General features: G+C 38.4%; 2 protein-coding genes across 3 annotated transcripts; one reads left to right on the plus strand and one right to left on the minus strand.

The window, feature by feature from the left end:
- Positions 1–674: 674 nt before the first annotated feature.
- atox1 (antioxidant 1 copper chaperone) lies at positions 675–4,357 on the minus strand. 2 transcript variants are annotated; one of them, XM_062425507.1, is made up of 4 exons: positions 4,227–4,357; positions 3,033–3,108; positions 1,711–1,858; positions 675–1,390 (listed from the first exon to the last, which is right to left on the minus strand). In XM_062425507.1, exons 1-3 carry the CDS (start codon positions 4,230–4,232, stop codon positions 1,734–1,736), a joined length of 207 nt encoding a protein of 68 aa, XP_062281491.1. In that variant the 5' UTR covers positions 4,233–4,357; the 3' UTR covers positions 675–1,390; positions 1,711–1,733. The 2 variants fall into 2 exon arrangements, with proteins under 2 accessions (XP_062281491.1, XP_062281492.1); XM_062425508.1 differs by having other exon boundaries at positions 675–1,386; positions 1,691–1,858.
- Positions 4,358–6,244: 1,887 nt separating this feature from the next.
- Positions 6,245–52,484, plus strand: slc36a1 (solute carrier family 36 member 1). Its single transcript, XM_062425939.1, has 12 exons — positions 6,245–6,381; positions 11,331–11,470; positions 13,886–14,000; positions 14,101–14,191; positions 15,250–15,338; positions 17,604–17,693; positions 18,893–18,977; positions 20,882–21,109; positions 23,291–23,389; positions 24,448–24,614; positions 27,276–27,445; positions 50,685–52,484. Exons 2-12 carry the CDS (start codon positions 11,434–11,436, stop codon positions 50,957–50,959), a joined length of 1,446 nt encoding a protein of 481 aa, XP_062281923.1. The 5' UTR covers positions 6,245–6,381; positions 11,331–11,433; the 3' UTR covers positions 50,960–52,484.
- The last annotated feature ends 17,482 nt before the right edge of the window (positions 52,485–69,966 follow it).

Genomic DNA, 69,966 nt, shown 5'->3' on the forward strand with positions numbered 1-69,966 from the left:
TGGGCAAAGATAACAAGTATCTCCTTATTGTTAAACCGAGCTGAAAAGTACAATTTGATCAGTTCTTCCACAGCAGGCATAATGCACTACAAGTGACATCTCTCCAGTGTTGCAAAGTAAGACTTTGTGAATGCTTGACACAATAAAACACCTTTTTGTTGTTTTTTCTCGCATATATTCTTAGTTTTTTCCTCAAAATATTACCTCCCTCCTCCAGGTCAGTGTTTTTTTTTTTTTTTTTTTTTAACATCTATGGCCCTTATACGTCGCTGTATATATATGTGATCCTGGTGGTTCTGTGTGTGTAACATAGCGTCTAAATAAAACAATAAAACAGTAAACTACAACATATTGAAACAGAACTGATTTTTATTTCCGCTGTTCATACACAGCATTTCATGACAGAAAGGAGAAAGTGTCTGTCTTTTCCCCAAAGTACAAAAAAAAAAAAAAAAAAGCCCAAAGTAAATTACAACAAGGGCCTTACTAAAACAAAACTGTATGTTAGTTCATCTCTATCAACGTGATTTATCTGATTTTGTGAGGTTAGTTGATTATCGTAGTGTAAACTGTAATGAGTCAAAAAAGGGAAAGAAGTCCAGCAGAAGGTCCCTGAAGGGAAGAGAGATGGACGACCCCCCCCCCCCCTCGGTGCAGATCTACATAAATACATGGAGCCTGTAGGGATGAATTTTAATGATGTCAAATCCAAATAAAATATAATAATACTGATGCAATAATTTGCTGCGTATTTTAGGATTAAGGGAATGTACTTTTAAACCGCTTGTGTCCCATTCATGCAGTTTTATAGTGAAAAACGCTGATGCTCTTTTTTGATTTTACAGCTGGCATTTAAATGTAAAGCCCTGCCTCATTCCCCCTTCCTCTGTTAATGATGAGATGAATAAACACACGAGTGCAAAGTCAAAACAAGACGTCTGGAGATAAAATGACAAGATGCAACAAGGCTGTGTCCTCCTGCTAAATGGAGGCATGCTGGAGGATAATTGGACAGTGATGACAACACAGTTATAACTTAATCACCTCTGGCTGTTTCACATGGAGCAAAAACAAACAAATTAGCGGATGTCACAGACAGTGTTGCACATAATTAAGACAAGGAAGTGCCAACATGATAATCTTTGGGTATGTTGTTATTCTTCACTCTCTGCGTTTCCTGGCTTCGTGAATCCCAACACTGATAGAAGATCTGCATCCAAGGAGAAGGGGAGGAGGGGGTTTTGTTGTGCGCTTGAGCATTTAAGTAGACATGTGACAGGGTGGTGGGTGGGTGGGGGGGGTGCACTCAGGGTCCATCAGACTCTCCCTGATGGGTAAAGAACTTTAAATCCAGTATAAATCTTCAGTTTGCGTCAGCAGCAATTACTTCCTGAAGAAAGGAAAAAAGTCATTAGTTGCAAGTCTATTAAGCTTTATTTTAATTTATATGACATTTACTGCAGCAGAAGAGATGAATAATGGGCTTTTTTTTTTTTTTTTATTTCATTGTTATTTTCAGATTTTTTTGTTTCAATGCATCTACTTTCTACCTCTCTGAATCAAGCATCATTGTTTCTAAAATATAAAAATAAGGAGTAATGCTCTCCGTCTTCCATCATTATAATATAACCACAGATTTACAATAAGCTTATGGTGTAATAAACATAAAACTAAACTATGAGAGGGGGACTTTTGTCACTATCATGTCACCTGTTGTACACGAGCAGACTCCTTCATTTGGTGCCGTTGTACTTGACCTCCTTGCCGCATTTCTTCAGCGTCTCCGTGAGGACGTCCACGTCTTTGTCGGACTCGATCCAAACCAGTTTCTTAGGCAGGTCGATCTCAAACTTCACATCTGAGACACAGGAAGACACACAAAGAGGCACATTGTTTTCAAATCAAGGAAAGACAAGACAGGGCTTGCGCCTTGCGTAACAACACTTACGAATATGATTAACCACAAGAAACTCATTTTTGAGGTGTTATTTCTGGCTGCATTGCTCTAACAACATAAAACGTTCATCACTAAATAATTGCTTAAATTCACTAACGCAGATCAACTCTGACGGTGTAATATGATCTAAAGGAAGATGTTTCTTTTAAGGGCAGAGTGTGTTTCATCAGAACAAGGAAAACATACCAGCAACCTGACTGTTTTTTTTACAAACTAAAAAAAGCAGAAGTGTCACTAAAGCACTCAACATTTTAATGACGCAGCCAAATAAAACAAAAAAAAAACATGCCACAGCCATCAGATGACTCGTTGGCTGACTCGAAATTTGTAGCCAAGAAGTCATGGGTTGGGTGTGTGATGCAATCAGCCTGTGAACTCTTTGAAACTGTATTTTCACTTGTCTATGTGTGTGTGTGTGTGTGTGTGTGTGTTTTCTCTGTGACAAGACACAGTGTTGCTTATCTAGCCACGGGAGTCACGAAATGGCACACACTGATGTTGGGATACATCAGGTAGAAAAGGTTAGAGAGTGTAATGAAAAGTTACTATTAATTTTATTGTTATATTTAATCTTGTCGGGTTGCACACTGACAATCACAGGATAGACACTGAAATCAAACCTAAAAGAAATGCCCATAATTACTTATTTTAATGGCAGGAAAACCATGCAGGTTTATCTTTAAATTAGGAATAAAAATGTGTAGTATTATTTCATTACAGGTGTTACAGAGTGATGTTATATATCAGCTATTATGTCGACAGATTTAAACACAAATCTGGCATGGCTGGTTGATATCCATTAGTTTCATAAACAGACAAAACCGGGAGGCTGATATATGTATGTTTATGTAATCCTTGTAGTCATGTGGGCGTACTCTGCCTCCCACTAACTGTGACCTACCTCATCTCCTCTGACCCTGCACAGAAAACACTGATGGATGTAAATTCATCTTGGTTTAAATTTCGCTGTCGTGCATGCTGCTTGTAGTTTGATGTGTGGTCTACTGCACATAGGACACTAATCAGTTAAATAAGGATCACAATTTTCAAATTCTCTTTGACCCGTCAGTCTCACCTCCCAGCTTGTTGAGGACTCTGGTCACAGCTCCGGAGCAACCCTCACAGGTCATCGCCACCTCAAACTCGTGCTTCTGTTAAAAGAGAAAATCATGTCCTGTTATGTCACTGTGCCAACATGACACTGCACTTCTTGGGGAGGAGAATAATGAGCCACTCATTATACTCATTATTGCTATGATGTGATTTTATACACTATGATGTCAAATTTCCCAATGGGACAGCAAAGTTTGTATTATCTAATTTTATATAGATGCTTTATTGATCCAAAAGGGGAATTACAATGTTAAAGCAGCCATTTGACATAATCCAAAAATCATGACGTAGAATAGATAAATATATATAAACACACATTTTTTGCAATGCAGTTATCCAACACTTGTGATAAAGATATGTTAAGATAAACTTTATTGTATAAAATGGAATCAGCACTGGGATAACTGGGAATTATATGATTATACAGTAAGTTCCTATAAATAATAAAACACATACAACAACAAAAAACACATGTACGTATAAATTAAACTTGCATTAAGATCAAATATACAAAACAATGTTGCCTATATAACTTTTTTTAATTATCTGCACATATCTGTAATAGGCCAATATCTGCAGATAATATAGGCTGACCAAAATATAGATCTGGCTCTATTATGTGCCATAACTATAAAGACAAACTCAAATATAAAAATAAACGTAATAACTACATATCAGACTAGATATATACTTTAACTATCATATTACTATTTACTGACTGTCCTCAGGTGGATACTGCTCAGGATTAAGCTGCATGACTGGATGTTAGAAGTGAGCATTTACAAAATATATGTAAATATAATAACAGTATATACAGACAGAAGTTAATTAATTATTATTATAATTAATGATTATTAAAGTATGAATCTGATATAAAAACAAATGGATAATAAAATAATTAATAGTCATGTGGTGAGCAGACTCGTGTTAAACTGAGTTATTGCTGGTAACTATTGTTGTCATATTAGTCCACTTTCCTATTACATAACCGTTTAACCCTTTTAGTTTTAGTTTTACCTTAAAACTTTAGCATTAACCCACTAAACCTCACAGCTAGTTTAATAGCTACACAGGCTAACTTACTATCTCAACTAGCATTACCTGATAAAGCTTTAAACTTTACAAATAATACATAATAAAGGTCGTAACAACTCACGGTCATGTTTGCAGTGATGTAGCTCAACCTGACTGTAAAACCAGCTGTGCGTTTTCTTTCTGCCTGATTTACAAGTGTTGAAACTTCTGCGTCTAAACCTGGTTAGCTGCTAACAGTCAAGCTAGCTGTCATTATCAAACCAGACCACTTCCGGTTTGAACAGCCACATTTTAATTTTTTGTGAATTAATATGCGGTATTTAAATGTCGCAGTTGTATTTAATTAAAAATAACAATATACACTTATACAACGCAGTGTGTAATAATTATAAACTCATAAAAATAAAATAAAGAATTTAACTGCTACTTTATTATGCCTGCTTACTTCCGGTTTTATTGTAGCGTCATGACTGATAACAGTCAAGCTAACTGTTATCATAGAGCTGTTATAGTCAAAGCAGACTATTTCCGGTATGAACAGACGCTTTTAAATGTCTGTGCTTAAACATACAGTGTTTAAATGTTGCAGCTGTATAAAAATTAAGAATGACAAACAAAATATAGGTGTATATAACGTAGTGTGTATTAATTAAACACTCACAAAAATAAAATAAAACATTTGACCGTTTTTTATTTTGTTAAGCTGCTTAACATCCGGTTTTAGTCTAGTGGTATTATGGCTGATATCACTTTATCTATTCCCTAATAATTGAATGGCAGCCTCCCTTTCTTCTTTTTTTCTGCTAATTTTAAGATCTTTGTCACCTTTAATGTCTTGTTATGTAGCTATCAAAGCAAAACACGCCAGATAAAGGATGAATAAATGGGGAAATAAACTGCATGTACTGTGACTCTAGACTAAAGCCACATTATACTCTGCCTGTTCCGGTGAGCAAACCAAGCGCTTCCTACACCATCTATGGTGGCAATGCAGTAAAGTAATATTAATATTAATATTAATAAGTTTCACTTGCATATTACATTTTATTATGTTTTGATTAAATAACATTTAAAAAAAAAGTATAACTTGTTTATTTTTATTTTTTACACATTAACAAATTTCTTTTTTTAAAGAAAAAAAAGGACACACTCATCTGTGGTGGCAATGAAGTAACATAATAGTGATAATGGACAAAAAAATAAATGAATACAAATAATAATAATATGTTTAACTGGCATATTACATTTTTTTATTTTTATTTTTATTTTTAATTTTTACGAAAAGTATAACTTGTATTTGTTTTCACATTATCACATAAAAAAAATTCATCCATGGTGGCGATGAAGTAACATACTAATATTATTATGTTTTTATTTTTTATTATTTGATTAAAACAAAAATAATAATTTGTTTGACGTTTCAGTGGCATATTGCATTTCCTTCAGTTTGAGTGTGTTTCATAAACATGACAAATTATTCTGCCAGCATTTATTATTATTATTATTATTATTATTATTATTATTATTATTATTATTATTATTGCCAAAGCAAGTGTAAAATAAAAATTAAAAAAATAAATATATATATATATACACTGTAAAATTATAAAACATACTATAAGAAGAGACCTAGTAGAATAAAAGATCAGCAAAAATAACTAAAGTTAAAGTTATTTAAAACGTTTTAATCCGTGTCTATGACAACTGTGCGTCGAACGTCAACGACACACACACACACACACACACAGTCGCCGTCGTGACGTTGCCACACCGCTGGCTGCGTGTTACGCGAGGCAAACCGAAGAGAGAGAGAGAGGGAGAGAGAGAGAGAGAGAGAGAGAGAGAGAGAGAGAGGAGCTTATGTAATATATATGCTATATAAGACTATAAAACATACTATAAAAAGTGACCTAGTAGAATAAAATATAACTTAAAATAAGAGTGTAAACTGTATAAATAACTTAATTTAACATAAAGTTATTTAAAACGTTTTAATCCGTCCCTATGGCAACGGTGCGTCGAACGTCGCCGTCGTGACGTGACCACACCGCTGGCTGCGTGACTCGAGGGAAGCCGAAGAGAGAAAGAGAGAGCGAGAGAGAGAGAGAGCGAGAGAGAGAGAGACGGTAAAATATCAGCCAGGCAGACACCATGGCTACGATATGAACACACAAGAGGTCTGCGGTAAAAGGTTAGCTCTCTCTGGTACTGGATACAGCCTTGTTGAGCTAAAGGAGTAAGAGAGACGACACACGGAAAGGGTTTCTTTCTCCGAGGTAGGTGATGAACCATGAACCGTGTTTACAGACACAAAGATGGCATCGGGGAAAAAAAACAACACAACACCCTAAGGCTAGCTTCATTTTTGGCTCGCTGCGTTGTAGAAAATCAAGCTGCTGTCATTTAAATGCGAGTAACAGGTTATTATAAGTGTGTGTAGCCATCTTCTAGTAACATGAAAAGCCTATTTTAGCTCAAGCTCTCTACTGTGTGTGTGTGTGTGTGTGTGTGTCTCTTCTCTATGCTCTGTGTGTGTCCCTCTCTCTCTGCTGTGTGTATGTGTGTGTGTCTTTCTCTCTGCGGTGTGTGTGTGTGTGTCTCTCTCTCCAGGAGGCAAGTAAGCGACTAAAACCTTTTTGTACTCAGCTCACCCCACACATTTAACTGCTTGCCTAATTAATCATAAGCTCATTTGATGGTGTAGTTTCCTGACTAGATAGATATCCCATCATTGATGTTTGTCCTCCAGCTCCTTGTTGTCTTGTCCATTGAGGCACTGAACACGTCTCCTGGCCAAAGATTAGTTTAAAATGATGGGATTATCTAGTCTGTTTGCACTGTGTGTGTCTGTCTATGTGTGTGTGTGTGCTGTCATGAAAAGGGCTTTGATTAGGGTAAAAAAAAACACATTAAAAAAACAAAAAGAAAAACGGATTTAGTTTGGCCGCACCCATATCAAAACGCGGAATGTGCTGTGTGTTAGTTTTATCTTCAGTAAACACTGGAAAGCTGCGTCCAGGATCAGTTTAAATATTGACAGACCTTTTAAATGTAAGGGTCACACCATGTCCACCTCATCAAGCTACAGCTGAATGGATTAAATGTGCTTTCCATTACTGAATAAAGTAAATGATTGTTCATAGTTGTTGATGGTGCATTAGGAAGTTATAGTCTACTTTCTGCAAACTTTGTGCATTGGAGTTTTGTCAATAGAAAAAATACCATTATTTACCATATATGTGCTGGTTCCAGCCTCTGAAATGTGAAATTTAAGGTTTTTGGCCTGTCTGACTGTATATTTAAACTAGTTTTGGGTATAATAGACAACATTGTCAGGTGGTTAATTACAAAAAATAACCAGCAGATTGATTGGTATGGAAAATAATCGTTAGTTGCAGTTAAAATAACAACATACAACCATATGAAATACATCATACAACCAAGGCATTATGAAAAAACACATTTTCAGCCTATCATGAATAGTTTTAATGTCTTTCCATTACTGAATGAAATAAATGATTGTGCATAGTTGTTGATAGTACACTAGGAAGTTATAGTCTACTTTTTAAAAACTTTGTTTATTGAAGTTTTGTCAATAGTCAGAAAAGTCAGAAAATGAATTGTTTTAAACCAGATTTCAAGCAAAAATAGCAGTATTCACCAAATATTTGCTGGTTCCAGCTTCTGAAATGTGAAATGTGTGTTTTATTACACCGTAAACTGTAGAGCTATGAGGTTTTTGGACTGTCTGACTGTATAATTTTCACTAATTTTGTGCATATTAGACACAATTATCAACCAGTTAATCACAAAAATAACCAGTAGATGAACTGATATTGAAAATAATCATTAGTTGCAGTCATAATAACAACATACAACCATATAAAATACATCATACCACCAAGTTTTATAACCAGATTTTCAGTGTATCATGAACCAGGCTCGTTGAAACTGGAGGTGTTGCTGTAAAGAATTGAAGTGATGATATATAACTGGGGAGGTTTTGGGCATTTTACTCTTTGAAGGAAGAGTAAAGTGCGTTTGACTTTATTTTCATCCCGTGATGACAGAAAGATACGAAGATCTTTGGTTTATAAGCAGTGAAAACAGTTTCCTGAGGCCTCCAACAGTCTAAAACACAGTTTACTATCACATGTAACGAAGGCAAGAAGCAAACGTTTGCTTGTTGCAGCCTCTGAAATGTGAAATGTGTGTTTTATAACATTGCTAACTTTAATATGTGAGGTGTTTGGACTGTTGGACTTGATATTTTTAACTAGTTTGGGACATATTAGACAACATTATCAACCGGTTTATCACACAAATAACCAGCAGATAAACTGATACTGAAAATAATCTACCAAGTCATTTGAAAAACAAAGTTATATCTTTTTAAAACCAACTTTTCAGCCAATCATGAATCAGTCTTGTTGAAATTGTTTACAAAAGGTCACCAAATCAACCTTTTTTTACACTCCTCTTCAGCTAAAATGCATTTTTATAACAGGAGATGTTGCTGTAAAGAATTGAAGTGATGGTATTTAACTGGGGAAGGTGGCATTTTATTCTTTTAAAGTGTGTTTGACTTTATTTTCATCCTGTGATGTATACATGAAGATACTCTTTGATCTATAAAATGTCAGTAAATGGTGACAACAGCTTCCTAAAGGCTTCAAATTGCTTTTTTGGTCACTCCCAACAGTCTTAAAATCCAAATATATACAGTTTAGTATCACAAATAACAGAGAAAAGAAGCTGGAAACATTGAACTATGACAGAAAAAAGATTTAAACTATGAATTGATTGATTTTCTGTCGCCTGGCTAATTGATTAGTTGTTTCAGAGCTAAATGTGAAGCATCTTAATCGTCTTTTGTTGTTGACAGAAACACCATCACCGTGTTATGTTCATTTCCACGGTTGCTGCTGCTCAGTTAAGACCTCTCGTGCGTGTCACGGCACTTTGTGAAAGTTGCTGAGCGGCTCATAATCAACACACTTTTGGTCATCACTCACTTCTTCTCTTCTTCTGCTCACTGAGTCATTACTGAACTGACCCGCGGCTCACTTCCTCGACAGTAGCAGTCAGCAGAAATCAAGTTTCACCTTGTCGGACACACGAGAAGAGAAAAGAAAAGAAGCCTTTGTAGTTTCACTTTGACATACTTTAAATAGTTTCTTTTTGTAAAAATGAAAGAGAAGAAGCCTTTAGATCAGGGTATATTCAGAAAGAGCTTGAGCTTTTAAAGCGTCTGTTTGTTAAGCAGGATGTCATTTTTTTGTCCTATAAAAAGCAGAAAATCCAGTTTCACAAGTCCTTATGAAAAATAGGAGCAGTTTTGGCTCCTAACAACACATACATAAACATATAATAGGAACATATATACAGAAAAACATTGAAGTTAAGAACAAAAGTCAGCTCCAGTGAATTCAATTAAAACATTTCAAATTACTTTTTATATAAAATTGTAAGTGGAGATCGAATGCAGTTCCTTTCTTCTTTCTTTCTTTCTTTCTTTCTTGGACACATTTAGCTGAAATCGATCCAATTTCTGCTCATCCTTGTGGTATTTTTTGTTCTATAAAAAGCAGAAAATCTAGTCTCACAAGTATTTAAACACACTATGATGAGAAGAAAAGCCAACCATGAGAGATATTATAAGTTTCAGCTCCTAAAGGTTTGGCTGTTTTGTTTGGCTCAGATCATTTTATCATTGGTACAAGCGAACAGGAAAGCCTTTGTACACATCCTCGTGTGATTAGGAGAGGCATCAGCACACAGCCAGGTCATAAGCATGCTCTCACACATCCTGTTTGGACTGACAGCCTCCTGTACGCTGATGGTGTAACACTGACGATGAGCAGGCCTGAGTGTGGAGTGCATTGCTCAAAAGGCCATAGGATACACTGAAGGGAGGAAAAGGTTGCAGAGAAACAGGAGGGATTGTTAGGAAGGGGTTTGATTTGCTCCTAAAGTTTGATAATAGCCTCTCATTAACCCTCACATACTATTCATATTCTGTCTGTCATTAGTACATGTTTGATTAATCCTTCTGTTTGGTTAATCTAATGGGAAAAATATATTCCCAATCACTATTTTATGGTCCAGGAGAACATTTGAATGCTGATTTTTGTATTGTTTTAACCAACACAGGTCAAATTTGTACATTTTCATATATAAAAATGTGTATCAGCTGAACGCAAATTTAAAAAAAAGATGCATTTTATTTCCATATTTGTATACTGTGGGTCACATTAGGAAAAGTCCAACTAATATAAATGTGTATATGATGTTTTTAAAGCTCTCAAATGTAAAAATGGGTCAAATCTGACCCTGAACAGTATGTAAGGGTTAAATGGCATGATATGGTTTAACTTATTCTCACAGAGGGAGGTTTGATAGGATCATCAACACCAGTGAATTAAATTTAAACATTTAAAATTAAAATTGTAAATGGAGATTGAATGCAGTTGCTGGGTTTTTGTTGTTGTTTTTTTGACACATTTAGCTTCATGACCTGCAATGGATCTAGTCTTAATTAATTAATTTGATAGAGTATTATGAGGAGTATTTATTTTCTTTAAGATTCTTTTTGTATTAATATATTAAAAAGAATGTGAACATGGACCAAAACAGACAAAAAACACACACATCATTAGAGGCTAGAAATGACGTTGGAAGATGATTCCTCATTTCATACATGTTATGTGATACTGTATCAGAAGCAAAACGTTATTACCTTTATGGCGTTATCTGTGTTATTTACGGTGTTACTGGTTTACCTGTATGATTTTCTGCTAATATGCGAGTTTCACTTTGATTTGTCGGGTATTTAATTAGCAGTAATATCCAATTCCTGTGTGGTTATTTGATCCATCAACAGTCCAGTTTCTGTCTTAGGTCTAAATATATATGAATATGGGGATATTAAATTACACATAATGACTTTTATCCAGCCTCAAGTAAAGGTTATTTGGGTAAATGTTACTAATATATTAAGTGAAGACACATCCCATACATGAACATTAGAAGGTGATTCATGACTTTTAATCTGTAATATCAGTACTGTTGTGGTGTAAAAGTTAAAGAGAAAGAGCATTGATCATAATTAACTCCATAATTAAACAGATTTTAAGGAGCAAAATAAATAAACAATAAATGCTATGACTTCCTTTGAGCACCGATGAGTCTGAATGACACTGATCTCTCTCTCTCTCTGTTGCAGTAAAGCAGAAATCTGTCGATGCTGGACTCTCTGATCTCCCAGCATTAGGATCGGCAGCAGGGCTGGGAGAGACCAGCCACCCACAAAAACCACCTGACCCGACATGATGGCTTCTAGTGACGTAGACATCCGAGGTGAAGGTACTAAAATCAAGCGCACTCTTTTTTTCTTTTTTCATTTAACATTGCATTTTAGCTGTTGAAAATGAAAAATGTGTACTTTGGGTATAATACTTAAACTGTAATATAAACCTATTAGACACAGAATTAGACACAGGATCATCAAAGCAGCTTTTCATTTATTTCATTCCCACATATGTCGAGCACTTGTTGGCTGCTTTTTCTTCATTTCACCGCAGTCCAGCTCATCCCAGCTTTATGTTGGAACCTGATAAAGCTGGTTGACATATTGGCAAGGAAGTGGAAAAGCTGTCCTTTGAGGAAGCAAGTTGTTTAAGGCAAGACAATTGCCCTTATAGATGTTTTTAATTGCCTTAAATGTTCTTATGGCTCAGGGAGTGCTATATAAATTTCGTTAAATTGTTGTCTGACCTTCAATATAATGACAATAAAAGCTACTACTACTACTACTAAAACATAAAATGCTCCAAGACAGAATATAAAAGCAACAGCCTGCAAATAAAAAAGAGATTAAAACACAATTAAAAGTGTTAAATCGGAAGTTAAATGAAGCTAAAATATAGTAAGACAGATAAAAACAGGAGAATAAAAAGTTACAGTGCAGTGTGAGATATTACTACATGATTTCTTGTGTGTTATTTCACAGTTTTAGTCTCTCTTGTGTTGTTTTATAGTGTAGAAAATAGACTTTTGACTGGGACTGTATTTTTGCAGAGGGTACGCTCCAGTGTGTTTACGTTGGAACAGAGCACAAAGTCTATTAAAGGATAAACTGAATAATAAAAAAAAATATTAACATTGTCAATATTTGTCACAATGTATTCAGGAGCCGGTGCCAAAGCTGCTCTTAGCATAGTAAGGAGTGTACAGGTGAGAGGATTTTGAGTACAGGGCTGCGACTTTAAAAAGAAAAGGCCTCCACTGTCACTGCAGCATTAGTTTTCACACTGTGAGGAGACATTCCTGATGCAAGAATGAATCCATCCAATCTACATTAAAACAGTAGCAGTTCCTCATGTGCTTGGGTAAAAAAAAAAAAAAAAAAAAGGAGTAGTAAATTGTGGGAAAGTGAAGTAAACTGAGGTCCGTGTAGTTAAACAGTGACAAATCCAAATATCAACAAGCAGGAGCTGAGAATAGTTGCAGCCAGGACAAACCAAATCATGTTTTTTTTTTTTTTTGGTCATGTGGTTATTAAAGTCAGCTGGTTTTCCTGGAGATATTTTTACAGGAATTTCCTTTCGTTAAATTAGGTCATTGTGATTTTTATATGAGCAGTGAGCCTGGTGCACAGCAGATACTTTAAACTAAGGAGCCAATTAATGTCTATTCTAATTAAACTAGACATATACTGAAAGCTACTGAGGCTCAGACCAGGATCCATTTAGAGGGCGTTCACCGTTTATTCTGATAACATAAGTAAATAACGTATCACTTGAGCTCCTACACACACACACAAGAAATGACAGAGAAACAGTTGAAGCTGACAAACAAACTTGTACCTGTAATTTAACAGTGTACCTCTCCCATGGAGCACAGTATCAAAAGAGGAGAAGTAGGGGCCTGTCTCAGGAGGAGTAGCATGTCAGGTTATAACCCATCTATAGAGATTTTGTTTAATTACAATTTGCTGCTGCTGTATAATTGATTCTGTTGCATTAGTACCATTAAAGTCTCTAAATGTTGACTCTCTAAATTCAAATTTTCATTGCGAGTTATCTCCTCTGTCCTCTGAAGCCGGTTATATATGATATTTATTTAATTTATTTGTTAGGGACAATGCAAATTAACGTAGCACACGCTGCAGTAACTGATGTTCTGCATATAGAGATTATTATTATTATTGCTAGTTCCCATCTTATGTCCCTAGTTAGGCTTTTGAAAGACAGATATCAATATTACATTCAAAAACCAATAATGATAGAAAGGAAAAGAAAAATGAAAATATTTAAACCATCTTACATACATGTGTAATTTGTTTTTGTACTGTAGTAGAGTGTAAACATGAAGGGTTAAACAATATTATTGTCATTTGAAGATCATTTTATACCACTGATATAAAGATAATATTCATATGTTGGAAGGCAGGGTTGGGATTGGAGAGTGGACGCTACACTTCTGTACAAACACAGACTGCCATTATGGGCGGGCACAGAGTTATTTACCTTTAATTCCATATAAGCGGCGCCACTCTCTTCTGCAGTCTCCACTCAGGACGAGCACGGTGAGGATCGGAGGACACTACTTGCTTAGCCAATGTGACATGAATAGCCTCTTAGCTGCTAATGTGAAGTGTGGCAATACTGAAGTCAGAAAATTGATCAAGTTCATGTCCATGTATCATACGATAAGTCGATATTTATTGGGACAGGCCTAATTATTCCTCCTCCTCTCTCACCTTCTTCTTCTCCTCAGGTTCTTTGTTCTCTGACCAAAACCCATCAGAAATGGACGCTCTGTGTCCTTCCCCACCTGGACCATCCAGACCCCAACGTCACTACGAGAGGATCGGAGGACGAGCAGGAACCTCGTACGTCTCATAAAAACAAATATTAACTTAAAGTAGTTATAATGGAAATGTTTTTTGGCTGATGTTTTTTTTTTTTTTTTTTTTTTTACCCCTTCTACAGTTTTTGTCAGACTCTCATCCACCTGTTGAAGGGGAACCTCGGTACGGGGCTGCTCGGCCTGCCTCTGGCGGTGAAGAATGCAGGCCTGGTGGTAAGCAAATAAAGATTTTTATCATCTGATCATGCTGTGGTCACATGACGGGTCTGGAAAAAAACACTCAATTAGATTGTGTTCTCATGACTGACTGTGTGTGTGATATTCATGACAGGACACAGATGTTAGCTGCAGTCTGAGTTATTACACTGAGGGTTTTACAGTTTTATTCCTTTATGGGGAAAATGTGTTGTCGTTGTGTGAAAGTGCAAGATTACTGTCAGTAAAAAATTGACATTTAAGAGGGGAAATAAAACAGGTTGAGCTTCAAATAAGTGTACTCTTAATAGTCTGGGTTGTTTTTTTGTCTACTGAAGTTTCACACACTGGTGCGTCTTTTGTTCCTGGTGTATTACTTCCCCGAACTGTGACCTTTGTTCGCAGAATCACGTAGAGGCCTGCAATTAGACTGCAAGAGTTACATATTGCACAAATTTAAAATATTGTGCTTTAAAGTAGTGAAACTGGCTACGTGCGATTCATGAAACGATACAAAAAATTGTCTCACAGTTCTGCAAAAAAAGAAAGGTGAATTTCTCAATAACCAAAATCCAGAACAGTCATGTGAAAGACAAATATTTGAAGGAAGTAATAGTGTTTAAATGAAAACCAGGTTGACAAGAAAAGAAGGGAATGAACTTAACATGTTTCTACATTTTAAATTGCCGAAGACTAATTATGTTGATTCACAAGAAAAACTGGATTAACAAAAGCGAAAATAAAAGAAGCATCTTCAAGTCATGAGGTTCAAACTGATAACAAACTGATAACAAATGAATGCAACTTCCCCCTTTTTTATCAACCTTTCTTTATTTCCTTTACAATACTCTGAATACATTTTCTCTTTAATGTGAATCATTTATACAGCTGAGATGACTTGTTAATCTATTTAATTGAAGATGTGAGCTTGTAATTATACTTGACTCCCTTTAATTTAACTCGTAGGACATTTTGATGTTTTACAGCATCTGAAGCTTCTGTGGTAATGTTGTTCTAGAGCAGTTACATAAAAAAAAGATAAATGATAAATCACCTGACTCCCTTTCTCCTTCCAGCTCGGACCAGTCAGCCTGCTGGTTATGGGCGTCATCGCAGTTCACTGTATGAGGCTGCTGGTCAAATGTTCCCATCACCTCAGTGTAAAGTAAGTAAAGTTCACCTCTGAGCATGCTGGAAAAAATCACACTGACATTCTTCATCATGAACGTCAGGGTTTTACAGTCCTTAGAGTTATAAAGAAAGTACTTTATGTAAACTTAATAGACAACATGTAGTGCAGCTAAAGCTTTGTTCCACTTCAACTTAAGAGGTTCTGCTTTTTCTCAACAACATACTCTCATTTCAATTCCCAACAATGTTTGTGGTTTCTCCAAATACCAACCTGCCTACTTAAGGGGTCGACGATATTGATAAACACCTGTATTGCGTTGTAGATCATTTTATATTATGATATTAGAATATTTCAAGAATTCAGTAAATCAAAAAGTTATCATAAAGCAGATTTTGCTCATCAGTGTTGCTGATTTGCACCATTTCCTGCAACACAACCACAGTTATTAAAGGAATAATTAGCACAAAATAAACATGCTAATTCAATTAAATGCACATTTATATAAAGTGGGTGAATTTAAAGCCATTTTCTCGACAACATGAGAGACAACACTCTCATTTCCATTTCTAACAATGTTTGTGGTTCCTCCAAATAACATACAATCCACTTATGATATTAAAATATGTCAAGATACACAGTGGTAAACAAAAATATAAACACAACCAGAGCCATTAAAGGAATAATAACCACCATATAAACAAAATAATCACACTAATTCACTCTTGTAGGATAATGTAGTATATTTTTTCACACATTTATATTAAAGGGTGTTATTAAAAGCCATTTTCCAGTGTGTTTTACATGCTTTTATCTGCCCCCGAACGAGATGCAGCTGCTGTTTGTTTGTTGAACGCGGTCTGAACTTAATTTCCTGTCACCGCCTCCTTTCCCTTCACAACAGGTCCACTATGGCTTGTTTCTACCAACACTGTACATGCTGTAAAACCACACTCTGCTCTTGTGGTAATTTGTTTACTGAGCCAACAGCGTCTCGTTTGTTGTTGCTGGCTGTGTATTTAGGCGTTTCATCTCCTCCTGTTTCTACTGTGTAATCAGTGGCTTATGAACACAGAGTTTTGGCTTGAGTCAACTCCACAAACCAGACTAAATGTTACTGTGGCCTGTATCTTCTCCTGAAAATCAAAAGTGATGTACTGCTGCTGTAAATATTGCCTCTATGTCGATTTTACACCAGTAGCTTATGTCACTGATCCAATCCTGTATCGCAGCTGTTAGTCAGCGACAACTAGGACGATTAACACTTGGTGCACGTTAACTCGTTATCAGATTTCCACCAGTGTCGACCTGGCCGTCCACGGCGTCTCCTGCCCTTTGCCCCAGTTCACGCTGGGACACAGTCAAACCCCGCCCTGCCACGTTAAAGAGGATTAGATAGGCAGAAAGCATGAATGAAGAGCCTCCACTACAGCAAGGCCTCAGTCAGAAATAGCATCTGCACACTAAATAAGTCACGAATCGATTTGTGAAATGAAGCAAATATGTTTCTTGTGTTTTTTGCTGAGCTGGAGTCACTTCCTTTTATGCCTTCGTAGACGTGCAGGAGCAATAAGCCACAATTACTAAGCACTACAGCTACAAACATGCATTTATGGGTTAGGGTTAGGGTTAGGAACATTTATCTCAACAAACTTCCTGTGAATAAATAGACATTAAATAATATATGAATAAAGTAGAATAACATCTGTATTCAGAGGTTATATCAGTTATAAAGATCTCGTGGCTGTCTCAGTCCATTTTAATCTATATTAATCTTATTTTATTCTGGTGTTACTATTCATTTTATTTATTGTTCTGTTTTTAGTCCTAAAGTGTTATTTTCTAGGTTTTTTTTTCTCATTTTTCTCACTAGTTTATTGTTTGATTATGTCACACTAAGGTTAACTTACAGTATATATTCTTTTATAAGAGTACTTATTAGTAAATTAATTCTTCATGTGAATAAATAGACATTAAATAATATCTGAATAATAAAGCAGAATACCATCGCAAGATCTCATGACAGTCTCAGGCCATTTTAATCTATAATAATCTATTTTTTATCTATTAATAAACTATTATGTTATAGTCTGATATTACTATTTATTTTATTTATAGTATTGCACTGGGTTTTTTTGTCCTGGGATTTGCCTTTATATGTATGCAAGTGCTTAAGAAATGAAAAATAAAAGTTTTAAAATTTGACTTAAACCAAAAGACAAAGATTTACTTAGTTTTAAATTTTGACTTTAACAGAAAGACAGAAAGACAAAGATTGACTGACTGTTTTTGCACTTCCAGGATCAACAGGCCGTCTCTGACGTACGGTGAGGCGGCGCAGTACGGGATGGAAAATGTATCGTGGCTGAGGAGACACTCGCAGTGGGGAAGGTAAGACGAGTGATTACCGGTTTGCCAAAATGAGTGTTTGTCTTTGTGTTCAAGTCCTCTCCTTAAGCCTTCATCATAGGGTGGATTTGGTTTTTATTTGGTTTTTACACATTATTACAAAATCACGTAAGCTTGTTTTACCCTCATAATTAGTCTCTACACCAGTTCACATTCATAAATACCCCATTAGTCATTAATACATGTTTGATTAATCCTTAGTGAAGCTGTCAGAGAGCAAACAATGGAACAAAAAGACTTTCACAATCACTTTATATGGAACATTTTATAGAATATGGAGAATACAACGTGTTTAAATGGTGATTTTTGACATTTTTATAGTCAAATTTGGACAGTTGCATATACAAAAATGTGTGTCAGCTGCACACAAATACAAGAAAAGATGCATTTTATTTCCATTTATGTATATTCAGGGTTACATTAGGAAAAGTCCACCTTAAATAAATGTATATAGGGTGTTTTTACAACTGTTAAATGTAAAAAATGAGGCCTTCATGTATCCCAGTGCTCCAGTTTGGGTTCAGTTGAGAGTTTCATGATAGGAGTATGATTGTGGAGGAAACACTGAATACACCATATAAAGAATATATAATGCTTTACTTTACGGGTATTTTATGGGTAATTTCACAGAGGTTTTCTCGGTAGGCCAGTGTAATTTGGTGCTAATTGTTGTGAAAAGTGTGACAGTGTTTAACTGTTACATTTACACAGTTAATTTACTGATTAATTGCAAGTCGCTGATGTAATTTAAAATCTTATATTCAGTGCAGGAGGTCGGTTACTAAAAAAAAAAAAAGCTTTGGCATGAAAATAGCCACATTTCAAGAATAAGTTCAAGACTAGGTGAAATGTTCTTATTTGCCTTGTTGCCAAGAGATTGATAAGACGATAAATATCACTTTTAAATCTATAAACACGAAGCGACAGCCAGCAGCTGGTTAGCTTAGCTTAGCACAGAGACTGTCAGCTGAGGGGAAACGGCTAAATATAACACGGTCACCTCTTATGTTCACTGATTAGAGGGACAGAATATTGCAATCAGGATTAAAAATATCAGTATTTCCCTTCAGAAGCACATCTTATTCATCAATATGTTAGTTAATGAACTTATGATTACATGGAATTTGCCACTTTCTGTCTCATTTACTCTTTCTTTCTCTCTTTCCTTGTTTTTTTTTCAGGCGGACGGTGAACTTGTTTCTCATCATCACCCAGCTGGGCTTCTGCTGCGTCTACTTTGTCTTCCTCAGTGACAATGTCAAACAGGTCCTGATCTCACACACACACACACACACACACACACACACACACACACACACACAAAAAAACACTCATCATCCATTTAACGACCGACATTACACACAAGATTTACAAGTTGTCTCCTGCTTGTCACACCGCACGTTGTTTGCTGTGTCAACTCAGCGTGATCCATCTTACTTACTTACTTACTTACTTACTGTGCTTTGTGACCTTTGACTCACACGTCTCTTAACACAGCAGAATAAAATCCATGGTGGTGTTTACAAGCCCCAATAAAATGTAGAGACCGAGCTCAAATGTACTAGTGTCTGAACCACCTTCTCTTTACTCAGATTTTTAGAGTTACAGCCTCACCTCTGTTAGAATGATCTCACCAAGGTTGCTTCAGTTTATCTGAGCGTCCTCTGTTATGTAAGAGTCTTGTCCATATATGTGCATTAGAGCAGCTCTGACTTTGTGCTTACAGTTGGCGCATACCAGAATAGATATCACAAAATAGGTCGCAGGCAGTTGAGGGATAACAGTGACTTTTATAATAGTAGCAGGGATTTACATGCAAATACAATACCACAGCACACAATGACGAAGCTGGGAATAGAAACTGTGATACATACTTAAAGGATTTTGGAGGATTATTTTAGAGCATTTGTAGTTATTGAAGTCTGAACATTATCAGTATCGTCACAACTTATTTTTATGTGACTAGAAGATCCAGATACAACAAAGATGCCATGAAACACACTGATTATGAGCTTAATTGGTAGTAAAACATGATATAATCATCATTACTTCTTTTTCCACCCAGGTGCAGCTGTGTCATTGTTAGGTCACAGGAATTTTTTTGTTTTATCTTGCGGTGTGACCTTTGACCGGTGACTGCTTCCCCGCTTTTTGTCTCTCTTATTATGGCCTTTTAACCTATGACCTGTGATGTTTTGGTTCACTGTCTAAGCAGAGCAGACAGTACAAATCAATTAAAAATAGTTTAAATTCTGGCAATTGACGTACAGTAATATGGTCATGGATAGACTTTATCTGTGTAGTACAGTTTCTTACCACTAGATGGCGGTGTCTCACTACTGCCAGTAAAAGAAAGAAAACACAAAAAACTGATGTGTACACAGAAAACATTAATATGTGTAAAAATATACACATTTACACTGTTGACATTAGTATATTATGAGCATCCCATCCTAAAAAAGTTGGATTTTAACTGTGTTTAATAATGTTGACTCTGATATAGACAGTCTAATGAGTTTGGGGGCCCTGATGACAAAAACCCAATCCCCTCTCTGGTCATAAAGTTGGATCTGGGAACAATGAGGAGTCCATGATTAGTAGATCTAAGTAGAGGCTCATAGAGTGTTAAGAGGTCTGTTTATATATTTTGGGTTCCAGTCCAAGTTTGGCTTTAAAAGTAAGTCGTAAAAATGTTAAAATCAACTCTAAAATACAAATGCAACAAAGCTAAAACAGGGGTAATGTGATTACCTTTCTTAATATTTTAGTATTTTTTAAGACTGTGAGTTGTTTGACTGTTTGTTTAAAAATAAAAAAGGTTAAAATTATAATTTGTGTACACTAAATATAAATATACTCTGTAGAAAGTGATTGACAACAACTTAATATGCAGCAGCTGTTCCACATAGTTAAAATCAGCTTTGAGAAAGGCAGAAGGTTGTTTTTGGGACATGAGTACTTCCTCCAAATCCTTCTTGAGATTTTGCAGCTCTGACTCAAAATAAAACACCTGTCAATACTTACAAATCCCACTTACATACCTCTTCTCACCAACCCTCTTCTTCTCCTTAACATTGAAGTGAAAATATCAGAAGTGCCTCCGAAAAATATCTCCACACGAAACTCTTCAGCTAAAGTAGTTTTCCCTCTTTCCCATTTCCTCTAACCAGGTGGTGGAAGCGGCCAACGCCACCACCTTCAACTGCCAGATAAACAACACCAACCAAACCCAAGTGTTGGTGCCGAGCTTCGACTCCCGGATCTACATGCTCTTCTTCCTTCCTGCCTTCATCCTGCTGGTGTTCACCCCCAACCTGAAATACCTGGCTCCTCTTTCTCTGGTGGCAAACCTTGTCATGACCGCCAGCCTGGTCCTCATATACTTCTACTCACTGACGGTAAAACACCAGATTTATCACCAGTGTCTCCTCTTTGTTTAATTCAGGGAGGTTTTATTACTAGGACCTACTGTACTCCACCTTTTACAAGAAACCTCTTTCCTAGCAGTAGGTAATAAGCTCTCCTCTGCTTTACGGAGCCTTATAGTGAGTTTCAGCTCATTGTTTAGCTGTCTGGCTGCAAATTTACTGTTCTGATTCACTCTCAGCACTCCCATAGCGTCGTTTTCAGAGAAAAAGCTATAAAAAAGAAGCCCACTGTCCACTACCTGCTCAGCATCAAACAGGCAAACAGACCCAGTTAGCTGTAGAATAGCTGGTGAACATAGTGGAGCATTTAGCAGCTAAAGAGCCAGATATTTCCCTCAGGAGTTGGTAAAGATTAACAACAGAGCTATAAGAGAGTGAATATTGGACTTTACATTCAGCAGGTGGACAGAAACACAAATCAAATTGAATGATAATGTTGATTAGTATTAGTAACTGCTGGATGTGGAAATGAGCAACTTAAGAGGTGATTTTACATGTATGTCAGTGTTGTGCTCACAATTGTGTTTCTGCTGCCCCCAAGTGGCCAACAATTATTACAGCTTTAAAGATTAAATTTTTCTGTCCTTCTGGTTCAAAAAGTTATATAGTTTATGTTTCTTAATCCAAAGAAGGACATAGTTTGTTTTATTTGATGCATGAAATTATAAAAACATTATTTATGATAATATAAGGTAACGGACAATAATGTTCACATAATAAAATGTGCTTTATGATAAAACTCGGTGTTACAGAGACTGAGTGTATATGTTGATCATTACAATGTAATTAGTAAGTTTGCCTCAATCATTAGCTTAATATGTTTTTGATAAATTACCTCAATGAACAGTAATTGCTAGTTCATTTAACTGCATGTAAACTGTGTGACTCGTACCGTTGTACATAGGATCTGCCTCAAAAAAGAACACTTTTGAGATTGAGGTCTTAGCACACTTCTGACTTCCTTATATGCAAGATAATAATCTGTTATTTATCTACAATAATCTGTTTATTTCTTCATGAAAAGGTCTACCGCCGACCACCTTAAATGCTCACTTTTCTTCCGTGTGTGTGTGTTACGATCAGTCTCTCTGTTTCTACCCCGCTGATTGGGTCCTGAGGTTGTTATGGATAACAGGGCAATTGATAGTGACAGAGTCTCCAGATTACCTGTTTTCCGGCTGTGGAGTATTTCATCACGCAGCTCCTGCCCTTTACAGATATATAGCCGCCGAGTTCCCCGACAAATTGCCTTGACTTCAAGAAAGCAATTTCTTGCATCAGAAACCTTACAAAGATTCAGCACTAAGAGATACATGTGGCCCGTCAGGTCCTTCTTCAGCAGATGAATCACCTGAGCAATGAATTTGGGGTGAAACTAGAGCACACAGGCTGCTTACATTATGAAAATCTGTGTGATTTGGCGCTGCTTTTATATTTTAGCTCTGCCTTTTAATGCCAGAAAATATAATTATATTGACAGAGTGGAGCCGTTAAACTCAGCATCAAAGCACCATATTTAGGTTTTAGCTCTCTTTGGTGACATTCACTTTTAGAGTTAAATACAATGTGTTCATATAAAGTTATTTCATATGATCGTTTTCCCATAAAAGCAAAAATATACAGTTATTGGTAGTTATAAGTCTAGCTGACACTTCTAATGCTCCCTCGGCTGTTAAGATTTAAATCAGAGTCGTTATTTAACAGGACCGTCTCCCAGTGATGTAAACGGATCACGCTCACCAACTCACTTCATCTTGTAAGGTTTATTTTTAAATCACGACGGTTCCCCATTTATATTATTATCCTACTTACACCTACTTACACAGCTTCTCTCCAAAGGCCTTAATCATCTTACATTATTTTACTACAAGCTAATTCAGTTCGCTAAGTTCAAGCCAACAAATGAGTCCAATGGGAGCAAGGAGAGGCGTCCTCTTGGCACAAGGTGTTGTTATTTTAATATGATGGCAAATTATCTGTAGAGGAAGACATCTTGTGTGCAGGCGTGTTATGATTAGACGTGGTTTCTGCACATCAGCCAGGCAGAGGTGATCCAACAAAGCCTCAGTTGATAAAATAAGCTGACGCAGTTTTGCAGAATATATAAAGTTGATGCGTATGTAAAGTTTTTTTTCTCCGTTTTCTTTTCAGAACATTACGGATCCAAGCGATCTACCGAAAGTAGGCAGAGCCAAAGACTACCCTCTCTTCTTTGGGACGGCCATCTTTGCCTTTGAAGGGATCGGAGTGGTAAGTGACAAAGTAATGATAACAGGATGGAGCTGAAGAAGTGACGTAGACACACGTGAAACATATCAAAGACAGCTGGTTTTAATGCAATCTGAATCTTGAAACATTATCTGAGATATGATGACATCACTCGTCGGGAATTTGTCTGCTTTGTGATCGGATCTCAGTGTGTAAATTATGAAGGCAGAGTCCGTGTCTCAAATCACGTTCTCATGTGTAGTACACTGTGTATACTATGTACTTCCCATTTCGACAGGGTAGTGTTGTCTCAAATCAAACATAGCTGTTGCACACTTACTGGAAATGACGATAGTTAGAGTGGAAGGTCATCTTAAATATCAAAGCATCATTTTATATTGTTTTTATAATGTAATTTATGTTATTTTTTGCTTCTAGACATATCACTTATGTGGAACTAGGAAGTAGGAATTGAGACCTATAAAACAGTGGTTTACAACATTTAGTGCAATTTGTCATATTACCATTTTGCATATTTTTATTACCATGCATCAGACCATACTAATAGATTAAAACCTCTATGCTGCTTGTGTTTTATATTGTCTGATGTGGTCTGGACATGATTTTGGAAATTCAAGAAAAGCTTATGTTTGGTTCAGTGGTCATCAAGATTTTCTGTGTAACGTTATCTGTTGCTTTAGTTTTTCGATCACTTATTGCTTTAAGACACTTTGCAGAAGCTGTAGATAGAAGTAAATTCTTCATTGGCATTTGGTTAACAGCATTTGGTGCACTGTAAAACACATTACATTTTTCAGTAAGGCGAGCACAGTGCAGGAGAGCCTCAGTCTTTTGCCGAAATGTCAACACAAATTCAGCCTTCATTATAACATCCATTAGCCAAATTGAAGACATCACAGCCCGAGAGAGGAAGTGACATTTGAAAAAGAGGAAAACTAGTACAGACATTGTTAGAGATGTTCTTTCTCACCTCTTTGGACTGTTGCCTGTAAATGAGAGGATGATCCACAAATTATAGGATCATTTTATTTGTCATATTAACAAGTCTGGTTGTTGTCTTTGTCTCTGTGGGTCGGCAGGTTCTTCCCCTAGAGAACAAGATGCAGAGGCCTCAGAGTTTCTCCGTTGTGCTGTATTTGGGAATGGGTATCGTCACGTTCCTCTACATCAGCCTTGGTACTATTGGATACATGTGCTTTGGGGAGCACATAGGGGGTAGCATCACACTCAACCTGCCCAACTGCTGGTAAGATTACATCATCATATCTCTGGATTACTAACTGATGTGGGTCACACCTGATTTATAGCGTTAAAGTGCCTGATCACAGTGTTTGAGTGTGAATGTCAGACTCAATGGCTGTGTTCGAAACCGCATACTACATACTACATACTTCTATACTACACACTACACACAGCACGACCAGATAGTAAGCAGACCGTTTACACTGTAGTAAACTACACGAAAACCCACAATGCATTTCGTCCCTACCCGAGCTGAAATCAGCAGGCTGAAGCGGATTTTCATTTTAGCTCTAACTCTATAAATATACCACTTTATTGACATTTCTAACCTTTTTAGGCGAGAAAGTAAAGTAGCCCTTTAGATCCACAATGTGACGCTAATTTGTCCAAATAACACCTGTTTAAAGTTTTGTTCCTGCGAATTTGGAGTTAGCCGTAGCAAGTAACGCACTTCCGGTCATTTTCACAGAATAAAACACCCGTTACCTTTTATTACTAAGAAAACCATAACGATAGAATTGGTGCTTTTATTTTGAAAACAGGAAGCGAACATACCCTCGCTGTAGCTAACTTCAAACCACCGAGGTGGTGATCTGTGACGTTTGTATTTGGTTTTTTTTTCAGAAGTTACGTTGCATCTTGGGTAATTTGAGTGTGAGTAGTCAGCTCTTGATGCATACTCCGCATTTCTGGCGAATCTAGTAAACCATCCGGGAACTTCTTGCATACTCTAAATCGCATACTACGCAGTTGAAACACACTACATACTTCAAATGACGTCAGAGTTAGTACGAGTAGTAGGAAAGTATGCGGTTTCGAACACAGCCAATGTGGCTCAACAAGACCTTCAATCGATGCCACATGTGCAAACTGCCCAGAACTAAAGGTGAACCTTGAAGTGAATGGAAGAGTGATGGCAGGCATGCTTCCTTTGATAGAAAACTGCCTCTACTTCTGCACAAGTCAGCTGGACTGCAAGGCAATAAGTCGCTAAAAAGCTAACGTCCTTAACCTTGGAAACAGTGGCGTGGATAACGTCCATGTACTAGTTAAACCATCATCCTCAGCAGATTCCTGGAGTTTTCCTGGTTTTTATGGTGGAACTATAGTTGTTTCAATTTCCATTTTTCCGAGCACTTCCAAGACTCGTCATCCATGTTGGCTTAAACGTGGAGATTGAAATTCAATTCTGTGACAACCAGGCAAACGCAGCTGCTAAATGGACCTTGTGATGAGATTGTTTTGTCGTATTAAAATGAGTCACTTCTTCTACATGAGGCTGTGATACTTCAAGATCATTTAACTAAAAATATTGATAATATGGAGACTAGCCAAGGTTGTAGCATATTAATATCTCTTGATTATTACAGTTAGGAATAAGCACTTCGCCACAGTTTCTGAATTGATTCAAAATTCATCCAAAAATATGAAAGTTAATAGATTTACCCAGCTGAATGTGTTTATTAAAATCTACAAAACTCGTTTTCATACTTCAACCTGCCATTACTGTTGAGTAGGGATGGGAATCAAGAACCAGTTCAAGTTTAGAACCGGTTCCAAACTATGTGAACCATCTGAATCGGATGCCTCCAAGCTTATCGATTCCTCTTATCGATGCCCAGCTAAAGTGATCTTCAGCTGTCTTGTAGTTCATCTTCAAAACTGGCAGTGGTTGCAGGCATATTTTAATTTCATGACTTAATAATTACCTTTTGTGAGACAAACATTAAGCATGCTGTAAACCTTTTTATGCCATCACTCAACAGCTAATGTTAGCAGAGCAGCTTTGGGAATAATAAAACAGTTACATTATCACTGAAAACCTGTGTATCAATAATGTCTTATTATCAATTCCCATCCCTATTGGTGTGGGCGACAGAGTTTTAAGCTTGGTGATTGGTAGTTTCTTACTAAAACTCCTCTTCAGAACTTTAGTCCAATTTTTTTTTTGTACTAATGATTAAAGTTTTATGTACACCCAAGAATCTGAAAATACTTTAAATTTACAAGTAGGTTTGAAAGATCTGGTTCATTAAGGTTTTAATTAACAGTCCTCCGTTGTCTGATGAAGAAACACCAGCTTGATACTTACTTATTTTATTCCTTCTGGTGGCTCATTATCTTTCTTTTAAGGGATTATAAAGTTAGTAAAACCACAAAATAACACTGAGACTGGGTGTGTTTGCTCATTACTTGTTACTATCGTCACGGCTGCAGGAGACAGACGTGTCTCAAGTGGACTGATGCCACTAATTAGCGGAATAGATTGGCTGTTAATGAGGTTGAAAACTCAAGCGCTATAATTACCAGCATCCCTGTTTGAAAGAGAAGTGAGCGGAAGGCAGTCAATATTTGCTTTTTGTTTTACAAGGACTACACATTGATTTCCCCTTCATATGTTGCAATATGTTTTTTTTATGCATCTCGAACATAAAAACTGAACTCATGTTTTATGAAAGGTTTTTGATTAGATACATTTCAGTGCACTAAGCATCTTTATATATAATTAATGGTTTGGACTATAACTTTGCTATGCAACACTTCCCATGCAGAATCTTAATATGTTTCTTCATGTCTGCCCTCTTGCTCACCATGTCTGTTTTACTTTCTCACATTTCTTTCCCTCTATTTTTCCTTTCCCCTCTCTCCTTTTCACCGTTTCCAGGACATACCAGGCCGTGAAGCTACTGTACTGCTTTGGTATTTTCATCACCTTCGCCCTGCAGTTCTACGTTCCAGCTGAGATCCTCATACCACCGGTCGTGGCTCGTGTGTCGGAGAGGTGGGAGTTGACCGTTGACCTGCTGCTACGCACCCTTTTGGTCATATTTACATGTAAGTACACCGTGCAGCTATTGTATGAATTAAAAAGATATGGAGAATATGCCAAAAAATGGATTTTCCCCATTAAAGTAACTTTAAATATAGCAAGGCTCTTTTTTGCCGGTTTGTGCTTTCCTTTCTTGCTACTGTAAAGCTTTTGGACATACTTCTGTGGTGCACCCAGTCTCTTTTATTGTATTTTTATGAGGTTTATATAAAATAATGGAGCAGTGACAATCAGTATGCCAGCTGGTAGTTTAAAGGGATTCCAGACAAGCAGCTCAAAATGTGCAAACAGGCCACTTTTTACAGCTCTCTTCTTATGCCTTTTATCCAAAACATTAACAGAGAGGTATAAAAATGGACGGCTGAATTGCTTTTGAGGATAAAATAATACCAGCAATATTAGTGCACTTCCTAATAATGGGGTTTTGTATATGCAGACAGACTTCAACCTCAGGGAGATATTTAGAGGTAGAAGAAGCAGACCTCCGCTCTGTATGTTACTGCTTTGAATCTTTGATTGACTGTGAAAATGAGTGTGTTGAAAGAGCACCTATTATCCTTTAGTGACATTAGTTTCAGCTGATTTCCTGGAGCAGCCATAGTGGGGATTTGGTAAACAGTCTCCTAAGACCTACTCAGCTACAAGAACTAGACCTTTTTGAACCAATTAGTTCCAGGTCCTAAACTAAGAACAAAAAAAAAAATCCCCTCCCTTGTGCCTCATCTTCCTGCTTTTGTTTCCGCCACAGAACTGTGAAGCTTAGGCAAATGAGTCCAGTAAAGGATGAAAATGGTAGCAGCATCTGAGAGTGGATGTATTGAATTAATAACACTGAGGCATGCAGAGGTGAGGAAGTAGACTGAAAACCTCTATCCACAGTATTTAATGTCAATCAGTTATGTGTAATAATGCAAAATCTAGTTCCTGGAACACTAGAGCACCAGGAGGTACTGTAGAAGGACTAAATTTAGTCTCCGATGCCTTTGAAACGCAGGAAAGGTTCCTGAAATCTTGAACTGGTTCCTGGTAAGATGATTAGTCAGAGTGGACTGCCAACTGTTTGGTGTCATTAACTTACCTAAAAAAAGGATTCCAATTACTTTACAGTGTGGTATAGAGGTCTTAAAGTTTGGAGAAAGAGAGCACTGGTATTGAATGGACTCTTGAGATCCTCAGTTTAGTATCAGCTCCAGGAATACTGGATTGGTGCGTCTCTTCTGTCACTGTTTCCTGCCTTTGTTAGCCCACTTTCTAAGATAAATTAGTCCAGGTCTCTGGTGTGTGCCTTTCAGGATATCTTTGTTTTTTGTATTTGATTTAAATCTCACCCATGTGTTTTTTAGGTCTGGTTGGCTTTATTAGATCCATTATTGATGAGGAGTCATTTCGAATTAATTTGACCACAACAGAGTGGCACTTTTTGAATTTCTCTACATTTAACTACTGTAATAGAGGTAAATGTGTCTGCTGAAGGTTTCTCACTGTAGGAGTCCAATGGTCTCTATACACTATATATGGTTAATAAATATATATATATATATATATATATATATATATATATATATATATATATATATATATATATATATCCAAGCAGCCCAGTGTGATATTAGATGGTGAGACCAGTCGATTGGATTGCTGCTCCCATGAAAACTGTAATTGGATGAAAGGAAACGCTGCTCTTTAAAATTATATTTCTAACCTTGCTCTGTGATATTCAGCCAGCAATCACGTGAATTGTGTGTTCAAGAGTGTGTGTTCTTGAAGGGTGACACTTTTATTGCTCAGGTTGTATGTGCATTGTATGTACTTATACGTGTGTGTGTGTGTGTGTGTGTGTGTGTGTGTGTGTGTGTGTGTGTGTGTGTGTGTGTGTGTGTGTGTGTGTGTGTGTGTGTGTGTGTGTGTGTGTGTGTGTGTGTGTGTGTGTGTGAGAGTGTGAGAGTCTCATAACACAGAATACCACCTTAAAAACACTGTGGCTCATTTATTGGTGGGTTCCTGTATGTGTCCAATCTACAATTAGGTGTATGTATGCATGTACATACACAGGTGTGTGTGTGTGTGTGTGTGTGTGTGTGTGTGTGTGTGTGTGTGTGTGTGTGTGTGTGTGTGTGTGTGTGTGTGTGTGTGTGTGTGTGTGTGTGTGTGTGTGTTGTGTTGTGGTGTGGTGTGTTGTGTTGTGTTGTGTTGTGTTGTGTTGTGTTGTGTTGTGTTGTGTTGTGTTGTGTTGTGTTGTGTTGTGTTGTGTTGTGTTGTGTTGTGTTGTGTTGTGTTGTGGTGTGTGTGTGTGTGTGTGTGTGTGTGTGTGTGTGTTGTACATGGCTCAGGACATAGTACTTCTTACAGGTATGTTTGATTGAAGTATCTCAAGTGTGTGTGTATGTGTGTTTTTTATGTGTGTATTTCTGAAAGCATGTCCATCGAGCCGTCTGTGTTTGTGTGTGACACTTGCTGCCTGAATTTGAATTACTGTACAAACATGACTATAGTTCAATTACTAGTAAGCGACTGTAAAATGTAGTTAATATATTAGTTTAATTACATGCATTTCACTACTCTCCAATGCTGCTGGTCTCTCTGTGATGGAGTGGATCTCTCACGTGAATGGACATGAAACCCAGCAACTTAACAGCCACGTGTCCTCTTAACACACACACGAACACACATGCACACACACTCACACTCTCCTCCATCTGTTCTCTAGACAGCAGCAAACACTTCCCTGTAATAGCCCCGCTGTGCTATTTATAGCAGCAATACTCCTCCATTTGTTATTGATTTCCATTCAGCCAGGATTGCTGATCTGGCGTCGTCCCGTGCTGCCCCTGTTTGCTGTGGAGTTGCTAAGATACATTGTGGTCAGTAGGGGGCAGACCTCCACCCATTTAAAGATCATTATGTTCACATTGAGGCTGCCAGGGTTGAGATTTCCAGTCTCCTTGTAACTCAGTGAGTAAATGTCTGTGACTAGCATTTAAATGAGACAAGGTTTTACCTACTACATACTACTACTCCTTTAATGTCTTAAATATTGTAACTCCTACTAGTGGTTCCATCTTTTATGTAAACAACAAGCAATTTAAATACCTTTATTTAAACCAAAGTTGGACATCCCAAAGTTTCTAAATGCACCAATTCATCTTTAACTACAGGAAAATGTAAAAATGATGAATCCATGTCGTCTGGAGGTCAGTTGCAGCCGCCATGGGGATGTCTAATCTGCGTGCTGGAAAGGAGGCTCAGAATATTAATAATATTCAAACCTCAGATTTTGGAGGAGTAATGAATATTTTATCCTGGTTGTGGAACAGGGCACTAGCTCTTTGCTCTTAAGTAAGGATATTGGAGGGGTCATGGGAGTGTGTTCATCCAGTCTACGCAGTCTTTGTGCACTCATGAGAATGCTCATATCTGTATCTTGGTGTCTTGGTATCTAGATGAAGGACTCCACTCTTTGCATTACTGCAATGAAAAATGTGTGTCCATGTTCTTGATGATTGGTCAAGCATGTCCTCAGCGGATGTTCTACCTTGCCAAGTTTGTTCCTTGTGTCGTTTATGGACACAATCTCTTGACATAGCTTAGAAATGATGTGCTTTCAGTTCATTGAGCTCAGGATTACATCATTTTTTTGTACATATTATTTTCTTGCGCATTTTGGCTTTTATTAGACATTAAGTGGCATAGAGGCCGACAGGGAACAAGGGCAGATGACATGTAACAAAGGTTCTGCCAAAGATGTAGCTCTGTTGGCTTCTTCATACAAGTGACCTTCATCACACAGTTTGCAGTCTAGTGTGAAACTGCTGGGCATGGTGGTATCTACAGTGATACAGGCACTATTTTAGGAAGCCACGACTTGTCAGGACGGTGTACCGCGGCGCTCTCCAAGGTGCTGATCCTACTGCTGGGAGCATATAGGACCAGGAGCTATCCACAGTTCTTTCTTTCTCCCACCACCCACAATAATGGAAGTGACCCACCATTACCTTCTTGAGTCTAATCATTGTTTTCATTGTTCCCCTTTCCAGGAACAATGTCTAGTTCCTGTTATCCATTGACCTGTTTCCCTCGAGCATTCATCTTGACTCTTAAATGAGCAACTGCCTGTCGATAAGAGTTAGCCTATTTTTGTTCTGTTTGTCATTTTCTGCACCATAGCTTGACAGCAACAGTACTTGGTTAGATAGCCTTGTTGGCTGTGGTGTTTTATTTGTTTTGCATTCATCTCATTTGCATTCGGGTCCTCACGACACTCTTATATAATGAAGACGGAGCTGAGCCCCAAAGGTGAAGCTCTCAATTTACCAGTTGATGTATATTCAGATGCAAATGGCCGATGATTGGGGAGTTCAGACATCTATAAGAAGCTCAAACTACTGCTCCTTTGAATTGAAAGAAGAGAGTTTAGGTGACTCAGAAAACCTCCCTCTGGAGGATTTGTTCAACCGGGAGATAATCCTGGGGTGGACCCAGAATATCATGGAGGGATTATGCATCCCACCTTGACTGGGATCACCTCAGGATCCGGAGGACACGCCTGAGGAGACAGACATTTGGGGTGTTTGCTTTACCTCCTGCCGACAAAAACCAGTTGGGGAAAAGTGGCATAAAATGAAAGAATTGATGGATAGGTGGTATTAAAAATTCTTCTAATAAAAGCAGCCAATGAATAGTTTAATCAAGTCAACACAATCAATGTGTTTTTTAAAACCAATTCAAGTTCCTTTGATCCTTCCAGCAAGCTTGAATGTCACTTTGATTACATTCTGTAACATAATATAAAAGAGAGTACTTACATCCTGGATGGATGGATGGCACATGCCAAACTGACATGATATCAACCTGCGCATCATTCTAAAACGAGCTTGGCTTTATTGTTTTTCTCGCTGCTGTTTAAAGGCATGCTAAATGAGGCCTTCAAAACAGCTTACTTTGTCAAAAACAAGGAACTGAAGTAGTAATTGAGTTTGCAGCAGGCACACTGAAATTGATGGTCGGTGTACAAGTAATGGAGCGGATAGAAGCTCTCATGCACATTTCATTGTGCTCACAAACAACACTGGTGTCGGCTCGGGAATCAAAATAGTATAGTGGTATGTTTTTAGTAGCAAAAAAAATCATTTTCTATAAAATACAGTCAACATAAACCTGTATTTCTTCCTTTGGTTTTTATAAATGGTCAATCAAAATGTATTGGATGGTTGCACATCGAATGAAATATTGATGCTAGTATTACTTTTTTCAAACTGTGGACACCCAAAGATTAATGATAGTTTAGAATAAAATAGACGTATATATAAAACACTGTTAAAAGGGTTCAGTGCAGTATTTTATCATTCATCTGAACTCTAAAGTCTTTAAAAAGAAAGCATCAACACCCAAATCCTGAAACTCTTGAGTGGCTCGTTCAGACTCAATCACACTTTTGTCATTTTCCATTTGTATGCCACCTTTCATGAAGTCTATTTTCATACTCAATAACTCATGTAAGGTGTCTTAGTAGCCTCTTGGGGTTGATGCAATATGTAACCCGTACAGCCGATGATATGCAATAGGTTTCATTCTCCGGATATGGGTTTGTGTGTCCTACGCACTTGTGGCGATGTTAAGTGTTTTGCATGAAAGCCTACATTAAATGATGGATGTTGAGACGGCAATTTATATTACCTGTCAGCCTAGAGGGAGATGTGAAGCGTTCATATTATATCAGATAAATGTGACAATCTCAAGTTGAATTTGATACAGATACTTGTTTCTCAGCTCTAAGGAGTGATTAAGTTCTTAAATAGCATGTGTGCTTCATTAAACATCATTGTATATGAGGGCAGTACAGGAGGGAAATAGAGCAGAGAATAAGATGTATAGAGGGATAGATATATATAACAGATATATAGACGTCACCGATGGTTATTCATTGCAGGGTTTTGTGAGTGGACAGTTGGTGTTATCCGCTACACCTTACAGATCGTTGTATTCCAACCAAGAAAAATCCATCTTCAGTTCATTGCCATTCCCTCCTCACCGCACATCACATGGTGTGAAACCTCAAGTCAAGGCAGAGTTATTGAGTTACAGAACCACAGCGTTTGTTAGCCCCAGGGTCTTCATTTCCTTTATTAGCTGTGATTGGAGCCCTGTAGAAAATTATGCAGATGCTACTTGCCTCGCCGTACTGGTTTCTGCGCATGCATGTTGATAAGCTAATAAAAGGGAATAAATGCATACATGTGCCACTTCATGTCTGCAGGTCATTTGCGAGGCAGCCCGTGGTTTCACTGGCGCTAAGCAGAGTGCGTGTTGAATGTGGAGATGGTGCAGTGGCTAGAAAAAGGACTGGCTTCCAGTGGGATCCCACTGATGCATGCTTGAATGAAGGAGGCGAGGGATGGGGGAGAGGAGTGGAGGAATCATGTTGCTCCTACATGCATATCTGCAAGTTGGAGATTGCGTTTTCTGAAATGGAATACGAGATGAGATTGAAGCACATACATCGTCGTCTGTGTATATAGAGAGTAAATCTTTGAGAGAACACATCTGAGAGTCTCGGCCTTTGAATCGAGAACATATGCCAGTCGTTGGCTGTCCGAAGGGAGAAGCTTTTGTCTTTGTTTTGTTACCACTGGTGTATTTTAGCGATGTGCTGCAGGTTTATCTCAGTGAGCAGCGAAAGAGGTAGCATACATTAAACAAGCCCCTGAACAGCCTTACACAGAGCAAGGTGCAGGTGCTCGGATAGTTGTTAATATTCTGCACAGAAACAGAAACTACATATTGAAATGAAGAGCAGCAGCACATAGACCCTGTATCCAGAGAGACTTCTGAGTGTTAAGACTTGTACTCAATGTCCCTCTGAGAATAATTCAATCAATCAATCAAACTTTATTTATATAGCACCTTTCATACAGGTTACTGTAGTTCAAAGTTCTTCGCAGTTGATTGACAAGCAGATAATAAGTCGGAACAAGTGTAGACCAAGGATGACAGTGAAGGAAGAAAAACGTTGAGCAATTACAGAGAGCAATTTGAGACCAATGCATGCAAGAGAAAATAAGAATATAAAATAAGAATATTATAAATAAGAGAAAAAGTAAGAGCGATAAGAGAAAAAGTTGAAGTAAAGTTGTAAAAACTAGATTAAAAAGACAAAACAAAAGTAAAAAGAAACACAAGAGTTCAATAAAAGTTGGACTAAAAACTCAGTTAAAGAAGATACTAAAAAGACAAAAGACACTGACTTTATTGTGACTTTATTTTAAATGAAGTCACAGTAAAGTCAGTTCAGTGTGCTGTGGTTAATTTTCACTTTTAGTTTAGACTATAAACCATTTCTTATTTAAAAGCCAGGCTGAGCAGGTACGTTTTAAGTTTCTCAGACCCTCAGGCAGACTGTTCCAGCGGCTCATAGCATGAATAGCTAAAGGCTGCCTGTCTAGTTGAATCTCAACATTGCTGAAAGATGTTTTATCTTAAAACGGGTTGCCTTTCCAAAAGAGAAAAAACATTTAAGCGAACAATAGTCAAGAAGTAAAGGATGTGAGATTCAGTGTAAGGGGGAATTATGCCCTTATGTCTGGAACATATTTGTTCACTTGGTGCTTAATGTGAATTCAGTCAGCTGACAGATCCTTTTGGGTGCAATCTGCTGCGTTAAAATGGCTTCAATTGATGGTGGAAAATGTCACTGGAAGTGCGTTATTGACTGATGTCCCAAATGTAACCTGTTTACTGAGAGCAACCGTGATTCTTACTGCCGAGGGCTTTAAACTGACGTTGATGTTACTCTGTGTTTCCAACTGCGACAACAACAAATTCATCTCTTTCCTGGTCATTTGTTTCAGTTTAAGCTTAAACGCTCAGATAAAAGTCAAACGAGAGGATAGCCCTGAGCAAACGTTCCTTCCGTCTGCCGAGCTGTGCTGTGACTTGTGTTCCTGCTGTAAAGGTCAGTTCATTTCAATGCCGGGAGATTTCTTTTGAAGTGAGCGCTCTTCTAATTTACTCGAGATAGGCGGAGGGGTTGGAGGAGCATACTGTTGCTGTTGTTCTGGATGAGTGGCAGCTTTAGCAATGCTACGTGACTTTGCCTCGTTTCTTGAAGTTGTACGCGCCATGATACTGATGTGTTACTGGGTTTGAGAAGGATTCTTTGAAGACTCAGCCTTTTGATTGCCACTTAACCAGTTGATTGAAATGGTCACTAATCCTGAACCCTCTCTAGTAAAGCGGCATCAGGTGATTCTTGACCACTTGTGGCAGAAAGTATATTTCTTAAACAACCTCAAAGGAGCAAGTCTTGATATACGATTGTGTAATTGTGTGAAAACACTAAACACAAATATGAAATAATACAAAAACAATACAAAACACTGCTGGGTTGAAGATTAAACAATTATTATTGTACAAAAAGGAGACAGCATACATACAGAGTGTCATTAATTTAAATGTCAACGAGCAAAGAACAAACTATTATAGTTTCTGAAGGATCGGTCAAACATAGAGGCCTATATGACTACAGCCAATGGCAAACAACCACAAGACATACATTTACATATATTTATTACCCAAAAGCGATTTTCCCCTAGGACACAGGAAATAGGGGCTTTAACATATAAATGACTTGCTGGCACTTGGCCACGTCCTGCCCTTTCCAAGACCACAAATCCTTACTCATTTGGACACAAGCCAGGAAACCTGGTGACCAGCAGACCCCTTAATGTAATCGATGAGAGCATTCCTCAAGACACACACGATTACAGGGTCAAAGCAGTGGTCATACAACCACAATCATGTATTAAAATGATAACCCAACCATTTGTTTCTTTACTTTTACATATTTGCATATTGCAGTCTTTAATTCAGTGTTATAGTACATATATGTATACCATGTGGAAGCTTCTGGATTTGAGCTCCCAGTGGTAATATGAAAAAGACAACGTAGCTGACAGCAATTCACTCCAATAAACCCCCCACCCTGCCATCTGTCCTATTGATCTGAGCTGAGGTTAAAGATGAATAGGTTGTAAGAAATACACAGATTGCACCAATGTTAACCCCCTTCATATCATTTTTTCAAACACAAACTAATGCCATCGGAATAATTTGAAAGCTGCTTTAATCACGCAGAAATTCTTCACACAGTAGCTTTAAATAACACTTATAAATGGAAATCCAACCCAAGTATAGATGGTACTTGCTTTCCATGATAGCCCTTCTTTAATGGAGCTTTAAATAATCAAGTCCAGTCCACCCATTCACTCGTGCTCACTGAGAAAGAAGCCATGAAAGAAAGTCAGTGATTTGTCTCCTTGCTCGTACAGCAGCTATATTGGCTGCAGTGGTCATTTCATTTTCTTCTTGCTTTGAAATTGCTCCCTTTGTCTGAGTCACTTTGCCACAGGCTCGAGCTGAGCAGCTAGCGTGTGTTGTAAAGCCGTTGATGGGAACGAGAAAGGACGTGAGGATGTCGCGTGAGCCTCCTCTTCTTCTCTCTCTGTCTCTTTTTTATTTTTTTTATTTTGTACTTCCATCCCGGAGCACTGTGGCACAAAGGTGGCGTGCCACCGGGAATGCATGCTGCATGTTGTCGGACTGTAGTGCTGTCATATTTTTACCCTTTCAGAAACATGATGTGTGCACACGTTCACCTTTACATCTCGTGGAGCTGATTCACCTCTGTTGTTTGGCCTTTGCCTTCTGCGCTTGTTTCAGCTCTTCTGAATTCCCTCGTGTCTGTGAGAGGCAGCGATTTCAAAGATCAGACCTGGGGTGACGACATAAACTTACTGTAGGAAACATCTGTTTGAATACAGCACTTTAAAAATATCTAGGAAATCACTTTATCCTTTTTAATGTTTGCACAATAAGTCGGACCCTGATATTATCGTTTGACACATTACTTCTGACATCTATGGAATAAAGAATCTAATTATTTTCATGAAGTTAATATAAATAATAAACATGTAAGAAACATGGCCACTCATTCCAAAACCATGACAATTAATATGCTACTATAACAGCAATAATAATCTTCTATTTGGTCCCATTCAGCCACCAGAGTATTACTGAGATCCAACACTGAAGTCCTGCCTCAAAACACATTTCTGATCTTCTGCCACGTTATGACCCATGAAGACCTCTCGGGTGGTCTGGGACAGGTCTGCTTTCTGTCCCCCAGAGTCCAAACTAAACATGGAGAAACAGCATTCAGTTTTTTTTTATGCTCCACATATCTGAAACAAACTCCAGAGAAAACTGAAGGTCTGCTGCAACTCTCAGTTCTTTTAAATCAAGACTGAAGGCTTTTCTGTTTGCTGCCTTTGATTAAGTAAAAATAATTATTCATTTCTTAAGCTGCGCTGTAGCTTTTATTCTTTCATTTTATACCTGGCTTATTCTGTTTTAGCTTATTTTTGTTTTTTTATTCTCTTAGCTCTTTAATGAATCTTTGATTACATTTGTGTCCTTTTTACGATGTTTCTTTTGCACTTTGTCTCAATGCTTTTATGCTTTTATGTAAAGCACTTTGAATTGCCCTCTTGCTGAAATGTGCAATATAAATAGACCTGCCATGGCTTACCTTACATAAAATTGTCTTGCCTCGGCGTTCCAGTTCATCCCAAAGGCGTTGGATGGGGTTGACGTCAGAGCTCTGTGCAGGCATAGTCAACTTCTTCCACAACAAACGGAGAAAACCATTTCTTTATTTGTCATTTTGAGGCAAAAAAGGAGCCTTCCCTAAATCATTGTCAATATACTCCATTGTCTGAGATATCATTTTAGACTGTAACATTAAGATTTACTCAACTGGAGCTAAGGGATCTAGTCCTAACTATTGAAAAACCTTCCCTGAGCGCACATGTGCATATATAACACAGCACCTATTGTGGATATGGTAACAATTCTTGAAGTCTCACTTGATCACTTGCAAATGACTGGAGGAACCGTCAACCGTAAAGGTCACATCAGAGATATAAATCAGATTCGCTGGGAGTCTGAACACTGTGTCTAAATGTGCAAGTCACGTTTTTAAACTGGCCTTATCTTTGAATGACAACCTCTGTCCCCAGACGTCCAAACCACAGCCCCACTGAGTGTGTCAGCTGAGCTAAAAGAAGCACAGCCAGAGTAGCTGGACTGCGAGCAGACAGGTCAGCCTGAGGATTTCTGTCTTTAGCATGGACTTCCTGCTGGCTAGGGAAGGTCAATCTCGCCCTCCAACACCATCTTCCTTCACTTCCACTCCTCCTCTGCCTTCTTTCTGCTCTCAGTCTCTCTCCCTCTCTTAGTTGTTGTCATTCTGTTTGCGTCTAGGTCAGGGCTACTCGACATATTCTGGCCTGTGTCTCAATTTTTTAGGTCCCAAAAATTATAATGACACTTTCTGTACCTTGGAGCACGATTCTTTCTCATGTTCTATTTCTTTTGAAGACCCCTCTGCTTTCCTTTTGTTGTCTTGTTAAGCCTCCCGCAAACACCTCAGCAGGCCTTCACATGAAAAACAGCTCCTCAATGAAAAAGGAAAACACAAAAGGCGGCATTGCTGAGGGCATGTTGCATCAGCTTTCTTTGAAATACAGACGACAGGTTTTACATTAATAATAATATTTATTTATGTAGCGCTTTTCAAAAGAAATGTTACAAAGTGCTTCATAGGGCAATAAAACAGAACAGATGACAGATAAGTAGAGACAGCAGGAATTACTACTAAATACAGAACAGGGCTACAGCAGATGGACAACAAATAAAATAATATGACAATAAAGGGATCAAACAAGTTAAAACAATGCTGTAAAAAACTGGTAAAAAAACAAACAAACTGATGTGTACACAGAAAATATGAATATGTGTAAAAGTATACAAACATACCCGTGACATTCATATGATGCCATCCTTAAAAAGTGTGTTTTAACCGTTAAATACATGTTGACTTTGATGTAGACAGTCTATTGAGGTTTTGGGGCTCTCTGTGGCCACAAAGTTGGATCTCGGAACAATGAGAAGTACTTGTTCGAAGATCACGTACAGGCTCTTAGCGTTTTACGATGTCTGTTAAATATTCTGGGGCCAGTCCAAATTTAGCCTTTAAAAGTAAGTCATAAAATTTTTAAAATCAACTCTAAAATGCAAATAGAGCCAATGCAATATGGGGCTATAACAGGTGCAATGTGGTCATTAATACCCATTAAAAGCCTGGCAGCTGAAGTTTTGAACCAGTTGTAGGCGTGACATTTACTTCTGACTAAGACAGGAGTACAGAGAGTTGCAATAATCAAGTCTGGAAAATATAAAAGCATATATGACTTTGTCTGAATTACTAAAGGACAAAAAAGTTCTAATTTTGGAGATGCTTCTCAGTTTCAAGAAGCACATTTGGACAAACCTCTTGACCTGTTCCTTGAAAAGTGAGGCTTGAGTCAAAGATAATGACTTACTTTCTAGCAGAGTGTCTTGCATAGTTAGTGAACCAATCAGTAAAATCAGGTTTTTATTATTATTAAGCTGTGGATAGTTTTGATGCACCTATTCATTAATTTCAGCTAAGCACTTCTGCAGTGTATTTAAATGAGAGATCCATGAGTTTGAAAGCTTATCAGAGGCCAAACCAACTTTCTGCCAGACAACTGTGTGGGTTGTTTTCTTTTTATTTAGTTTTTTTATGCTGGAACACTTTATGTTAGCATCCCTGCTAATGGACAACCACCAACGCAAGGGTCTCATGAAATGACTGAAATGAATGTGGGGGCATGTGCATTTTTCCACGTAGCACTAATAGCAGACTTAAAATGACCTAAGATCCCAAAACAAAGGCAAAATTCTGCAGCCACTTTATTTGAGGCTGCAGAGCTGCTTTTAAACACGAGTCAGCAGAATGTCAAACAAGACGACTGTCCAACTTTTGACAATATAGGGTTTGTGTTATGTATCAAAATTTGACTTATTTTACCCCCATTCATCATATCTGCCAGACACACAACATAATTCTGATGGCATGTGTATTTTGGGATGATTGAACACTGTTTGTTTCTAGCGCTGAGATGCAACACATTGCTTTATATTCCTATTAACTTGAAAGTTAGAAGGTTTTCATTCCTGCACTTTGCTTCAATTTTCTGTTTCTGGGTTTAAAGCAGAAATGTAAGTGTCCTCCCTTGTTTCTGTCTCCACGAGGTCCCCTACCGCCGGCTCATGACCGCTTTGTCCTTCATAATCTGATATGAACTTTTGATTGCTCGCTCTGTGGCCCGCTTTCCATTTTGATCAAGATGCACGTAAATTATTTCAAAATCAGATTTTCAGAAGAGATTGATATGGATTTATTCATGAAACCAGGCCACTAAACAAGCAGAAAACATGCCTATTTATCATCCTTTTCCTCGCAGCCATACAATTTAGACCAATCATTTTCCCACAATTGTCATCTTTGCAAAATAAGGTAAACAGTCTTGTGCATTTGTTGTAAATCCACCCCAAAGGCCACGGTGAGTCTATTTTCTCACAAACACACATGTTCACACAACACACTGTTGGCACTTATTACCCCGCTCACGCCTTCAAATCCAGGCGGCTGTTGAAGGCTGAATCTCTCTTATTTAAGATCAGCACAGAGAGGTGTGTTAGTGTACGCCTGGGTTCTTCACAATCTTTACAGACCATAATAAAGTAATATGTCCTTGTTTTTACTTGACGTTTAATTTGTGCCCTTTGGTCCGTGCAGTTTCTGCACATTCATGCCCCACAGTTTACTATTTTTTTGTACTTGAGTGCAACAGTTAAATAACATGTTCGCATAGAGTGTGCTTTGATTAGTTTGGTAAAGCGTCGGGTCGTTAGCTTCTTTAAAGCATGTGTCTCAAGGCTTTTTGCGCTGCTATTTTCATGCACTTAAACGTAACATCAGTGCAACGTGTCAGAAAGGCATTCTGCATATCAAATGGGTTTTCATGACGGGCCAATTTCATTTTGAGGAGGCAGAAATGCCTGTGAACATCTTTTACTGTAGTATTAGTATTATTATTATTATTATCATTATTTTCTTTAAAGCCATTTCCTCCTAGACCATTTCCGTGCTTTTTTGCCCACTTTAAAGACACCTGGTGGACATAGAATCTTGACATAGACATGCATTTATCAGGTGAGGAGAAAGATGTGAAACCTGACAGCAAAACATTTTTTATTACTGCATGGAAAGCTTTCATTAAAACAACTGCGATATACATTTCGATGCTTTTGCTCAGCATTTAACTAAAGTGTTCTTACATTCGGGTGGGGTGTGGACGAGTCTGCTGTGTGATGTTTATATAATTTCATCTTGTTTATTTTAGCATATTGAATTCAGCATTTTTTTAAAGGTTAGCCTGCTGTTTTAAGGCATTGTCCAAGTCAACTCATAATGTGTTGTAATTACTGTCTTGAAAAGCAATATTTTGAGCCAAAAACAGTCCAGCTCTTATTCAAATGAATAAGAAGACTGGGTTTTTTCATGCAGGTTTAATGTCAGTCTGACGTTTGGTGTTTTTATACCTTGATAACATGTTGCAGGTGTGCTGGTTTATAGCCCTTCATCTGCAGCTCTTCGTCTCACTGTGGCTCTTTCTTATTGTACTATTCCTCTTTGCAATATTTAAAACTGATCTAAAGCCCCGAATATGTCCGTGTCTTTTTCTATTGACCAGTTATTATTGGTGTAGTATTGGTTTTATGAAGAATAGCTGCAAAAAACAGGAGCATAGAAGGGAAACTAAACTCAAAACCTCCCCTAAACATTTAAAACAGAATAGGACTGGGGGATACGGACAAAATCGAATATGACAATATATTTTTTTATCATAAACTTTGATATCAATATCGCAACAATATTGTAGGGATTACATCACTTTACTTTAATGCAGCCTTTAAAACCAGAAAAATACTATTCTTATGCCATATCACAATATTATGATATTTAGACGATATCTAGTCTCATATCACAATAACACAATATTACAATATCACGATATCACGATATCACGATAACACAATATCACAATATCATAATATCACGATACCGATATATCAATGTATTGCCCAGCCCTAAAACAGAGGTTTCGTTTCAGTCACCAGCACAGCTAACCATCTATTGAAGACAGGACGTGACTACTAACACTACCACACAGTCTCTCTTTAATTTATAACCAATAAAAAACACGAAATCCAACCACCTGATCATATTATAAATCTGTCTTGTGTTGTCTGTAGCTCAGTCTTATTGCTGCCCCAAAGAGATTTCTGATCTCATGGAGTCGTTCCCGGGTTAAATAAAGGTTAAATTAAAAAAGAAAGGAAAAAGTCAGCACAGTCAAAATTGATTACAGCCCCTCCAGCAGACTGTCACCTTCTGATTAAATGAATCCTTCCACAAACGCTCACAGGGAAAAGTTGTAATGACAGCCTCTGTTATCTTGTTTGTTTGTTTTTTTTAAATTTTTAAACAACCAAGAGCCACGATAACATTTAATCCGTAACTTTGATCAGTGTACATCCTGTTTCCACTCAGCCAAAGGTTTTTGATTGCTCTCACCACGTATCCTTAGGGTCTAAATAATCAATTATAGAAAGAAATCGTTTAGTTATTTTAATTTTGAGGACAGTCAAACCCTCCTACAAAAGTTTGTAATTGTATAACAAGGAAACATTTGTACTTTTCTACACAACCCCGCTAGATATCCCCTCCCCCTTCCTCCTCCACCAGCCCACATGTAATTTCAAGTGTAAATTTGGTGCTGGAGCCGCAGTGACTCATAGTGGCTTGAGGTGCATACAGAGTTAAGACTGTTAAGGTGCATTCAACAACACCTCACTTTCCTCGGTAACAGCAGAGTGCCAATAAAGTGTATTGCACTGCCTGAAGTTGTCCTCCTCATTATAAACGTAATAGCAAGAATGGAGCAGGGTTATTCTATGTACTATGATCTTTTAGGATCAAAAAACAGGTTAATAATCATTTATAGCAACATTTCAATTAGTGGTCATAGAGAAACCTACAGATGACAGAAAGTTGTAGAGCTGTAGTAAGAAGTCGATTAATTAATTAGTCAATTGACAAAACATTATAACATTGGCTATTTTCACTATTTTGTTCATGATTTGAGTAATTTTTTAAGCAAAAAAAAAACTTCTCATATACTGATCATTTTTATCACACTTGAATTAAACAGAAATTACCCGTTAAGCCACCAGTCATCACACCACTTTGACTGACTCATTTCTTTTGGCAGCAAAAAGCTTCAGTGTATTAGAAACTACTTAGAGAGCAACATCGTGACGTGATTAATCTAAAGCGCAGTTAGTTTGGAGTTGTTTTGGCTTATTGGGGCGAAAAGAAAAGTTGATTGCTGACTCAATATGGAGATGAAGTGTTGGCGGGTGAGAGGGAGGTGAGCCAGAGGTTACATTCATAGAGAAACGGAGGGCGAGAAGCACGGAAGGAGAGACGGATGTAATGGCTGAAGAGGTGGGATGCCAAGTCAATGATCGTTAGAGATCACGGCTGTTTAGTTTGATGACGTACGCTGTTGGCGATGATGAGACTGCATCAGAAAATTGCACATCAGCATTTACAAGTTTAAGTTTTTAACTTTCTTCTTTTGCAGCGTAATTGTTTATAGATTTGACAGGGATGGCTGGTCAGAGGATCATGACCTCCTACTGATAGTCAGGGAAGATGATGTCAATGGTCGATCCTGCCCCACTAACACTTAAGTAATGTCATTTAAGAGAGAAACGTACCATATTGTCCACTCCAATAGCCAAAAGCAAGGATTTAAGTTCTCCATTAAAGGTTTTTTTTCTAGAAGGAATCACATCTGCAACACGGAGCAAAGTTATATGTCAGGGCAAAGTCACTCAGCTGTCAACTAAACAGGGAGACGGCCGGTCGTGCAGGAGATACACAGGATGATGACTTTACAGCTTGACCAACGTATGAGATTATTACCATTTGAAGATATGGGTTATTGATATTTCAGTATTGGTGTCCATGCATATATCAACTAGTAGGTAATAAAACATATTTATTAAAAGATGTTTGAGGTGTTTTAGAAACCGTTATTACACTTCTCTGCCAGAGAGTATTGACAAGTGTACAGTCATTGTAAAATGTCCTGATTATTATAATTATTAGGCTTTTTTTGGAGGGACTTTGTGGGAATTTTTATCTTTTATTGGACAGTGAAACGGCAGGTAGGAAACAAGGGCAACAAAGGTCCTCAGCTGGAATCGAACCTGAGTATTGGGCTTAAAAATCCAGTATCAGTTGGACTTTAGACAGTATTATAAATCATTATCAACAATGCTGAAGTGTTAGGGTGTCGTTATGTTATGTTAATTTAAGTCCATCTCAGCTATGGGAAACTTGCATGAGGTATTCTCTCTCTTTATCTTCTGCTTCAGAAAAGTCATTTAGTTCAACAAAGTAGTTTTAGATCTTATTGATTAGCAAAGATTTTCTATTCCAACAACCCATTTGTTTCCTTTCCAAGTTGTTTTATCCAAGGAGATTTATTTCAAACTTTCTAAGAGGATTTAGTTAGTTAATACTGCTGCACAACCTGCTAATGAAACCTACCCAAACAGTATTCATTTAATTACTTAATATAAAATGTGTTTAAATAATCATTTTATCTTTAAATCTTAGTGATGTTTTCATGTTGAGCAGACACTGATTTCTTAGTATCAGTCACTGTCAGTTCAGATGAAATAAACTGTATATATATTTAGTGTATATGTGTACTGATAGATCAGCATGTCAATATTGGCCCTATACATATGAATTAGACATATTGTTTTCATTATATTCAAGGAGAAAGGCCACCTCGCCTCAAATAAAGACCACCTCCAGTAACATCCTAAATATTTATGCACTTTTACGAAAAACAAAAATTAAGCCTTAGGAGAAAATAACAGAGCAGAGATGCACATTTAATACAGAAAATATATTTATTTAATCGGTGTTTATGCCACTAGTCTACTAACTACATTGATCAATAGACAGGATACATTTGGATCAGGGTGGTAGACCACCTCTGTGTAACAACATCTGTTGAGGGACTCGCACAAGATCAACTGTGAGGTGGAAAGAGGTTTAAGATGGTTTATCTGCTCTCATTAATCTGATGAAGACTTCTTTATCCAGCCGGTGTTTTCACTTCTCCATCATCTGAGTTTTTATTTTCTTCAGCGTCAGCCATTTTTAATCTATATGCTGCATGCGCTGCCTGTCTTTACGCTGAGTGGATCCACTCTGGACTAATTAACATTAGCATATGCAGACCTTGACTGTTCCCTTGCAGTCGGTCTCAGTGAAAACGGCCTGGGAGTCTGTTGGGTGGGGGGGGGGGGGCTGAGCTTCCCTCCATACTCAATGAGCTGCAGTCCACTGAGCGGCAGATCAGCCAGCTCTTGGAGTGCCAGATGAAAACCGGCTCCTGTTTGCCCGAGCTGGAGGCAGATGGGTCCTGTGGCTCTTTACTGCTTGATGATTGCTTACTGCAAGGTGAATAAATGAGACGCTAGGATAGAGTCTTGGATGTGGAGAAAAGACAACTACAGCGCTCTTTACCAATCAGTAGGGCCGTTTCCACTGCAGGAACTTCGGGGTAATTTTACGGGGCCGTGACCATGGTTTGCTCTCCATAACAGGAACTGCCCCTGAAAGATAATCTCCCAGAACTTTTACAGAGACGAAAAACAAGTCCCTGCCTCGGGGTAAATACTCTGTGCAGCCTAGGTGGGGCTTGAGGTTGACTCAAAATAAGCGCCATGTTTAAAACCCAGCAGAAGAACACGACGATCGAAACTTTTGCAGAATGATTAGATCACTTCCAGAGTCCGGTTGGTCTTATCAATGTCCTACTCTGCAATGGAGACACAACGGCTGAGAGGACGTTCCTGTAAAGTTCCCGCCTCCTTAATTTTATCCGGGACTTCCTTAATGGAAACGGGACTTTTGATCCAACAGCAGAAGATCCCCGACTGCTGCTCTTTGCTTCGTGGCTCTGGAGGACTCCACCTGGCTGACGAGCGATCTCTCCCAGTGGATTAAAAACTTCTGGCTTCATTTTAGAAACAACCTGCTGGCCAAACAGCCACTTCCCTCTTCCCCTCTGAGTCTCGTAATGACCCCTTGCCACCATGGGTTTACTGTTTATACACCCGTCTGTCTGCTGTGCTCTACCTCACAGGTGGCTCATTAATCCAACTGGGAACACCTGGCGCCAGTTTTCCCAGGTGATAAAGCTTGGTCACAGCTAACAGCCTCCCTCACTCTCTCTGACTGCTCGTTACTGCTGATGATTTCAGCTCACTGTTCTCACCTCCCGTTAGGTTTAGTTTAGTTATACTTTGCTTTGATAAGCCCTACAACACACACACACACACACACACACACACACACACACACACACAAAAAGTAGATCAGTGAAAGTTATTTCTTTATATATTAATTTGGAAGCTTTTCTGCTTCTGAATATATCATCAAGGCCTGCTGGCATTGTAGACCTTGATATTAGGTTAGAAAGCTTTGATGAGCTCTTTAATTTTTAGCTAATTCATTCATATTTAAAAAATGTTGACCTTCCTGCAGTTAAAAGAATGATCTAAAGAAGGCTATTAACACCTGAATCTTCTCATATTTGGATAAGTGCAATTTTTCTTCACCTGGTCTCAATGAAAAGTCACCTGTCTGTGTACATTTTGGGCAAAATACTGAAACGTGACATTTAAAAACAGTTTTTTTCTCGCTATAGTTTAATTTAGAAATTTTGCTGTCTGCATTTTCCATCTGATTCAAACAATAGTGATACATAAGAGTTGTTAATTTATTTATGCTTTAAACATTTTTTGCAGCTAAGGGGTTAATACTCTCTGCACACTGTAGATAGTTTATTTTTGTGAATTGTTTGCCTTCACAAACACTTGAAGTTGCATATGCGATGACCGTGACTCATTCACCTTCACTCTACCAACCCCTCTACAAAAAAAACCCTCCTATCATCATCCAATTTTCCTTCTTTCCGACTGTCTTTGTTGTTCTCTGAAGAGTTGTCTCACTGTGTGGAGCGCTCTCCGGCATGCCGAGGCCCGGCAGGCTTACGGGAAGAAAAGTGGAGTTTCTTTTTTTTCTTTTCTTCTGTGAGATCGGATGTCGTAAGGCCAAATTAGTGTGCTCGCAGCATTCCCGTCTTCAGCCCTTTGAAGCTGCCTGATGATCCACGCTCTAGCTCTCTCTCAGGGGAAACCAGCGAGCCTTTTAGCTACAGCCTGGTGCTTTATTTGCTATGAAAGCCCAGCATGCTCTTTAGGTATACCCTCCTCCCCCCATCCCCCCTTCCCCCTTCTCTTCCTTTCCTCACCATCCTCCTTCACGGCCGCGCCTGCCTTGTTTGATGGCTCGGAAAGCTTCAAATGGACTTTGAAGAGCACCCTTCAACGGCGAGGGGCTTTTCCTAAAAGTGACAGGTTTACTCCCTGGGAGCGTGTGGCGGCGATGGGCCTTCGCCGCACTTGTCACATGAAAGCTCGACCTTGCCGTCGTCCCATAGGTTAATTTGACAGGCTTTGTGAACACGAGGCGGCGGGCAATTGATTATGGTTCAAAGAGTCTTTTATCAGCCGCTGGTAATCGGCGTCAAGAACAGCCCGACCTGTCCTCTCCGCTCGGTGCCACGGAGACGACGGTAACGGACAGGCCAGGAGACGAGGAGTGTGTATTTGTGAGTGTGTAGTAAAGCGAGCAGGTCTGTTTTTAGAGTGTGTCGATGCGTGTAACGACCGCCCGTGTGCAGACATTTTTGAGACGTGAGCTCGTTTTGTCCAATAACGGCCGCCTGTCTCTGTTTATACCTGTCTCCATGGCAACATGTGATGGAGATTGGGGGGGAGAGGGGGGGTCGGCGGTGACCCTGCTGCTGCGGTCACCGCTCCCATCGACACCTGGAAAATCTCTGCCCTCTTCTTCTTCTTATCGTCTTCTAAATTTGTAATTTTCTCACACAATTTCATCCTAGTTTTTTTACTCCTCTTCCTTCAGATGTCTTTATTCCGAAGTATAGTCCTCCTCATTTCTCATCTCTTTTTTTTTTTTAATTTTGTCTGTCACGTCTTCTGAACCTTCCCTTCTCTGTCATCTAATGTACTGACTTTCACCACCAGTCCTGAGTAGCAGAATAGATAAAAGTTAAGTTTTGTCCCTTTTTAACAAGGGACTCATTTCCTCTCCTAACCCTTCTATTATTCACACATCAAGTCAGAATTTTTGGAGCATGTTTTATTCAATACGTAACCCAGAAAAACTTCATTCTGACTTCTACAATCAGCTCCACTAACTTTTACTAATGTCAGGAAATCACTTTTATCCATTAGTAAAGATGTTTGAAGCTCAAACTACTGCAAAAACCGGTGTGTGTGTGTGTGTGTGTGTGTGTGTGTGTGTGTGTGTGTGTGTGTGTGTGTGTGTGTGTGTGTGTGTGTGTGTGTGTGTGTGTGTGTGTGTGTGTGTGTGTGTGTGTGTGTGTGTGTGTGATGCACCATACAGCAGTAAAATACAGAGAGAGGTTGGATCTGGATTTGGTTATAGGTCTGTAAAGGGCCGTCCGCACTAAGAGCGATAACTACAATAACTATAACGATAAAAATAACGATGTGAGCTACACACTCGTGAACTATAACATCCGGTAAACAGCTGCTGGTTCCAGCTGTGTCTGCAGCTAATGAAAATAAATATTGATGACTCGTTACTGCTGTATGTTGTACGGAGAAATAAAAAAGAAAACTAGAAAACCAGCCTTACGGTGACTTGGGTGCAATATTTGTGCACAGCGACAGCGCTGATGAAGAGTTTTTGGGATTTGAGTGAGCATACAGCTACATACTGTAACAGTAATGTAAAGTTACTGTGTTCTATTAAAACTCATAGCCTAACCTGAACCCAGTCAGAGTTAATATACGGGTCCAGTTCATTACCGGACCATTAACCATCAATCCGAACCCGACACACTGTTTCAGGTGTAATATGTGTGTTTTGATTGTGTTTCAAATAAAAGTAGATTGAGAAAGTTTTGGAGTATAAACATATGTGTTAAGAAATGAATAACTACTGGTGCATTCAAATAAATTAGTCTTTAATAGAAGAAAGAAAAGCGTTTTTCCCCACATGACACCCCCCAAAATAGACTGCGTCTTATACACCAGTGTGACTTATCTACTGGTTTTTACGGTATTCCAGTTAATAGTTATCCTGAAAAGCAATTAGTTATATGAATTTCAAACTCAGCCATTACAGAGTTTGTGTTTACACATTACAGAATTGAAAAGGTCGTATTTATTTTGTGTCTTGAGATTTTTGGATTAAAAATAGCAGACCGGATGGGCAAATATGTGTTAAATCTGCTGTCAAACAATGAAACTGTGCTGTTTTCTTCTCACTTTCTTTATTAATCAGAATCGTAACCTCTTCTTTATCAAGTTTAGATTAATTGATCAGTGTCAAAATTTGTGTTGTATTCTGTAAAGAGAGTGTTTGTGTCGTGAGTGGCGACATAAAATATAACTTATAAAACATCCACTGTAGATTGTGTGTTGGGGCTGTTGTTAAGCAGATGTTGATGAGATCTATAGATTTAATTGTGAGTCTAAATTGCTCTTTATTTAGCATCTGCCGGATCATATCAGGTATCTGCAATCACGTTAATATCTAGCTATGTCGACGATTGTCCGATATTTATTCAGATGTGTGACAAACCTGCAAAATGGGTGTTTTAGTTTCCCAAAATTAACTTTTTTTTAGGTGTTTTGACTTGAAACTTGGGTCCATTTTCCTCTGCAGACTGTGAGCAACGAGCTATAAATGAGCTTAGTAACAAATGACGCATTTTTCAGACATCGTTGCTCAAGCACAACAGGGTGACACTTCATATAAAATAAAGACCTGGAGTTACAAAATAATGTCCAAGGGCTAATTAGAAGTTGCAGGAGTGAAGTGGGCTTTCTTTTTTTTTTTAAGCAGATATTCACTCCAGCAGCAACACAGCAGCTCAAGTTGATTGATATTTTATTTATAGCTGTGATGAATTCTCCAAATAGTAAGAAAAAGTCTGTTTAATTTTATCCCTGAGTGCACCTCTTAACGATGCCTCTCAGCTGAGGACAACAAAAGCTCTTCCTCATCCTCATCTCTCTCTCTCTCTCCATATTTTTGTCTTCCAGGCGCTCTCGCCATCCTGGTACCGGAGCTGGATCTCGTCATCTCGTTGGTCGGCTCGATCAGCAGCAGCTTCCTGGCGCTCATCTTCCCGCCCATCCTCCAGATTATAACGTTCCACAACGAGGGTCTGTCGCCGATCGTCACCGCCAGGAACGTTGTAATCAGCCTGATCGGGTCCGTCGGCTTCCTCACGGGAACGTACATCGCCATAACGGAAATCTTCGCCCGCAACGCAGTCAAACACGAAGAGACGTTCTCCGCCTACATGGTCCAGTGATGGAAGTGAGATGACTGTCGGCAGGTGCGGGTGGAAGTAACCCCACCTAGACACCATTTTAGGGCACATTTTTAAAAGTTTTTCCTTCGCGTCTTTTTTTTTTTTTTTTTTTGATTTGCTGCTGTTGGAAACGGCGGCCATTTTTTTTCCGGATTAATCGATCTCATGTTTTTAGCAGTATGAAGATGTACAGATTTGTGGTGCTTTGGTGTTGTGTTTAATGATGTACTGCACCAGTGTCCAATCGTGTCCGTCGTACTCGTCTACTGGCTAATACTTACATCATCACATTTTAGTGCAGTGTAATGGTAACATAGTTATTACGGTAAAAATCGAAACAATTCCTTCAAAAAGATATATATATATATATAAATAGAGGGCATGATTTCTTTTTAGAGAGGAGTTCTCATCTTGACAGCCTGAATATATTGATGTGTTTTATGTTTTTAGTCAAAGATTCAAACTACCTCACAAACTGGTAACGATTTGGTCTTTCAAACTGTTGTCGCTGTTGTGTGGACTTTTTTAACCCCTTCAGCCCAAATAGCTTTTCATTTTTTTAGAGCTGTTTTCAGTTTCAACCAACCACCCACCACCTCATTTAGAAAAAAGAAAAGGAGAAAAAAAGCATTTTTTTGGTTGCACTTTGATTTATTATGCCTTATTCAGTAAAAAGGGCGCACTGCTTTGACTTAGTTTGCACATAACATACATAAACCTTCAATTAATTAACTGTAAAATTTTAAAAAACAGATGTTAGGAGTTTTTTTTCTAACAAAACCTGCAACAAAAAAATAGGGTTGGGTATGAAAATGGATCTGATTTGGATCCAGTTAATGAAAAAAATGTGCTTTTCATTTTCACTTCTCAAATCTCGACAGCGAGGTGACGATAAGATCTATAGACGTCACCGTTAACATATGCATCACAGCGTGTGTGTGTGTGTGTGTGTGTGTGTGTGTGTTAAAATACAGCACAGCTCATTGCATTCAGCATCCAGAAAAAGAAATACGAGACCTTATCTTATAATTATGACTCAGTGTCTCATAATGTTTCAGCGTGTAGCCTAAAATAAAAATATGCAGCGAGCAGTTTATGAGAGCAATATGTCTCCTGGAGTTACCTTACACACAATAACCCCTCAGATAAGTCATAACGCTGTTTGTTACGAGCTGCACAGTTTTTATTGGATTTCCCATTTTATTTGAGAACTCTGAAACAGCAAAATACAGTAAAAAGATTCATATTAAAACAGTAAAGTGGTTTAAAAAGAGACAAACTGAGGGATTAACCATCATGTAGGATGCTTGAGTATCCTGATAATCAACTTTTTACTCTACTTTATTGTTGGAATAACATAAACATTGCGTTATCCAGCGTTATATTAGTGAAAGATATCTTCAAAAGCTGCAAACAGAGGCTGAAATAAAAAGCTCTGTTTTCTCAAATAATGATTAATAAACATAAATTCACCTTGTTTCTCATTATTTACAAACTCTAGCTTCTGTAAGAGTTTTTAAATGTTGAAAAATGGCAAAATGTATCTTTTATTACTGATTATTAATTGATTTTGTTTTGGCAAATGCAAGCACCAGAATAATTTAATGTAGGAAGAACCTCTGATCTTAAATGAAAAGTTGCAGTTTTTTGCAGTTTAAATGCATTTAAAATCCAAGTTAAGTGTTTAATACTCTAAACTTATCATAGTTTCTGTTCTACGTGCATATAAATGACCAGCAATCAGGATTTAATAAGAACCCAGAAGTGATGAGCACAATCTGAATCAATTAAATAATAATAAATAATAAAAATCCATCTCATACCCGACCCTAGAAGAAAAACACGGCCGAACAAAACGTTAAGAACAAAACTCAGATAGGAGCTCTTCTGTGCGAAACCTTTTTTTTTTTTCTCGTCTTTTAAAAAAAATATTTTTTTGATCTGATTATTTTCTTATGTGGTTTTTATGTTTTAATGTATTTACTAAATTAATAGTTGGATTTTTTTTTTTTTTTTTTTTTTTTTAATTGTGTGCATTTATTTTTTTAAAAGAAGATGTACAAACTGACGTCCCTTAAAATCTTTTGCTTGGGTAATATAATATAATGTGTATATTACATGCAGAGCTTCACTTGTAATGTATTATCCAGTTTAAAATCACAAGCTGTAGGTTATTACCAGACTCTTGAATTGACCCCCCCCCCCCCTCTACCTCCCCCTCCCCCCCCCCCCCCCCCCCCCCCCCCCCCCTCCTCATCCATCCATCCATCTGCGTCAGTAGGCAGAATAAAGCCAACATGTACTGTAAGTTTATTATGAAGCTTCTGTACTGTTGTGTGTTCTCAGTGTTTCCGTGGCAGTATATAAAGAGGGCTTATTATTATTATTATTATTATTATGTTGTATATTTCGGCGTGGGGAAAAAAACTGAAAACTATGAGCCTTATGTGTAGAGGATATGTAACAGCTGTTCCCAGTTGTTTGTTTTTTTTGTGTACAGTGTATATATAAATATACACATCTGTTGCACATGTGTTTGTTTGCACACACACACACACAAATGTTCTTTTTAAATGACAATATAAGCATTTCTTTTTTCTTCTTCTAAATCACCTATGAATGGATTTATGAGAGAAAATAGTTTGAATGAGAATTTCTCCAAACTTTCCACTGGACACTTTAGGATGATGATGATGATGATGATGATGTGGATGATTATGATGATGATGATGTGGATGATGTGGATGTGCAGCTACCCTAAGAAGCCAAATTTCACTTTTGCCCCCTTTTATTTAGGGCTGCAATTAAGCAATTAATGTTCCTTTTTAAATTGTCAATTAATCAATGTATTATTTCGCAATTAATCAGCTGTTTGGCCAATCAGACAATAAAAAAAACGAGCGCTAATCATGTTCCCAGAATTGCATCATCAACCAGGTTAAACTGTCGTTTTTTTACAGTTTTAACAAAAAGCTGCAGATCCTCATTGGACGGACTGAAATATAAATGTTTGGGATTTTTATTTAATAAATGACTTAAAACAGATAACATATTTGTCATGTCAGCACTCTTCTCATTTCTTTACTCCCTGCTCTGAATAAAAGGAAAAAAAAAAACATTAAAAGTATCCACGTGTGCTCCTCTGTCTCTTTTTTTTTTAGGTAGCTGTGTGAAGTCTTTCACCTTGTTACTATGTTAGAAAAAGGCGGGTATAGGACAGTATTTTTAAAAGGTCAGAGGTCATGGGTTAGGTTTTGGCGGCTGAATTTGAATGTTTAGACTTTACTACACTTGCAGACTTGTGGACTTAATGGATGCACGGGAACTCTAAAGTCCACAAAGGGTCTAAAGCGGAGAGTCTGAGCCTGTAAAATTATAAATAATCCTCAGCGATATGGAAATAAGGATGTAAAAGAAAACTGCAATACTGATTATAATTAGCAGTAATTGGCTTTTTTCATGTTAGTTTCTGTAATGTATTAATGTAGTGAGATTTGATTATTCACACAGGCCTGTTGGCTCAATAACATGGATTTGTTTATTATAATCTGCTAAACTACACCAGTCTGCAATATGTGAAGCTCCTCTGTTGAGGATTTAATGGGAATATAATGTCAGCGGAGTTTAGCATTTAATGGAAAGGGAAAATATAACTAATATAACTAATAAGTATACTAACCAGATTAAAGCAGCAGATCTGCACATTTCAAAACCATTAAGAACTGTTCAGCAAAACACTTAAATGAGTTACAGGTTCGGGAATTTCAATTCTTCTCCACGGGAACATTTTGAGATCTTAAGTCCCGTTTTAAATATTGAATCTTTTCAGTCCACAAGTTGAGACAATGACTGTGCATTTGTGGATCTGAACTGCTAAATTAAAGGATAGAATCATATTTTTTAATTTTCTCTCTTAATATAAGACTCACATGTTCATTTAAAGAATGGGTGTCAAACTCATTTTATTTAAAGGGCCACATACAAGTGGGCTGGACCAATAAAACCTTTGCATAATAACTGAATTGTGATCAGTAAAGTGAAGAGTAATAAATGTGTGGCCGTCCTGTTAAAGAGCTTATATCTTGCTTTAAGGTGTCAGATCTAATTTTTTAAACTTTGGTCTGCAGCATCATTTAAACACTCAACACAGCTTTGGTCTCCTGGTAATTTTTCTGAATCATGTGTCACTGTTAGTCACTGCAGAGGGTCCTAAAAGTCCAAATTGTAAATGACATTACACACATCCTGGCGTTTTACTTTTTTATTTTACTTTTGCCTGTAGTAGTAATTTGTTTTAAAAGTTATTTTGTAGTTGTCAAATATGCTAATGAGTGTGTGGCCATTGGTTGACTGCAGGATTGGCTGCTGTGCACCGATTGGATGATTGGTTTCCAGGCTGGCGGTGGATTGGCCGGCTCACCAGGAAGGACCCAAACTATAAAAACTCCCAAGATAATGGCGATGCAGTGGCAGATAAAGGTATTCCTTATCTCCTCCTTCTCCCAACCAGCCACATTAGTTTTTGCTTATCTTTAGTTTATTAGTTCTGTTGTTTCAGCAGTCAGTTTTTTATTATCCTGTCTTCTCCTGTTTATGTTAGTCAGGGAGGTTAGAGTTAGGTATTTGGTTATATTAATTAATTCAGTTAGGTTTGTTTTGTTTTGTTTGTTATTTTGGCTTTTGTCCACCCTGATGGTAACCTTAGTTGTGTTTATATATATACATATATATACTATTTTATGTAAATAAATTCACCTCGTTTGCAATAAACCTGATTTGTATTGTTGGCTGCTTGGGACTCGGGGAAGATGAGACTCATTTTTCATGTTGTGTCTCTGACAGTCCTAACTAGAGTATAACATGAGTTCAATATGATCATTTAAAGATGCATTTTAAGGGTCTAAAAAAGGAAAAAATCATTCCTCTCTTATCTGACTGGATAAAATCATGAATAAAATGGACACATAAACACAGAGGACACAGCTTTCTTTATTAAGCTCACAGTTATAAATGTGTTGTGTTTCACTTCATGTGGAGCAGAGAGACTATATTTAAGCTAATTTATGCATCATGTGCACCGGACGGCTGCACAGAAGTAAAATTGCATCAGGTTGTTTTTTAACGAGCTGAAAGTGAAGCAATTATCTGGGGGAAAGTTTCCTTTAAAAAAAAAACTAAAAAAAACAGATTGACGTTTTTATAAAAATGCTCGCTGTTATTCGTGGAGTAGTTACGAGTCTTAATGCAGCAGAATAAATTCATGAAGAGTGTCTTGCGACTGCATCCGTTCAGATTTCAGCCCAGAGGTTAATACGCTGGTTAACCGAGCAGAAGAAGAGCCACTGAGAGTTAAACGCTCGCTCTAACTTGTTGCTGAGATCAGTGGGAACATGGTTCTCCAATTATTTTAACAAGTCACATTCTTGTAATCGATTTTTCTTTTAACCTTTGTGTCATCCTCGTGGGTCAAATTGACCCCGTCTGTTTTATGTTCCTTCCTTCCTTCCTTCCTTCCTCCCTTCCTTCTTTCCTTCCTCCATCCCCCCTTCTTCCATCCCTCTGTCCTTCCTTCCTCCCTCCTTCTTTCCTTCCTTCCGTCTGTCCTTCCTCCCTCCCTCCTTGTCTCTTTCCTTCCTCTCTCTTTCCTCCCTTCCTTCTTTCCTTCCTCCATCCCCCTTTCTTCCATCCTTCTGTCCTTCCTCCCTCCCTCCTTGTCTCTTTCCTTCCTCTCTCTTTCCTCCCTTCCTTCTTTCCTTCCTCCATCCCCCTTTCTTCCATCCTTCCTCCCTCCCTTCTTCTTTCCTTCCCTCTTTCTTTCCTTCCTCTCCTTCCTCTCCTTCCTCCCTACCTTCCTTCTTTCCTCCCTCCCTCCTTCTCTCTTTCTTTCCTCCACCCTACCTTCCTCCCTTACTTCTTTCCTCTGTCATTCCCTACTTCCATTCCTCCCTTCCTTCCTTCTTTCCTTCCTTCCCTCTTTCCTTCCTCCCTCCTTTCCATCCTTCTTCCTTCCTTCTTCCTCCCTTCCTATCTTGACACAAGGACAACAGGAGGGTTAAAAATATCACCTAACATCTCAGACTATCTACTTCTAGACTGTGATTATTTACAGAAAAGGTATTTAAATGTTGAGCTCTGATAAGATTTGATGTAAAAATTCAACTTATTTCTAGTTTTTCATCATTTGTGCAAATATCAGAAATGTACATGGTAATTCTGTCCACATTAATAGTTGCTAACCATAAAAGGTCAAGCTGTTATCAACTCTTGCTGTCAGCGTTTATCTCTGTCGGCGCTCTGCTGAATGTAAATCTGAGCCAAATAAAAGACCTCGGAGCTCTGAGGTTGGATCCTGAGCTGCTTTAGTGACCACCATCTCCATTTTTGTTTTGTTTTCCTTTTTTTCTCTCTCCTTCTCCGCAATGCCTGACGTACAAAAATGCTTTACAACATTCCCCACACAAAGGGTCTGAATGATCCTGTTCGCTGCCTAATTAATACAAATGAGAGACGGAGGCCGATTGGATTGGGGAAGGGGGAGAAAAGAGTCCATTGGGGTTAATTTTCATACAGTGAAGCTCCACGCTGTGCTCACGGACCGCCACAGATGGAATTTCATTAACCCGCCTGCAAGCAGGGCAGACTCTAATGTAGACAGATGTATTCAGACAACAGCCCTGTGCATTTCATATGAGCTGGTTATTGTAGCATGCGTGCATGCATTTATCTTTACATTGTTGACAACGGCCTGTACAGTGGACGTGTTCTTGCTGATTTCTTTCTGCAGGGGTTTTTAGCTATTTTCTGTATCACGTTAGACAGTTTTTCTTCTTCTAGTTGCACCGTCTCCAGCTCACCTCCTCTTTCACCGGCTGAAATAACACCTATTTGTCGCTTATTACCGTCTGCCCCAAAAGAGCCTAACAAATACACTATGATCACACCTATTCAGTACTTCCTAATCTGGTGTAAATAAGCTCCATTTACTCCTACAAAGAGGAAATGTGACATTGTGTCTCTGCATTGAACCTAAATGATGTGCACATGGCAGCTCAGTCACATTTTTATCACAAAGAACAGCAAAACTACAACTATTATATATACAAATGTGGTGTTTCTAATAGTTGTAAGTTGTTTTTTTTAGCAATGATGTTAATTGCACACAGTGAATAGAAAAGTAAGACTGGAAACTTGTGTTTTTATTTCTCCTACAAAAGTTAACAGAAACTCCAAATCTCCCGTCAGCTTAAGTTAGTTGTTAATTAAAGTGATGAGCTCCATTGTAAGCTGTATATTCAGATAGTTTGACAAAAAGTTTGGTGACAATTTGGAGCATGCAGGCGAAAAGAAGTGGATTATACTGTGAAAAAGATTTAAAGGGCTCACCATTGGAACCGGTTGTTGTGAATCAAACAGCAAATAACAGGAGATAAACACAAATAACTTGCAGTATTTGTGTATTTGGTTCCTTTTTCTCACATTTACAGCACATTTCTGTATGTTATTTCTCACGTTGCAGAAGTTATTTTTAAATGCTGTGCTTGTGATGCCAAATTGAACCTTTTGCAGGTGTTTGCAAGTGTGTTGGAGCAGCACCAGGTGAGTTGATTAGCTCAGCTGGGGTGAGATGACTAATGAACCTCTCTTTGTCTCTGAAGTAGAGGCTGGACTGAGACGGGCTGCACACGGAAGAAAAGGACTCTAAGTGTCGTCCTCCCGGGTCAAATTGACTGTTCCTTCTTTCCTCCCTTTCTTCCTTCCTTCTGTCTGTCCTTCCTCCCTCCCTCCTTCTCTCTTTCTTTCCTTCCTCTCTATTTCCTCCCTTCCTTCTTTCCTTCCTCCATTCCCCTTTTCTCCCTTCTTTCTTACCTTCTTCCTTCCTTCTTTCCTCTGTCCTTCTTTTCTTCCTTCGTCTTTTCCTTTCTCCATCCATCCCTCCTTCCTTCTTTCCTCCCTCCCTCCCTCCCTCCTACCTTCCTTCCTTCTTTCTTCCGTCCTTCCTTCCCTCTTTTCCTTCCTCCCTTCCTTTTTTCCCTTCCTCCCTCCTTTCCTTCCTTCTTCCTTCTTTCCCTCCTTCCTTCCTTCCTTCCTCCCGCCTTTCCTTCTTTCTTCCTTCCTCCCTCCCTCCTTTCCTTCCTTCTTCCTCCCTTCCTTCCTTGACTCGAGGACAACAAGAGGGTTAAGTTTGTGTGTTCGGTGGAGAAGCTGCTGAGCTCCATGTTGGTTATTTGTCAAATAAAAAGGACTAAACAACCATTATCTGTCTCTGCTGGGGGGGGGGGGGGGGGCAGCGACTGTGGCAGCGATTGTGCAACAGTTACAAAACTCACAGATATACTGAACTTATGCAAACATTTCCCCTGTAGGACTCGTGTTCGTGTTGTTCACTCGCATATTTTTGCATCAGATTCGGGCTTGAACGTGAAGAAAAAGAAGAAGTGACATCTTTCTACTATTATTTGTTTACTTAGACGGCGGAGCCAGCAGGAGTCTGCCTGGAGGCATCAGGAGGAGGTTTTTTTAAACTGTAAATCATGCAAATTTATTCCAGTAGATATGTGGAAATGTGGTAAATATTGACCTGGAAATGTGCAAATGTCCCTTTTTAAGTTGGAGATTCAGGGTCACTGTAGACAGCAGGCAAACATCTCATGGTACATATTATAATATTACTCAAACTATGTTCAACTGTCCACAAGTAGGAGATGTCAGTGTAGCTTTTTAATGTTTTGTAAATGAATTCGTGGAGCAAACTTTATTGAATTCAACCACAGAAACAGTGTCCAGGTGTCTTAAGTCAAAATCTGGTTTTTAAAACATACATTTCTGGCATCTATGTTGCATATAATTGACTATATTTCAGTGTATAGCAGGTGCAAATTACACATTGAGATGCAGTCAGTGAAATCATGTTTAAAAGAAAGTCACCTCAACCTCTAACGTACATTTCCATCATATTACCTCTCTGTTTGGAATATTTTATGAAATGAAATTACAGAAATATAAAATATCATTCATCCACATCATGATTTCTCAATTGATTTCCATTCATAAACTGAGCAGATGCTTGTGTGAAAGTCTCGAGTGCTGCTCCTGACTTGTTGAAAACTTCTTCGAGTGTTGTTTTTCGGATGAGGCGGAAATATTTTGATGTTGGGAGAGAGCGTGAAGGCAGCTCTCTCTCAGCGCTGTCAGGAATATGCAGCTGCACCACCTTCCACTGGAAACAGGGAGATAAGGAGAGCTTCCCTGTGGACACTCAGATTAAAGGATTCTCCGCTCTCTCTGTCTCTCTCTCTCTTTCTTTCTCCTCATCTGTGGAAAGCTGTTTTCCATTTCAAAACTCTGCGAGAGCCAAGCTGAGCAGAGAATAATGTGTATTTTCTTTAAGAGGACGGTCGCTCCTTTGGAAATAGCAGGTGGGGGTTTGTCATGAGCAGCGTGGACGATCTGACTCTAATTGAAAAGCAGCACCCATGCAGAGATGACTTCAGGTGCGTTAAGAAGATGATTAATGTATTGATTAATCTGTGGATTGGATCTTGGCCCCCATCGCTCATTTTAAAAGTGCATTAAGAAAGGATCTTGTACTAGTCATATATGAACAGGAGGAATGATAGCAGCAAGAAAAAAATCCATTTCTCTCTTCACCTGGGTGACTGATTGTTGTTTTGTGACAAATGTGGTAAAATTGTGAACACAACCTTTTAACCTTACTTCACAAAGGGTCATTTTTTATCAATGACAAGGCAAGGCTTTATCCATATAGTGCATTTTATACACAGGGGCAACTCAATGTGCTTTATTTATTATTATAAATTGGAAACATTAACCTCCTGCAACCCTGCTTCCTCATGTGGGGACATTACATTTTGGGTTTACTGGACCTTATACTTCATTCTGCTTAATCTTGACCTATTGTCCTTGTTCGTACATGCTATTTTGTGCCACCTAGTGGTCACAAAGGCACAATACAGTGTAAAAATAAGTGTAAAAACGAGATGGCAGGCGTCTAGTATAAAATCTTATCAAATGTTATGATTGAAACTTGTTTATTTATGCTTAATAACGTTTGTAGTTTGATACAAATGTGTCTTATTTTAGCAATAGCAGCAAGCTACGACACTGCTAATCAGGAAGTAGTCATTTGAGGACGTTGGGAATTATATAGTTTGATACACTGGTGAATTAACTGTGAATATGATGAATATGATGCTGTTACTTATCCCAAATATCTAGGAGAGATTAAAAATGCATACCAAACAAAAAATCAGGTCTCAGGAAAACATACAATTAAAACAAAAGTAAACCAAATTATATTAAAAAGAAAACGAAGTACAGACAAATAGAGAGAAAGATGCTGAAATATAAAATATGAGAGTGCATCAATAAAAATAATGATTTGCTTTTAAATGATTAAAAGAACATGGCGAAAAAGTCACATCTACAGCGCTTCAAAAGGATGAGAAGGGGTCAGGCGCTAATTAGCTGTCTGTCACGCTCTCTGGTTTAGCTGCCAGTTAAAACCTAATGAGACCGAACCGTCGCCCACTTTACCTGCAACAACTTTATCATTAGGTCATTAGTGATTTAAGATCCGTACGGACACGTGAGAGCCATTTCAATTCATGCATTAAGATCTCTCCATCTGTACGTGTGTGTGTGTGTGTGTGTGTGTGTTGTGTGTGTATGTGTGTGTGTGTGTGTGCGTGGTTGGATAATCAATGGACGTCTCCAATGAGCCCATTAATTATATGCCTTTGCTGCCCCGATGGGTCACCGCTTACTTTGACCCCTCTCAACTTATGTGACTTTAACCGCAATGAAATTCAAGCTCACATTCAACGACGTAATCATTACATAACATTTATATAATATGCATATTTTTCACCTGAACCATATGTGCATGGAGTTTAGTTTGCATTTTATAGCTGTGAGATCAACTTTCACAGCCGAGGTTCATAAAAAGCAGATGATTCTTTTTTAGCAAAGTGCAGCTTGGATGTTTAACCCTCCTGTTGTCCTCAAGTCAAGGAAGGAAGGGAGGAAGAAGGAAGGAAAGGTGGGAGGAAGGAAGGAAGGATGGGAGTAAGAAGGGAGGAAGGAAGAAGGAAGGAAAGGAGGAAGGGAGTAAGAAGGAAGGAAGGATGGGAGTAAGAAGGAAGGAAAGGAGGGAGGAAGGAAGGAGGAAAGGATAGAAGGAAGGGAGGATGGAGGAAAGAAGGAAGGAGGGAGAAAGAAAAGAAGGAGGAAGGAAGGAAAGAAAGAAGGAAGGAAAGAGAGAGGGAGGGAGGAAGGACAGATGGAAGGAAGGAAGGGAGGGAGGAAGGAACAGTTCAATTTGACCCGGGAGGATGACACAAAGGTTAATATTTGTTTATAGAGAGAGAGAGAGAGAAGTAAAAAGAAGATGAAAGAAGGAGACCAAACCAAGACGACCAAGACATGAATTCATAGAAAAAGAGGGAGAGAGAGAGAGAGAGAGAGAGAGAGAGAGGACAAGATGTGATCATCGTGAGTCACCTCTCTCCCTCCTGTTTTCGATTTTCTCTTCAGGACATTTGAATAAATGAATGAATTTCTACTTTTATTCATGCATCAGACTTTAACCATCTGTCCCGAGATCCAATGATACCTCCCCTGCTCTTATCTCATCTCCTCTAATCTCACTTCACCTCCTCAGCTCTCCTTTTCATCCCTTCCTTTTCATTTATTTCCTCCTCCTCCTCCTCCTCCACTTGTCTCATCTCTTTCTTTTTTTCCCATTATAATCTCTGCTTTTTCCCTCCATCTCACTTCTTTTCCCATCTTCCTCCCTCCTCCCCTCTTGACTCTATAAACACCTCCGCTCTGCTTTTTCATCTCTGTCTGCAAAGAAAAGTTCTCCTTTTATCTTCTCACCTTTTACACATCGCCAGTAGTCTTATAAACTCACTTGATTCATGTGTGATAAAGTTTAGATTTAACCTTTGTGTCGTCCTCCCGGGTCAAATTGACCTCGTCTGTTTTGACTGTTCCTTCTTTCCTCCCTCCCTTCCTTCCTTCCGTCTGTCCTTCTTCCCTCCCTCCTTCTCTCTTTCTTTCCTTCCTCTCTCTTTCCTCCCTTCCTTCTGTCCTTCCTTCCTTCCTCCCTCCCTCCTAATTTCCTTCCTTCCTTCCTTTCCTTCCTGTCTTCCTTCTTTCCTCACTCCCTCCTTCTCTCTTTCTTTCCTCCCCCTTAGCTTCCTTCTTTCCTTTCTCCCTTCCTCTTTTCCTTTCTCCCTCCCTCCCTCCTTCTCTCTTTCTTTCCTTCCGTCCTCTGTCCTTTCCTTCCTTCTTCCTTCCTCCCCTCCTTTCCTCCCTCCCTCCTTTCCTTTCTTCTTCCTCCCTTCCTTCCTTCCTTCCTCCCTCATTTCCTTCCTTCCTCCCTCATTTCCTTCCTTCCTCTTTTCCTTCCTTCTTAATCCCTTCCTTCCTTCCTTCCTTCCTTCCTCCCTCCTTTCCTTCCTTCATCCTCCCTTCCTTTGCTTCCACTGCTTTAAATGCTGATGTGACCTCTCCAACTGACTCCATTTCTTTAGAAGTGTCATCAATCTGTAACTACTAGAAGAGAAGGAAGGAAAGAAGGAAACTGATATTATCTCCTCAGCTCCAATCTCCAGTCACCTCTTCTACTTTCTTATCTCATTGCCCCTCATCCCTTCACTCCTGTCACAGGGTTTTTTTCACTCTTTCCTTTCTTTCACCACTTGATTTTTATCCCCTATCCTCATTTTTCTTCCTCCTTTTTTTTTTTTTTTTTTTACATCATCTCTCCCACTTCTCACGACCTCTTGTCTCTTCTTTAAAACCCCTCCTCTCGTCTCCTCCTCTCCTGGTGTAAACACTTTGCACCGGCGGCGTTGCTCCCGGCGACAGCTCCTCTTACACTGACAGGGCGCTCATCAGATCTCGTGAGTTACCGCAGCAACAGCACTCAGGCTGCAGGAGAGAGGGGTGTGGGGACGGATGGATGCTGTGTGAGTTTAACGGAGAGAAACCTGACAGCTGTCAGTGAAGTGAGAAGTTTCTGTAGATTAACGTGATAGACGAGAAGTGAAAGGTGGAGTGAAGTTATTTATATGCTTAAAATTGGAGCAAGATGGAGAAGAAAGTTCAGTTATAGGCTACCAGAAAAAAGTTGAGTAAGGAGTCGATTATATTAGATTTCACACATGCTGTTTTTATGTATTACTCTCGTGCTTTTTTTGTTTTAATTACTTATTGCTATTTTGAAGATTTTTACTATTATACTTGAGTAACAATAAAAAAATCTTGACACTTAAATCTTCTTTAATAAGGACAGTCATGGGCTTTATCTTTAACTCTTTATCAGGTGAATAACTATATTTGGTAACTTCTGTAAACATCCAAAGTAGCCTCTCCATGCCTCTCTGTGAGGTTTTAGAACCATGTGGATTTTTTATATTTAGACTTTTTGGAAAATGTTTTACCCTAGACTGATGAGGAACCATATATGGTAACTTCATTGGCCTTGATTTGCAACAGGTTATATCCCCAAATAATTATCTGGGGTTGAAATTTTGAATTTCCAAGTATTTCAATGAGTGCCTTATAAAGGGGTTAACAAATGAGAGAGAAAAAATCCATGAAAGTGGGATTTTTTGTCCATTTTCAGCATATAATAACACATATTTGTGTGGCAAAAAGTATGTTTTTCACTATTTTGCCCCAATTTTTCAAGTCAAGTGCCCAAATGAACACTGCTGTAATAATTGATCCTGTTCATACTGACCATTAGAAGATTCCTTCATAATATACTTACAATGTAAATGATGGAGGACAACATCTACAGTCCTCCTTTTGTGCAAAAAAATGTATTTAAAAGTTTAATCTGAAGCTAATATGAAGCTTCAGCCTTTCAAAATGAGTCAAATCAAGAAGATATCTTTCGTTTGTTTTCCTCTGGGTTCGGGTTAGCTGTTTTTGTCTCCTCATTAACTCTCCTGTTATTTCAGATCATACCATGCAATCTACTAATTCCTCTCACCTGGTTTTCTCCGCCCATCTCCTCACCTGCAGCCCATTTGCTCATTAGTCCCTCATCATATATTAACTAATCCATTCTCACTCAGTCCCTGCCAGATTGTCTTGCGTGTTACCTGCTGAGCTCGCCAGTGTGTCTTGTTTTATTTTGCCTGTTCTGACCTCGCGTGCTTGTGTTGTTTTGGACTTCGGATACCTGCCTCCACCTTGTCGGATTTGTTTTTCCTGTAAGACTGATCTCCTGGTTTTGACTCTGCCTAACTTTGTTTAGTAAACTGAACTTCCCTTGCAACTTGCCTGTCTCTTTGTCGTGCTTTTGGGTTCTCATTTGCTACTTTTTAGTACCAAAGTTCCTCTTTTTGTTACTATACCCCTAACCCTTGCACCACAGCTCAACAGGGAAACACAAAGAGGGGGTTTGATGCTAAAAAGCCTGTAAATGTGTCAGATATGCACTTGATTAATCTCACTTATTATCTGTGATTGGTGGAGTATTCATGAATGATTTGCTGTGCAGAAATTTGGTAGAGACTAAATATGAGGGGATACTGGGAAGAGTCAGAATATGAACAGTATGAAGGTTAATACAGTATGAACAGGAGGAATGATTACGAGGAAAACCTTTCACTGACACCTGAATGCTGTTTTAAGACACATTTGAAATATTTGTGAACCTATCCTTCAATAAAAAAGTCAGGGATCCAGATGTGGTTACATGTGTGTGAAATAAAGCGACAGGCGACGGCGGCTCACAGTGAATGTTCTTTTTATTAAGACATGTTTTCCAGGGTTCAGTTGGTTTCTTTTTGTCTCATCAACATTACAAACATTCAGAGGAAACATTCTCCACGGCGATGTGCAAAAACAGCGTGTGAAAGGAAAACAGGTACATTCTCATTTACTGTTGGCTCCCAGTGCGACTGGCTGGCCCTCAGCCAAAGACACAGAAACCTTGTGTTTTTTTTGTGTTTTTTTTAATGTTTTCTTTTTTAACTGTTCCATACACACAAACAACAAGCTCAGTTCATTGCATTGATTTTTAGCACTAAAAAGAAGAAAAAAAAGAACTTTCCATTTACACCACTACAGGTAAAAGGCTGGTACTGTATTTGAATGTAATTTAATGTAATTTTAAACCCTCTGTGGGCCAATTATCTTTACTATCGCCCTCACCGGCTCTTATATGTATATAAATTCACACCCATCTGCACTCTCAGCTCATTCTTTTCTTTCACATCTACCCTTTTAACTTTCAAAAAGCAAACTGAGCTATTAAATTGGCTTTTTGTCATGGAAACTCGGCTTCAACGCGACATATTTTTCCATTCATATGACTTTTTTATTCTGTGATCGGAGGACTTGCACTGTCATTACCCAGAAAGTATGGTTTTGCAGGTGAAAAGATGTGTGCTTTTAAGATAAAACAGGGCTAAATGTGGTTGGAAATATAACGTTTTTTTGACATCTACGTTATATATATCCCTTGTTTTAACAGAATATCAATGATAATATCACAATATGTAGTTAAAATCTGCTACACAGTGAAATATAGTCATTTAATATGGTTTAAAACTGAAGTTATATGTAACCTATAACCAAATTTAACCCAGTTTAACAGTGAAAGTTAATAATTCACCTTTAAAAAATAGCTTTTTGTTTAAATTTTTGGCAAATAATAGTAAATAATCTTTTATTATTGTCCACAAACAAATAGTGGAAATTTTGCCTTCGGCTTCACAGGTTGGTTAAAACACATCACAGTAAATCACAAATACATACAGTAATAAATAACACAACATGCACGGTACAGACTACGGTAACGGACATGGTTCCAGTGTGAATGGCGGGCGTTTTTTATGAATTTCAGCAGAGTTGTTGCATTTGGTATGAAAGACTTTTTTGGAAATGTTCTCAGTTGCTGCAGCGGCTCGATTTGAATCAAAACTCCAAAGAGATGACCGTTAATCAAAAATAATGAAAAATAATGACAGGCATTGTGGTGACTCACAATAACCAGCTCCTTATGTCTTACTTTTGTCAATAAACTGTCCTCACACCGCTCAATAAGCTCACCAATATGGTGGAAATAAAGTATTAACTGTGTTCCCTGTCTGCATAAGAACGACTAGCACCATGTCATCAGCGTATTTGTGCAATCGGCAGGTTGAGTTCGTAATTTGCATTTCATCAGTGTGAAAGAGGGAGAACAAAACAGGTGAGAGCGACTGTACTGTATGAGAGGTAAAAACCGCCACACCTCAGTCTCCGTCCTCCATCTGAGACGAACTCTTTAATCCGCTGCATCACATGGCTGTTGGTGTTAATGTTCAACCACAGTCTATTTCTGCATATAATTAAACACTGAGCTAAAATATATGTATGTGTAAAAGGCTGTCAAACAAGTGATTGGTGACTAGTCTGCTGGCTCAGCGTGCAAAACAACCACAAGTGACCTTTTCACAGCAGACATTTTGACGTATTACAGCAGGAAAAGAAATGTTTACATGAAGCATTGTGTGTGTTGTTGTTGTTCTGCTCCAAGTGTGAATCTAACCCAATACAGTCCAAATGACCCTAAGTGTGAGGATACTTTACTAACAGCCAGACTAACAGGTGTTGTCATTTTTTGCTCTAAAACTTTTAATTTAGTCACTTTATTAAGTTTTAATAATCTTTCTGGTGAGATTTTGACATTTTAAAGCAGAAAAAGTATCTATTAGGTGAAGCAATTTCAGGGTTTATTCACTACGTCTTTATTCACTACGTCTCTATTTGTGTTTTTGTTCTTGTTCTGCTCCAAGTGTGATCTAACCATAGACTGTATATAAAATGGACGTAACATCCGTGACGTCACCCATTGGTTTGTGGACTGTTGCTTGGAAGCAAATAATTTCGGATCTGGGCAGCGCCATCTTGAAAATTTCCCGTGCAGGCCGGGAAAAATAAAAACATGGATTCTACTTGTGTGGGCATCAGGAGGAGCATGAGGCGCCCTCCTGAACCTTTGAACCAATCAACCTGTCAATCATGACGTAGCCACTCCCTAATGCATACCCTACTTTATCGTCACATATAAAATCAGGGAGGCCAAAATGTCCCAAATGAACATCATACTGCATTGAAGAAGGCTTTAAACTAGCGATTGAGACCATAAACACATTTTGAAAACGTTTACTGAGGTTAGAAATCAAGTGAGAAGTTGATGAATTCTCCATTGACTTGTATAGAGACGGAAGTCCTTTTGATACCAAAACGGTCGCCCCCTGGTGGCCTTTTGATAGAATGCAGTTTTAAGTTACTTCCGCATTGGCATCATTTCAGAGGACCGGAACTCCCCGTCTGGATCTAACCAAATACAGTCCAAATGATCGTAAGCATTCTTGCTCTTCTGGTTTTATCGAGGATCCTTTAGGAGCTGACTGACTTATGTTGACTTCGGATAGCCGAGTATCAAGAATACATTCGGCAATGGCAGAAGTTTTGAGCCAGACTAAAAGCTGTTGTAATTTTTTGCTCTAGGTCTGTTTATTAAATCAGTTTATGCAAATAATGCCTATTTGTAAATGCACTCGCTGACTCTGATATTTCTGTGTCATGATATGAATTCCTTTCGGAGGATACGTTTCAGTCTCACAGATGAAATATGATATTTATTGGTGCCACACTAGTTTGTCTGAAGGTTAAGTGAAGCTTCATTTTCAGGGGCACAAATTTATTACAGTAACTATATTAAATTGATTTTTTTTAATACATAAGAGATTGGATTTTTATTATAGCAACATTACAGACTGAATAAACTAACTGACTGCGTCTGACTGTCATTTAGATTATTGTTATTGTAAGTGGAGCTTTGAGTTGAGATTATTTTGTCTCACTACAGTCAGGCTCAGCTGTGTTTCCAGCTATCAATCATCACACTGCATCCTCCCACCATCGAGAGTTTGGACATACATGTTAAAGTTGTCAAGTTTGAGCTCCCAGGTAGGATACACACAAGCCTGAACTTAGCGTACTCTGCACACACCTCCACTTATTCTGCTTTAACAAGTCAAAATGTCTGCAAAAGGTCATTTTATGGTTATTTTATCAATAACTTGATGACAGAACACAACTAAAAAAGCTGTTGTCAGGTTTTTGTGCTCTCTGCAAGCCGTCCTCTGTGCTCATCCAAAGTTTGTTTATGAGGTAAAAGAAGCATCACTCTGTAACGCCATCGTACCACCGAGAGAAGAATGAGTGTCTTTCAGTCTCAGTCTGGGTCAAACGCTTACAGGGTGAGGAACAAAAGAGCTTTTAACTTTAATTTTCTCTGTTTGGAACCGGCAACATTTTGGCACACACACTTAACAAAGAGACACACACACATACACACACACACACACACTCACACACAGCTGGCTCTGTTGCAGCACCCCTGGGGTCTTCAATGGACCTTTAAATTGGAGAAAAACTGATCCTAGAGCCACCTGGACCACACACACACACACACACACACACACACACACACACACACACACACACACATACACACACAGCAAGCTCGTTAAAATAGGACTGAAGCACAGGCAGATTATCACAGCAGCAACACTCCGCTTATTCATACATATGCAACATTCATCTTCCACTTTTCCAGGAGTGTGAAACACAGTGATGTGGTCAGAATACTGTTCATCAAGCCAAAGCTTCATTACTCATTTTTCTGAGTCTCTTTTTATGCCTCCTGCGTTGTCCGTCCATCCGCCCCCATCATCTCCAACATAATAAAACCGAACTTCTTCATAATTGGCACAAACATCCATTTACGCTCAAAGATGCATTGATTTGAATTTGGTGGTCAAAGATCAAGCTCACATCCATCCTATTGTCTCGTGAGCGTGTTATATCTCAGGAACGCCGGGAGGGAATTTACATCCGGAGCAAACGTCCACTTGGTTTCAAGGATGAACTGATTTGAATTTGGTGGGTTGTGACCTCACAAAACATGC

This window comes from Scomber scombrus, chromosome 9 (genome assembly GCF_963691925.1).
Source record: "Scomber scombrus chromosome 9, fScoSco1.1, whole genome shotgun sequence".
Taxonomy (NCBI): Eukaryota; Metazoa; Chordata; class Actinopteri; order Scombriformes; family Scombridae; genus Scomber; species Scomber scombrus.

What these genes read in the sequence shown, in the direction of transcription:
- atox1 (XM_062425507.1), bottom strand. An exon ending in AGTCCTCAACAAGCTGGGAG is followed by an intron (nt 1,859 to 3,032) that starts GTGAGACTGACG and finishes CCTGTGTCTCAG; the next exon opens with ATGTGAAGTTTGAGATCGAC.
- slc36a1 (XM_062425939.1), top strand. Translation starts at nt 11,434, where the DNA reads ATGATGGCTTCTAGTGACGTAGACATCCGAGGTGAAG. An exon ending in CGTAGACATCCGAGGTGAAG is followed by an intron (nt 11,471 to 13,885) that starts GTACTAAAATCA and finishes TCTTCTCCTCAG; the next exon opens with GTTCTTTGTTCTCTGACCAA. An exon ending in AGACACTCGCAGTGGGGAAG is followed by an intron (nt 17,694 to 18,892) that starts GTAAGACGAGTG and finishes TTTTTTTTTCAG; the next exon opens with GCGGACGGTGAACTTGTTTC.